Source organism: Coregonus lavaretus (assembly GCF_964263955.1).
Source record: "Coregonus lavaretus genome assembly, chromosome: 8".
NCBI classification, from domain to species: Eukaryota; Metazoa; Chordata; class Actinopteri; order Salmoniformes; family Salmonidae; genus Coregonus; species Coregonus lavaretus.
Window position 1 is genome coordinate 47,682,983 of NC_139995.1, and position 72,089 is coordinate 47,755,071.

Below are 72,089 nucleotides of genomic sequence, written 5' to 3' on the forward strand. Positions count from 1 at the left end.
AGGGTTCCAAAAGTGTTCTTCAGCTGTCCCCTTTTTGGTTCCAGGTAGAACCCTTTTTGGTTCTAGGTAGAACTATTTTTGGTTCCATGTAGAAACCTTTGTATAAAGGGTTCTACCTGGAACCAAAAAGGGTTCTTCAAAGGGTTCTCCTATGGGGACAGCCGAATAACGTTTTTAGGTTCTAGAGAGCCCCTTTTTTTCTGAAAGTGTATTTTAACAAATTACAATACTGTACATGACATGTAGCAAGTATGTATTCATATACTTGTGGGATTCACTTAAACTAATTTTTTGTTATACACAACAAGGCTCAGCTAGATCAGTGTTCAACGATTCTTACCATCCTTAGCTGTGAAGAGAGATGGATGGATGAAGGATCTCATGTTCTCCTTCTCTCCGCTGGCTCCGTTGTTTCTCTGGTCTGAGGCCTGGCCAGGAATTGTATAACCTGAGAGACAAGCACAGTTGTCCAACTCACACGATAATCACATACAGCATGCAAATAAAGTAGGTAAGTACTGCATTGGGATTGTTCTAAGGGCTTTCAAATACAACCCTGCTTTGCCACTGACACACTAAAAGACAAAAGTGGTCAGCTCAAGTTTGAGTCCAGGCCTTGTGGATGTGTTGTGTTTCTATGTCCTCTTACCTGAGCTGGAGGCCATGGCTATCTTCCTGGGAGAGACTACTCTGGATCCGTCTGAGCTGGACCCGTTGTCCTCCCCCTCTGAGAACTGATCTGCACACACACAAACATACAGGAACCCCTCTTGGAGGAAGGTACAGTGCCTTCGGAAAGTATTCAGACCCGTTGACTTTTTCCACATATTGTTACGTTACCGTTTTATTCTATAGTGGATTAAATAAATACAAATTCTCAGCAATCTAAACACAATACCCCATAATGACGAAGTGAAAACATGTTTTTAGACAATTTTGCAAATTTATTAAAAATCAAAAACAGAAATACCTTATTTACATAAGTATTCAGACCCTTTGCCATGAGACTCGAAATTGAGCTCAGGTGCATCCTGTTTCCATTGATCATCCTTTCTACAACTTGATTGGAGTCTACCTGTGGTAAATTCAATTGATTGGACATGATTTGGAAGGCACACACCTCTCTATATAAGGTACCACTGTTGACAGCGCATGTCAGAGCAAAAACCAAGCCATGTGGTCGAAGGAATTGTCCATAGAGCTCCGAGACAGGAATGTGTCGAGGCACAGATCTGGGGAAGTGTAGCAACATTTTTTGGGCAGCATTGAAGATCCCCAAGAACACAGTGGCCTCCATCACTCTTAAATGGAAGAAGTTTGGAACCACCAAGACTCTTCCTAGAGCTGACCACCCGGCCCAACTGAGCAATCGGGGGAGAAGGGCCTTGGTCAGGGAGGTGACCAAGAACCTGATGGTCACTTTGACAGAGCTCTAGTGTTCCTCTGTGGAGATGGGAGAACCTTCCAGAAGGACAACCATCTCTGCAGCACTCCACCAATCAAGCTTTTATGGTACAGTGGCCAGATGGAAGCAATTCCTCAGTAAAAGGCACATGACAGCTCGTTTGGAGTTTGCCAAAAGGCACCTAAAGACTCTCAGACCATGAGAAACAAGATTCTCTGGTCTGATGAAACCAAGATTGAACTTTTTGGCCCGAATGCCAAGTGTCACGTCTGGAGGAAACCTGGCACCATCCCTACGGTGAAGCATGGTGGTGGCAGCACCATGCTGTGGGGAGGTTTTTCAGCGGCAGGGACTGGGAGACTAGTCAGGATCGAGGCAAAGATGAATGGCACAAAGTACAGAGAGATCCTTGATGAAAACCTGCTCCAGAGCGCTCAGGACCTCAGACTGGGGCAAAGTTTCACCTTCCAACAGGACAAAGACCCTAAGCACACAGCCAAGACAACACAGGAGGGGCTTCGGGACAAGTTTCTGAATGTCCTTGAGTGGCCCAGCCAGAGCCTGGACTTGAATCAAATCGAACATCTCTGGAGAGACTTGAAAATAGCTGTGCAGCAATGTTCCCCATCCAACCTGACAGAGTTTGAGAGGATCTGCAGAGAAGAATGGGAGAAACTCCCCAAATATAGGTGTGCCAAGCTTGTAGCGTCATACCCAAGAAGACTCAATGCTGTAATGCTGCCAAAGGTGCTTCAACAAGGTACTGAGTAAAGGGTCTGAATACTTATATAAATGTCATATTTCCGTTTTTAATTTTTAATAAATTAGTAAAAATTTATAAAAACCTGTTTTTGCTTTGTCATTATGGGGTATTGTGTGTAGATTGATGAGGGGGGGGGGGGGGGGGAGTGAAGGGGTCTGAATACTTTGTATTTCCAAACAATATCAATATCCTTTTTTCTTCCTTTAAAATGTTAGACTAGTGCTTAAATACCTTGAAGTTCTGCTCTATTGTGTCTCCATTGTGGGTATCTTTGCACTGGGTATCTTTGCACGGGGTATCTTTGGACTGGGTGTGTTTTCGCTGGGAATTTTTGAGCTGGGCATCTTTCCACTTTCCAGCTCCTTCCTGCCCTACAGACTATTTGCTCCTCAATTTTTATATTGCTTTTTGTTGTTGTTTATATTATCTTTCTTTCTACATTATTTGGTCTTCCTTTTTAGTCGTGTAAAGTGTTGTGACCTTTATAAATTGCACTTTAAATAAACTTGACTTGTCAGTAACTACACTACACAGGAATGAAAGTGTTGGTAAAGACATAAGAACAATCTATTTCTTACCATGTTCTTCCTCATCTTCATCATCTGATGGGTTGATGACCCCATGGATCTGGGGATTGGCTGGGCTGGGGATGGGGGTGGAGACAAGAGGGCTAGGATCCTCATGAGGCTCCTCCTCTTCTTTCAGGGCCAACCCTGAGTGACAAAAACTACTGATAAACTCTGGTTCTGATAAAAGTTCATAAATCAGCCCAAATATGTTATTTATCTCAATCCTGAATGTGTATCTGCTGGTATATCTGCTGATACATGTTGTGTTTAATCGCCATGTGATGCTGAGGAAATGAAGATCAGTAAGTTAACAGTGGCTTGGTCAGAATCTGTCTCTTCAGAGTGACTGCTCACTTTTGTTGGACGGCACGTATAGGCCATTTATGATGCGTGGTTTCTCATGGTGGAAGGCACAGTGAGGCTTCTGGCAGCCAGCAGGCTGGTTCTCAAAGTAACAAGCGATCTTCTTCCTGTTTTTCTACAAGAGGTGAAAGGTAGGAGTGGACAGGTCAGAACAAGTAGCAACACTGTGAAAGCTCACTTTGCTTTCTATGATAAAGACTCAAAATCCAGGCTTGAAATCTGAGAATTTGGATGGATGACAAAACAGCCCAAAATGTCACTCCCAAAAGATCCAGAGGCAGGAATACAGCCCCTGACCCAGGTTTTAAGACAGGGGCTTTCTCTACCCCTCTATAATATATAACGCACAGCCTCAAGTAGGCAAAGCTTTAAGGGGATATTCTTGAAATACTTATTTGTTTGGGATTACTAAGGCAATGATGAATACTGAAGGAAATAATGAGAGAGAGAGATCCTTACCTTGATCAGCACGTGGCGGAACTTGCAGACCTGTCGGAAGCATCTGTTCTCCTGCCACAGGCAGCAGACAACCTCACAACCGCTGGCGGCTTCACAGTGTCTGAAGGGGCAGCTGTCACCCTGCCCAGGAGATACAGACACAAGTAAGTTAATACAGAGAAAATACAATAGAAAAAAACACTGCCGTGAATACCTGAGCCACTATTTCTTATGGCCCCTACCTTAGCGCAAGTGGCGTTCAAGAAGAAATAGCAGTCATCTCCCTTGTTAGCCATGTTCAGGCTGGTTGATTGGATTCACTTTTGGATGTTCTCTTCAGGGCCAACAGGACACTCTCTGTGCTGGCAGCAGGGAAACAGGAGCCATGGTCGTTTCTCTGGCGTGTGTGGATTTCATTTCTTCACTGTGGTGGCAACAGAACCATTCAGAGTTGAATTCTAAATTCTAAAGGAATTAGAATTCCTTTGTGGTCAACTGTGACATACGTCTGTGACAGTTTTGTGAATATGTAATAATGTGCCTGTATATCTTTTGAGCTTTAAACCTTCCCTGTCCAAGCGAAATGTTAAATTTTCACTGGATCATGACCTCTCTCTCTCTCTCTCTCTCTCTCACTCTCTCTCTCTCCACTCACCTGTTTGAGTTGGCAGATGTTCATACTCTAGAGAGTACTGATAATAACATAACAATAGATAATGAGGAGTCACAGTCATTTGGAAACAGAGCGTCAACACAGTTCATCGACACATTCAGTCAATTAGTCCGACTGCCAATTAGGGACAATTACACACACTGTCCAAAGGACCAGCCATTAGGATTTGCAACCCTCTGTGAAAGCACATTTAAGTGTTCTCATAAAATGTAGTCATTCCATATATTTAATGTATCCTATCACAAGCACACATGATTCAAATAAACAGCAGCTTGCTGACTAGTTACTTAGTTTCAGGTGTTGAAAAACATTAAGAACACCTTCCTAATATTTAGTTGCATCCCCCCCCTTTTGCCGTCAGAACAGCCTCAATTCGTCGGGGCATGGACTCTACAAGGTGTCAAAAGCGTTCAACAGTGTCAAGTTGGCTGGTGGTCCTTTGGGTGGTGGACCATTCTTGATACACATGGGAAACTGTTGAGCGTGAAAAACCCAGCAGCGTTGCAGTTCTTGACAAAAACCGGTGCGCCTGGTACCTACTACCATGCCACGTTCAAAGGCACTTACATATTTTGTCTTGCCCATTCACCCTGGCACCTACTACCATGCCACGTTCAAAGGCACTTACATATTTTGTCTTGCCCATTCACCCTCCGAATGGCACACATCCACAATCCATGTCTCAATTGTCTCAAGACTTTAAAATCCTTCTTTAACCTGTCTCCTCCCCTTCATCTACACTGATTTGAAGATGGATTTAACAAGTGACATCAATAAGGGATCATAGCTTTCACCTGGATTCACCATTGAATATATGGAACGGCTAGTGGGCCCTGAGGACTGGGTTGAGAAAGGCTGGTCATGTGTATAGTGGACTGTATTTAGTGTACTATATTGTGGAGGCCTCAATGTTTGGTTCATGAGAGTGTCATATTGCTTTGACAGAATCTTGACATGCCCCAACTTAATCTGTAGAATGGCTAGGCACACACCTACATGAGGAGAATCACACAGCTCTCACACACACACAGAGAGAGAGAGAGAGAGAGAGAGAGAGAGAGAGAGAGAGAGAGAGAGAGAGAGAGAGAGAGAGAGAGAGAGAGAGAGAGAGAGAGAGAGAGAGAGAGAGAGAGAGAGAGAGAGAGAGAGAGAGAGAGAGAGAGAGAGAGAGAGAGAGAGAGAGAGAGAGAGAGAGAGAGAGAGAGAGAGAGAGAGAGAGAGAGAGAGAGAGAGAGAATGCATGCTAACAAAGCTCACAGAGACAATTACAGAGTGCACAGCCCTTCATGTTGGCTGAGTATCAGCTGTTGATTTTTTCTGTCTGTGTCTCTATCACTCTTTTCCTCCTCACCGCTTCCCTGTTTAGCCCATTTTATTACTTCTCTATTATTTCTCTATTTTCTTTGTCTCTGCATCGTTGGGAAGGGCCCGTAAGTAAGCATTTCACTGTTAGTCTACACCTGCTGTACGAAGCATGTGACGAATAACATTTGATTTGTTTGAACATTTTAGCACGGTATGGCACGCCCCACTTCTGTCTCTTTAGCTCGTTTCATCATAGTCTTCATTTCTTCATTATCCTTACCACTTGTTTGCTTGATGTCATTATCAACATCATTAGCCACATTATCACAATAATGTCATGGTCTATGGATTGTGTGACTACGCCATCAGAGAGGATGAATATAAGTATATACACTGAACAAAAATATGAATGCAACATGTAAAGTGTTTGTCCCGTGTTTCATGAGCTGAAATAAAAGATCCCAGAAATGTTCTATATGCACATAAAAAATGTTGTGCACATTTGTTTTTACATCCCTGTTAGTGAGCATTTCTCCTTTGCCAAGATAATCCATCCACCTGACAGGTGTGGCATATCAAGAAGCTGATTAAACAGCATGATAATTACACAGGTGCACCTCGTGCTGGGGACAATAAAAGGCCACCCTAATATGTGCAGTTTTGTCACACAACACAATGCCACAGATGTCTCAAGTTTTGAGGGAAGGTGTACTTGGCATGCTGACTGTAGGAATGTCCACCAGAGCTGTTGCCAGATAATTCAATGTTCATTTCTCTACCATAAGCCACCTCCAACATCGCCACCTCCAACACGTGGTCTGTGGCCTCACAACCGCAGACCACGTGTAATCCGGCTTCTTCACTTTTGGGATCGTCTGAGACCAGCCATCTGGACAGCTGATGAAACTGTGAGTTTGCACAACCGAAGAATTTCTGCACAAACCTTCAGAAACCGTCTCAGGGAAGCTCATCTGCGTGCTCGTCGTCCTCACCAGGGTCTTAACCTGACTACAGTTCGGCGTCGTAATCAACTTCAGTTGGCAAATGCTCACCTTCAAAGGCCACTGGCACGCTGGAGAAGTGGGCTCTTCACGGATTAATCCTGGTTTCAACTGTACCGGGCAGATGGCAGACAGCGTGTTTGGCGTTGTGTGGGTGAGCGGTTTGCCGATGTGAACGTTGTGAACAGAGTGCCCCATGATGGTGGTGGGGTTATGGTATGGGCAGGCATAAGCTACAGACAACAAACACAATTGCATTTTAGAAATGTCAATTTGAATGCACAGAGATCCTGTGATGAGATCCTGAGGCTCATTGTCGTGCCATTCATCTGCCGCCATCACCTCATGTTTCAGCATGATACTGCACGGCCCCATGACCCAAGGATCTGTACACAATTCCTGGACGCTTAAAATGTCCCAGTTCTTCCATGGCCTGCATACTCACCAGACATGTCACCCATTGAGCATGTTTGGGATGTTCTGGATCGACGTGTACGACAGCGTGTTCCAGTTCCTGCCAATATCCAGCAACTTCGCACAGCCATTGAAGAGGAGTGGGACAACATTCCACCGGCCACAATCAACAGCCTGATCAACTCTATGCTAAGGAGATGTCGCGCTGCATGAGGCAAATGGTGGTCACGCCAGATACTGACTGGTTTTCTGATCCACGCCCCTACATTTTTTAAAGGTATCTGTAACCAACAGATGCATATATGTTTTCCCAGTCATGTGAAATTGACTGATTTCCTTATATGAACTGTAACTCAATAAAATCTTAGAAATTGTTACATGTTGCATTTTTGTTTAGTGTAACAACATATAATAATAAAATGTGTGTGAAAGCACGAGTTAAGTTAAAAAATAAACATTATAAATCAAAGCCAGCTACCATTAATTTCTTTCTTGTCAGCTTCTTGGTCTCTGATTAATTTGGATAATCTTCATCATCACCTTAACTTTTACTGTAAAATACGTAGTACAAGTCAATATTGTTATATATGAAAATGTATAGTGCAAATTGCATCATGTCTAAAGTTAGTCCAGCAAATTGTGCTGTATCAACGCATGGAATTCCAATCTAATTTATAATGCAAACGATCCTAGCATCATCAACGGGAAATTAGTGATGTTATAATGAGGGTGGGGGGCTGACATTGTTAAGCGCTGGGGGGAGCGATTGCGATGATTGTCTTTCTCTCTCTTGTCCCTGGCAGTTTGCCCAACATCTGCACATCTGATATGAGGTGGATGATGGATTATAGTGAGTGCACAGGTAACCATGCACAACTAATGTGTATATAAGCTAATGTGTTAACAGCTGTAGCGGGACTGTGTGTGTGTGCGTGTTTGTGTGTGTGTGTGTTTGTGTGAGCTCAATCATGTTGGAATTGTCACACATTTCAGTCTTGAGTGTTCGGCAGATTCTGACTGAAGTTCTTCTGTGTTAAACTACTACTCTACTGCTGTTTTATATATTTTTTAAGATGTTCAGTGAAAATTGATGCTGAAAATGTGTCAGGGGCTGAAGTTTTGGCATTAAAGGGGCAATCTGCTGTTGCTACATCCCATCTTAGGATTTATAATGATATGAACCCATTGATTGTTGAAGAATATATATTGTAAATGCCTCGTGAGCTTAGTTCAACTGTCATACACCATTAGAATGTTTGTAAACAAAGAAAATGTAAATAAACACCATAGAGTGTCAAAACATGGTTAAAACTATAATTTTGATATCAGGGATGGTCAGTCCTTGCATCCATAACGCTGTCTATGAATTTGAGAGTGGTTACATTTCTTCCGTCCCCTCAGCTGTTTGCCGAAAGAGGGGTGGGGATGGCTTTGTTAATGTTTCAACTGCAGATTGACACTTTTAAGTCTGAGAAAGGAGCACTACATTAATATGAATGTTATCAGTGCAAATCCCACTTATTGCATTGATTCAGTCAGTTAGAGAAGTATTGCCCATCAAAGGCCAAAGGGTATATTAAAATATAAATCCATCCCTTCAGTTACAGCACATCTCACACAAGAAATTAGAATACTTCGACAAATGTCAAAACAGGGTCAACTTTATACTGGAACTTTCCTTGCTCATTCGTAAACACACAACTAACAGGGTAGCATGAAGTTGGAAAAAGTACATGTGAAAAGTACAGTCTTCAAGGCACTCTCCATTTTGAAGTCTGCTTTAAAGTTTTCCGTCTTTCAGCTTGTTTTGGCTCCCATCTCTTGGCATCTCTCCTCACTATTGATATCTTATACACATTGCGCATCACTCTGGTGTACTAGTCTTGCCTGCCTAAATGCTTTTCACTCATTCCCCATTGCCATGGTGATAGACAGCTTACCGTGTGTGTGTGTGTGTGTGTGTGTACATATATATATATATATATATATATATGTATATATATATATATATATATAAATATATATATATATATATATATATATATATATATACAGTGGGGAGAACAAGTATTTGATACACTGCCGATTTTGCAGGTTTTCCTACTTACAAAGCATGTAGAGGTCTGTAATTTTTATCATAGGTACACTTCAACTGTGAGAGATGGAATCTAAAACAAAAATCCAGAAAATCACATTGTATGATTTTTAAGTAATTAATTTGCATTTTATTGCATGACATAAGTATTTGATCACCTACCAACCAGTAAGAATTCCGGCTCTCACAGACCTGTTACTTTTTCTTTATGAAGCCCTCCTGTTCTCCACTCATTACCTGTATTAACTGCACCTGTTTGAACTCGTTACCTGTATAAACAACACCTGTCCACACACTCAATCAAACAGACTCCAACCTCTCCACAATGGCCAAGACCAGAGAGCTGTGTAAGGACATCAGGGATAAAATTGTAGACCTGCACAAGGCTGGGATGGGCTACAGGACAATAGGCAAGCAGCTTGGTGAGAAGTGAAAATAACTGTTGGCGCAATTATTAGAAAATGGAAGAAGATCAAGATGACGGTCAATCACCCTCGGTCTGGGGCTCCATGCAAGATCTCACCCTGGGGCATCAATGATCATGAGGAAGGTGAGGGATCAGCCCAGAACTACACGGCAGGACCTGGTCAATGACCTGAAAAGAGCTGGGACCACAGTCTCAAAGAAAACCATTAGTAACACACAGCGCACGCAAGGTCCCCCTGCTCAAGCCAGCGCATGTCCAGGCCCGTCTGAAGTTTGCCAATGACCATCTGGATGATCCAGAGGAGGAATGGGAGAAGGTCATGTGGTCTGATGAGACAAAAATAGAGCTTTTTGGTCTAAACTCCACTCGCCGTGTTTGGAGGAAGAAGAAGGATGAGTACAACCCCAAGAACACCATCCCAACTGTGAAGCATGGAGGTGGAAACATCATTCTTTGGGGATGCTTTTCTGCAAAGGGGACAGGACGACTGCACCGTATTGAGGGGAGGATGGATGGGGCCATGTATCGCGAGATCTTGGCCAACAACCTCCTTCCCTCAGTAAGAGCATTGAAGATGGGTCGTGGCTGAGTCTTCCAGCATGACAATGACCCGAAACACACAGCCAGGGTAACTAAGGAGTGGCTCCGTAAGAAGCATCTCAAGGTCCTGGAGTGGCCTAGCCAGTCTCCAGACCTGAACCCAATAGAAAATATTTGGAGAGAGCTTAAAGTCCGTATTGCACTGCGACAGCCCCGAAACCTGAAGGATCTGGAGAAGGTCTGTATGGAGGAGTGGGCCAAAATCCCTGCTACAGTGTGTGCAAACCTGGTCAAGACCTACAGGAAATGTATGATCTCTGTAATTGCAAACAAAGGTTTCTGTACCAAATATTAAGTTCTTATTTTCTGATGTATCAAATACTTATGTCATGCAATAAAATGCAAATTAATTGCTTAAAAATCATACAATATGATTTTATGGATTTTTGTTTTGGATTCCGTCTCTCACAGTTGAAGTGTACCTATGATAACAATTACAGACCTCTACATGCTTTGTAAGTAGGAAAACCTGCAAAATCGGCAGTGTATCAAATACTTGTTCTCCCCACTGTATATGTATATATATATAGTGTGGCCAGAAAAGCACCGAGGCTCAGGCCGTTGCAATTTGCAGGGCTGAACATTCCGCCTCAATTTGGCTTCATAATTCCTATTTTAATGTATGCTAATTTGGATATGTGGAGTGGTATTCAATAGTTAACTGAAAAATTCTGAAAGCATGGCGATTGGTCCTGTCACGACTTCCGCGGAGGCTGCCTCCCCTCCTTGTTCGGGCAGGTTTCGGCATTCGGCGTCACTGGCTTACTAGCTACTGCCGATCCATTTATCATCACTCCATTTGTCTTGTCTTCAATCACACACACCTGGTCCTTATTCCCTCATGAGTCATTGTATAAGTGTTCACTCTGCTTCCTTGTCTGTGTGGGTGATTGTTTATTGTGGAGGTTAGTGAAGCTCGGTGGAGCTCGTGAATTTTGTATCGACGGGAGTTTTTCCCGTGTGCCTTGTATTTTCCAGTGTGCCTGTTTTGTGCCCTAGAGTGTGTTTGACGCATTTCTGCGTAAACCTGTATTTTGTGGATTAAAGCCTGTTATTCTGTGATTTACCCTCCTGCGCCTGACTCCTTCAACACCACCTCATCTCAGGTCCCTACTTAAATCTCCTCTTCTATATGCATCTGTATTCACTAGCAGGCACCTCCAGCGGTGACCTCATAAAGCAGGGTTCCCCAACTGGTGGCCTGCGGTTGGTTTTATTTGGCCCCCCATGTTTTCTGAGCAAAATTAATTAATACATGTTTACATTTTTATTGTTGGGCATAAAAGACTGTATAAACACCAGGAAATCAGCTCCAAGTGATGTACATTTGGGGAATCTGTTCTCAAATATTCCCACGCATAATAAAGAGACATATGTGATCGTATACAAATAATAATAATTCATAATAATTGATTGGATTTATATAGCACTTTTCTACCAACTGAGGTACTCAAAGCGCTAGTAGGGGGAAACTCACCTCATCCACCATCAATGAGCTGCACCCATCTCAGTGATGCACGGCGACCTTTTTTGTGCCAGAACTCTCACCACACATTAGCTATCAGGTGGAGAAGTGAGGAGTCATATATGCCAATTAGGAATGAGGGGGATGATTAGGTGGCCATGATGGAATGTGGCCAGGTTGGCAATTTAGCCATGACACTGGGGTGAACACCCTTACTCTTACAATAAGCCCCATGGAATTTTGAATGACCACAGTCAGGACACCCATTGTAACGTCCCATCCGAAAAACGGCACCCTACACAGGACAATGTACCCAAATGTAATCAAGGTTTGAAATGATTATGTTTTAGTCAAATATTATATCTGTTTAGGCTTCTTGTGGTCAATTTGCGGTTTAAAATTATTTGTTTATTATGTTCTGGCCCCCCGACCATCCGCTCAAGAAAAGATTGGCCCGTGGCTGAATCTAGTTGATGATCCCTGTCATAAAGTGAGTCTTTACCTGACAGTCATGTTAGGATATGTCAGTTATCCCGTGAGAGCTTTTGTTCCAAGCTTATGTTCATGTTGCAACAGTATGTATGAGGGAGATTCCGAGATCCTACCTTATGTAAGCCTGTAGTATACCTTTTGTAAGCCTGTAGTATACCATATGTAAGCCTGTAGTATACCTTATGTAAGCCTGTAGTATACCATATGTAAGCCTGTAGTATACCTTATGTAAGCCTGTAGTATACCTTTTGTAAGCCTGTAGTATACCTTATGTAAGCCTGTAGTATACCTTATGTAAGCCTGTAGTATACATTTTGTAAGCCTGTAGTATAGCTTAAGTAAGCCTGTAGTATACCTTAAGTAAGCCTGTAATATACCTTATGTAAGCCTGTAGTATACCTTATGTAAACCTGTAGTATACCTTTTGTAAGCCTGTGGTATACATTTTGTAAGCCTGTAGTATTCATTTTGTAAGCCTGTGGTATACCTAAAGTAAGCCTGTAGTATACCTTATGTAAGCCTGTAGCATACCTTCTGTAAGCCTGTAGCCTACCTTATGTAAGCCTGTAGTATACATTTTGTAAGCCTGTAGTATACCTTATGTAAGCCTGTAGCATACCTTATGTAAGCCTGTAGTATTCATTTTGTAAGCCTGTAGTATTGCTTAAGTAAGCCTGTAGTATACCTTAAGTAAGCCTGTAATATACATTATGTAAGCCTGTAGTATACGTTATGTAAGCCTGTAGTATATCTTTTGTAAGCCTGTGGTATACATTTTGTAAGCCTGTAGTATTCATTTTGTAAGCCTGTAGTATACCTAAAGTAAGCCTGTAGTATACCTTATGTAAGCCTGTAGCATACCTTCTGTAAGCCTGTAGCCTACCTTATGTAAGCATGTAGCATACCTTTTGTAAGCCTGTAGTATACCTTAAGTAAGCTTGTAGTATACCTTATGTAAGCCTGTAGTATACCTTAAGTAAGCCTGTAGTATACCTTAAGTAAGCCTGTAGTATACCTTATGCAAGCCTGTAGTATACCTTAAGTAAGCCTGTAGTATACCTTAAGTAAGCCTGTAGTATACCTTATGTAAGCCTGTAGTATACCTTCTCTAAGCCTGTAGCCTACCTTCTGTAAGCCTGTAGCCTACCTTTTGTAAGCCTGTAGTATACCTTATATAATCCTGTAGTATACCTTATATAAGCCTGTTGTATACCTTAAGTAAGCCTGTAGTATACCTCATGTAAGCCTGTAGTATACCTACATTAAGCCTGTAGTATACCTTATGTAAGCCTGTAGTATACCTAAAGTAAGCCTGTAGTATACCTTATGTAAGCCTGTAGTATACCTTAAGTAAGCCTGTAGTACACCTTTTGTAAGCCGGTAGTATACATTTTGTAAGCCTGTAGTATACCTTATGTAAGCCTGTAGCCTACCTTATGTAAGCCTGTCGTATACATAAAGTAAGCCTGTAGTATACCTTAAATAAGCCTGTAGTATACCTTAAGTAAGCCTGTGGTATACCTTATATAAGCCTGTAGTATACCTTATATAAGCCTGTAGTATACCTTTTGTAAGCCTGTAGTATACCTTATGTAAGCCTGGTGCAAAAAGGACCTGGCACAAAATAAAAACGAAATATTACAACATTATTAAAAGTAGCCTAAGCGAAAAAATATAATTTACCTTAAGTAAGCCTGTAGTACACCTTTTGTAAGCCGGTAGTATACATTTTTTAAGCCTGTAGTATACCTTATGTAAGCCTGTAGCCTACCTTATGTAAGCCTGTAGTATACATAAAGTAAGCCTGTAGTATACCTTAAGTAAGCATGTAGTATACCTTAAGTAAGCCTGTAGTATACCTTATATAAGCCTGTAGTATACATTTTGTAAGCCTGTAGTATACCTTATGTAAGCCCGGTGCAAAAAGGACCTGGCTCAAAATAAAAAAGAAATATTACAACATTATTAAAAGTAGCCTAAGCGAAAAAATATAATTTACCTTAAGTAAGCCTGTAGTACACCTTTTGTAAGCCGGTAGTATACATTTTTTAAGCCTGTAGTATACCTTATGTAAGCCTGTAGCCTACCTTATGTAAGCCTGTAGTATACATAAAGTAAGCCTGTAGTATACCTTCAGTAAGCATGTAGTATACCTTAAGTAAGCCTGTAGTATACCTTATATAAGCCTGTAGTATACATTTTGTAAGCCTGTAGTATACCTTATGTAAGCCCGGTGCAAAAAGGACCTGGCTCAAAATAAAAAAGAAATATTACAACATTATTAAAAGTAGCCTAAGCGAAAAAATATAATTTACCTTAAGTAAGCCTGTAGTCCACCATTTGTAAGCCGATAGTATAAATTTTTAAAGCCTGTAGTATACCTAAAGTAAGCCTGTAGTATACCTTATGTAAGCCTGTAGTATACCTTAAGTAAGCCTGTAGCCTACCTTATGTAAGCCTGTAGTATACCTAAAGTAAGCCTGTAGTATATCTTATGTAAGCCTGTAGTATACCTTTTGTAAGCCTGTAGTATACCATATGTAAGCCTGTTGTATACCTTTTGTAAACCTGTAGTATACCTTATGTAAGCCTGTAGTATACCTTATGTAAGCCTGTAGCCTACCTTATGTAAGCTTGTAGTATACTTTTTGTAAGCCTGTAGTATACCTTAAGTAAGCCTGTTTTATACCTTATGTAAGCCTGTAGTATACCTTAAGTAAGCCTGTAGTATACCTTAAGTAAGCCTGTAGTATACCTTAAGTAAGCCTGTAGCCTACCTTAAGTAAGCCTGTAGCCTACCTTATGTAAGCCTGTAGTATACCTAAAGTAAGCCTGTAGTATACCATATGTAAGCCTGTAGCATACCTTATGTAAGCCTGTAGCCTACCTTATGTAAGCCTGTAGCCTACCTTATGTAAGCCTGTAGCCTACCTTATGTAAGCCTGTAGTATACCTTAAGTAAGCCTGTAGTATACCTTAATTAAGCCTGTAGTATACCTTATGTAAGCCTGTAGTATACCTTAAGTAAGCCTGTAGTATACCTTAATTAAGCCTGTAGTATACCTTATGTAAGCCTGTAGTATACCTTAAGTAAGCCTGTAGTACACCTTTTGTAAGCCGGTAGTATACATTTTGTAAGCCTGTAGTATACCTAAAGTAAGCCTGTAGTATACCTTATGTAAGCCTGTAGTATACATTTTGTAAGCCTGTAGTATACCATATGTAAGCCTGTTGTATACCTTTTGTAAGCCTGTAGTATACCTTATGTAAGCCTGTAGTATACCTTAAGTAAGCCTGTAATATACCTTATGTAAGCCTGTAGTATACCTTATGTAAGCCTGTAGCCTACCTTATGTAAGCCTGTAGTATACATAAAGTAAGCCTGTAGTATACCTTAAGTAAGCATGTAGTATACCTTAAGTAAGCCTGTAGTATACCTTATATAAGCCTGTAGTATACATTTTGTAAGCCTGTATTATACCTTATGTAAGCCCGGTGCAAAAAGGACCTGGCTCAAAATAAAAAAGAAATATTACAACATTATTAAAAGTAGCCTAAGCGAAAAAATATAATTTACCTTAAGTAAGCCTGTAGTCCACCCTTTGTAAGCCGATAGTATACATTTTTAAAGCCTGTAGTATACCTAAAGTAAGCCTGTAGTATACCTTATGTAAGCCTGTAGTATACCTTAAGTAAGCCTGTAGCCTACCTTATGTAAGCCTGTAGTATACCTAAAGTAAGCCTGTAGTATACCTTATGTAAGCCTGTAGTATACCTTTTGTAAGCCTGTAGTATACCATATGTAAGCCTGTTGTATACATTTTGTAAGCCTGTAGTATACCTTATGTAAGCCTGTAGTATACCTTATGTAAGCCTGTAGCCTACCTTATGTAAGCTTGTAGTATACTTTTTGTAAGCCTGTAGTATACCTTAAGTAAGCCTGTTTTATACCTTATGTAAGCCTGTAGTATACCTTAAGTAAGCCTGTAGTATACCTTAAGTAAGCCTGTAGTATACCTTAAGTAAGCCTGTAGCCTACCTTAAGTAAGCCTGTAGCCTACCTTATGTAAGCCTGTAGTATACCTAAAGTAAGCCTGTAGTATACCATATGTAAGCCTGTAGCATACCTTATGTAAGCCTGTAGCCTACCTTATGTAAGCCTGTAGCCTACCTTATGTAAGCCTGTAGTATACCTTAAGTAAGCCTGTAGTATACCTTAATTAAGCCTGTAGTATACCTTATGTAAGCCTGTAGTATACCTTAAGTAAGCCTGTAGTACACCTTTTGTAAGCCGGTAGTATACATTTTGTAAGCCTGTAGTATACCTAAAGTAAGCCTGTAGTATACCTTATGTAAGCCTGTAGTATACCTTTTGTAAGCCTGTAGTATACCATATGTAAGCCTGTTGTATACCTTTTGTAAGCCTGTAGTATACCTTATGTAAGCCTGTAGTATACCTTATGTAAGCCTGTAGCCTACCTTATGTAAGCTTGTAGTATACTTTTTGTAAGCCTGTAGTATACCTTAAGTAAGCCTGTTTTATACCTTATGTAAGCCTGTAGTATACCTTAAGTAAGCCTGTAGTATACCTTAAGTAAGCCTGTAGTATACCTTAAGTAAGCCTGTAGCCTACCTTAAGTAAGCATGTAGCCTACCTTATGTAAGCCTGTAGTATACCTAAAGTAAGCCTGTAGTATACCATATGTAAGCCTGTAGCATACCTTATGTAAGCCTGTAGCCTACCTTATGTAAGCCTGTAGCCTACCTTAAGTAAGCCTGTAGTATACCTTAAGTAAGCCTGTAGTATACCTTATGTAAGCCTGTAGTATACCTTAAGTAAGCCTGTAGTACACCTTTTGTAAGCCGGTAGTATACATTTTGTAAGCCTGTAGTATACCTTATGTAAGCCTGTAGCCTACCTTATGTAAGCCTATAGTATACATAAAGTAAGCCTGTAGTACACATAAAGTAAGCCTGTAGTATACCTTAAGTAAGCCTGTAGTATACCTTATATAAGCCTGTAGTATACCTTTTGTAAGCCTGTAGTATACCTTATGTAAGCCCGGTGCAAAAAGGACCTGGCACAAAATAAAAACGAAATATTACAACATTATTAAAAGTAGCCTAAGCGAAAAAATATAATTTAAGTCATGAATATGAAGAGAAGCTTGTTGAAAATGAAGGTGATAATGTTCAATCAACAAAGCAAACAGGAAAAGAGTAGAGGAGGAAGACAGGGGGGGGGTGTCCACCGGACTTCACCCCTGCGTAGGAGCTCACTCTCAAGCAGAACCGGGGTCGGCCCATAATGTAGGGCATCCCAGGTTGCAAGTCATAATTTCTTGCTGGCCCTTGTGCCCAGCAGAGCACCTTTGTAAAAGGTTGGTTAAATTTAGGCCTATTTTAAATTGATTTGCACTTGTTAACTAGCCTATCGTTAGGCAGTTCAAGGACTACAATTTCCCTCCCGGACCCTCCCAGGCCCGAACACAGTTTGGAGGTCATTGTCGATTTACGTTACTATAATGTAAATCGCCCTTCCAGCCCCCCAAACCTGGTGGCCTCCTCTCCTAGTCTGCCGATTCGTCCTGTAGCTGCCTCCAGCAGCCCCGTCGTCCACGCCGTGTGCCCCCCCCCAAAAAATGTATTGGGGTTGCCTCTCGCGTGTCCGACGTCGGCACGGTTGGCGCCGTTTCTCCTCTCCTGCCTGGGCATTTACTTTTGCCCATGGCCCTCTGCCCGCGAATATGTCCTCCCAAGACCACCATTCTCCCACCTGGGACATCGCCAACTTCTCCTCCTGGGCACGCTGCTTGGTCCTCTGTTGGTGGGATCTTCTGTCACGATCGTCATGAAAAGTGGACCAAGGCGCAGCGTGATATGAGTACATACTTTAATAGGTACTTTTCAAATACAACAAAAACAACAAAACGATACGTGAAGTCCTCGGTCAATAACACAAACCTACACGGAACAAGATCCCACACTAAACTAGTGAAAACAGGCTGCCTAAGTATGGTGCCCAATCAGAGACAACGAGCTACAGCTGCCTCTGATTGGGAACCACCCTGGCCAACATAGATCTAAACGATCTAGAACTAAAACATAGAAAATGTAACAGAAACTCCACACCCTGGCTCAACATTTAAGAGTCCCCCGAGCCAGGGCGTGACAAATACATGCTACATTACAAAATAACACAGAGTAAATGACTATCACCAATACACTAAGATTTAACATGGTTACACGTGTCTTCAGTTCTGAATAATCTCTAAGAGAAAAAACATATGTGTCTGATACACACATGATCTTGGTAGCATGTTCTCAAAGTATGAGCGAATTCACTGCCCTTTTAAAAAAGCAAGCGGGACAGGACCCTCAACCTGAATGAACATTTCTTAGCACTTTGCTAGTTAAAACAAAAGACAGGAACAACCGACTCAGATTCTAATCTAATCAACTCAATTGTAATGTTATGACCAGACAACATGAATGTGCCTGATAACCAGTCAACCCAACATACAATTTCAATCCAGTCACTTTAAAAATACATCAACCAGGAAACATACAATGCAATAAGACATACCAAAATGTGCAGCTCTTTATAAGCTCTTGCAACAAACCAAACAGGACAATTTCATTCACACAGTAACATTAATTTAGTCAATTAAAGTTTTCATCAGTTGTCACACCTCTCCTGGCGTCAGTGACCCCAGGACTTTTGTGGGAACGTTTCTTTCTCGAAATTCACACAAATAAGGTGTGTTTGATCCCTGTGATAGCCCACAGATGCTGCCATCCAAAATCGTGATTGAGTCATCACGCTGTGCTCCAACGCCAGCCAGTCGCTAGTCGTGAGTATCACCTTCTTTCATTCTTTCACTACAATGGTGCATCTAGTGATGACAGTTTTTTAAAAGTATTTTTGTGGTTGTTGAAGAACTACAGTGGGGAAAAAAGTATTTAGTCAGCCACCAATTGTGCAAGTTCTCCCACTTAAAAAGATGAGAGAGGCCTGTAATTTTCATCATAGGTACACGTCAACTATGACAGACAAATTGAGATTTTTTTTTCTCCAGAAAATCACATTGTAGGATTTTTAATGAATTTATTTGCAAATTATGGCGGAAAATAAGTATTTGGTCACCTACAAACAAGCAAGATTTCTGGCTCTCACAGACCTGTAACTTCTTCTTTAAGAGGCTCCTCTGTCCTCCACTCGTTACCTGTATTAATGGCACCTGTTTGAACTTGTTATCAGTATAAAATACACCTGTCCACAACCTCAAACAGTCACACTCCAAACTCCGCTATGGCCAAGACCAAAGAGCTGTCAAAGGACTCCAGAAACAAAATTGTAGACCTGCACCAGGCTGGGAAGACTGAATCTGCAATAGGTAAGCAGCTTGGTTTGAAGAAATCAACTGTGGGAGCAATTATTAGGAAATGGAAGACATACAAGACCACTGATAATCTCCCTCGATCTGGGGCTCCACGCAAGACCTCACCCCGTGAGCAAACGGTGAGCAAAAATCCCAGAACCACACGGGGGGACCTAGTGAATGACCTTCAGAGAGCTGGGACCAAAGTAACAAAGCCTACCATCAGTAACACACTACGCCGCCAGGGACTCAAATCCTGCAGTGCCAGACGTGTCCCCCTGCTTAAGCCAGTACATGTCCAGGCCCGTCTGAAGTTTGCTAGAGTGCATTTGGATGATCCAGAAGAGGAATGGGAGAATGTCATATGGTCAGATGAAACCAAAATAGAACTTTTTGGTAAAAACTCAACTCGTCGTGTTTGGAGGACAAAGAATGCTGAGTTGCATCCAAAGAACACCATACCTACTGTGAAGCATGGGGGTGGAAACATCATGCTTTGGGGCTGTTTTTCTGCAAAGGGTCCAGGATGACTGATCCGTGTAAAGGAAAGAATGAATGGGGCCATGTATCGTGAGATTTTGAGTGAAAACCTCCTTCCATCAGCAAGGGCATTGAAGATGAAACGTGGCTGGGTCTTTCAGCATGACAATGATCCCAAACACACCGCCCGGGCAACGAAGGAGTGGCTTTGTAAGAAGCATTTCAAGGTCCTGGAGTGGCCTAGCCAGTCTCCAGATCTCAACCCCATAGAAAATCTTTGGAGGGAGTTGAAAGTCCGTGTTGCCCAGCGACAGCCCCAAAACATCACTGCTCTAGAGGAGATCTGCATGGAGGAATGGGCCAAAATACCAGCAACAGTGTGTGAAAACCTTGTGAAGACTTACAGAAAACGTTTGACCTGTGTCATTGCCATCAAAGGGTATATAACAAAGTATTGAGAAACTTTTGTTATTGACCAAATACTTATTTTCCACCATAATTTGCAAATAAATTCATTAAAAATCCTACAATGTGATTTTCTGGATTTTTTTTCCTCATTTTGTCTGTCATAGTTGACGTGTACCTATGATGAAAATTACCTCTCTCATCTTTTAAAGTGGGAGAACTTGCACAATTGGTGGCTGACTAAATACTTTTTTCCCCACTGTATGTAGAATAGGTTTTTATGTAGACTTACTGATAGCTAGCCATAGTTGTATCTAATGTATCTAATAAATCAACTCTTTAGGCTAAAGGTACTTTAGGCTAAACGTTTCCTGAAGAAAATATGTTTTGTTTTCTAGCTTGTTTTAAAGTATCAATGGTTTTGAAATACATTATAGTAGTGGTAGTGTCTGCAGTAGTAATGGTGGTGGCTGGTTATAGTTGAAAAAGTAGGTAGATGAAAAGATGAATTGATTGATTGGTTGGTTGATAGCCTGAACATGTGAAAGTTGTTTTGGTGTCTCTAGCTTGAACGGTTCAAGAGTTACAATTATTGTTGGGGGGTATTATATGTAAATGTATGCCCATTTAAGTAGTTATCATTTTTTATGTAGACCAGAGCTAGACCAGAGGTAGTGCAAACCAGAGGTAGCTAGCTATGCCAAGGACCAGAGCTGGACCAGAGCTAGTGCAGACCAAAGCTGTAGTTGTGGTTAGTAGTTGTGGTCAGTAGTTGTGTAGTTGGGTTGCAGGTTCTTCCCTACATTATAGACATGGTCAGTACTTGTGGTCAGTAGTTGTGTGGTTGTGGTCAGTAGTTGTGGTCAGCAGTTGTGTTGTTGTGGTCAGCAGTTGTATGGTTCAGTAGTTTTGTGATCAGTAGTTGTTTGGTTGTAGTCAGTAGTTTTGCTCAGTAGTGGTGGTCAGTAGTTTTGGTCAGTAGTTGTGTGGTTGTGGTCAGTAGTTATGGTCAGTAGTTTTAGTCAGTGGTTTTGGTAAGTAGTTATGTGGTTCAGTAGTTGTGGTTACTAGATGTGTGGAAGGGGTCAGTAGTTGTGGTCAGTAGTTGTGTTCAGTAGTGGTCAATAGTTTTGGTAAATACGTGTGTGGTTCAGTAGTTGTGGTCAGGAGTTGTGTGGTTGTGGTCAGTAGTTGTCTGGTTGTGGTCAGTAGTTGTGGTCCGTAGATGTGGTCAGTAGTAGTCAATAGTTTTGGTAAATATGTGTGTGGTTCAGTAGTTGTGGTCAGGAGTTGTGTGGTTGTGGTCAGTAGTTGTGGTCAGGAGTTTTGGTCAGTAGGTTTGTGGTTGTGGTCAGTAGTTGTGTGGTTGTGGTCATTTGTTGTGTGGCTCAGTATTTGTGTGGTCAGTAGTTGTGTGATTGTGGTCAGTAGTTGTGGTCATTAGCATTGCTTTGCTTTATCTTGGCCAGGTCACAGTTGTAAATGAGAACTTGTTCTCAACTGGCTTACCAGGTGAAATAAAATAAAACGTTGTGGCCAGTAGCTGTGGTCAGTAGTTGTGGTCAGTAGTTGTGTGATTGTGGTCAGTAGTTGTGGTCAGGAGTTATGGTCAGTATTTGTGGTCAGTAATTGTGGTCAAAAACAGCTGTAACATTTTAACAGAATAATATATTTTTATTCCACATTCAGATTTGAAAAGCAGGGAAGTAGACCAAGATGTCATACCTTCTTACTTTTGTCTAAGTTGTTAGAAAAGTGGTCAAAGTAGCTGATTTGTGTCAAAAGTTGCATTGTTGCATTTACAGTGAATGGAAGTTGGAAGTGATGATGTGACAATGGGGAGCTTTAGAATGTTGAGGAAATGCCATGAACGTGGATGGAGGACAAAAAGAAGGACGAAAAAATAAGACCTTAAAAAGTATAAAAAGTACAAAAAGTTTTATGCAAGCACACTGGTCCTTGAATGGCATTTCTAGCTTAAACGATGTAAGAAGAGTAGCGTGCTAAATAATAATAATATAAAGTCAGAAGTATGACGAAGATTTAAAGTTGTGTGTGTGTGCGTGTGTATTTGTGTCTCTTCACAGTCTGCGTTGTGCCATAAGTTGTCGTTTTATCTGTTTTTGAAATCTGATTTTACTGCTTGCTTCAGTTACTTGATGTGGAATAGAGTTCCATGTAGTCATGGCCTTCGGAAAGTATTCAGACCCCTTGACTTTTTCAAAATGTTGTTACGTTACAGCAGTATTCTAAAATTGATTAGATTGTTTTTTTCCGTCATCAATCTACACACAAATACGCCATAATGACAAAGCAAAAACAGGTTTTTATAAATTTTTGCTACATTATCAATTAAAAAAACACTGAAATATTACATTTACATATGTATTCAGACCCTTTACTTAGTACTTTGTTGAAGCACCTTTGGCAGCGATTACAGCATCGATTCTTCTTGGGTATGACAATAAAAGCTTGGCACACCTATATTTGGGGAGTTTCTCCCATTTTCTTTACAGATCCTCTCAAGCTATGTCAGGTTAGATGGGGAGCGTTGCTGCACAGCTATTTTCAGGTGTCTCCAGAGATGTTCGATCGGGTTCAAGTCCAGGCTCTGGCTGGGACACTAAAGGACATTCAGAGACTTGTCCTGAAGCCACTCCTGCATTGTCTTGGCTGTGTGCTTAGGGTCGTTGTCCTGTTGGAAGGTAAACCATCATCACAGTCCCTGCCGCTGAAAAACATCCCCACAGCATGATGCTGCCACCACCATGCTTCACCATAGGGATGGTGCCAGGTTTCCTCCAGATGTGATGCTTGGCATTCAGGCCAAAGAGTTCAATCTTGGTTTCATCAGACCAGAGAATCTTGTTTCTCATGGTCTGAGATTCTTTAGGTGCCTTTTGGCAAACTCCAAGCGGGCTATCATGTGCCTTTTACTAAGGAGTGGCTTCCATATGGCCACTCTACCATAAAGGCCTGATTGGTGGAGTGCTGAAGAGATGGTTGTCCTTCTGGAAGTATCTCCCATTTGCACAGAGGAACTCCAGAGCTCTGTCAAAGTGACCATCAGGTTCTTGGTCACCTCCCTGACCAAGGCCCTCCTCCCCTGATTGCTCAGTTTGGCCGGGCGGCCAGCTCTAGGAAGAGTCTTGGTGGTACCAAACTTTTCCATTTAAGAGTGATGGAGGCCACTATGTTCTTGGTGTGGTGAATGATGGACGGAGTCAGGCGCAGGAGTAAAATAACCGGATGCAGATTTATTCCTTCCAGACATACAATGTGCCTACAACGGCAATCGAAACAGGTACAGGGGAAACAATCCTCCCTGACCAAACACAGTCTCAGAAAATACAATAAATGTAATGACACAGGGGAAAATCAACCCTGGCAAAATAAATGAGAGAGTATCTCAACCGAGCTACTCTCCTCCCACATAGAACAATCACTCACAAAGACAAGGGGGCAGAGGGAACACTTATACACAGACTAATTAGGGGATGAGCACCAGGTGTGTGTGATTGACCAGACAAGACAAGACAAGTGGAGTGATGAGAATGGGAGCGGCAGTAGCTAGTAAGCCGGTGACGACGAACGCCGAAACCTGCCCGAACAAGGAGGGGACGCAGCCTTGGCGGACGTCGTGACAGTACCCCCCCCCCCCCCTCCCCCTTGACGCACGGCTCCAGCAGCGCGCCGACCCAAGCCTAGGGGACAGCCAGGAGGACGCAGAGCAGGGCGTGCCAGATGGCGACGGTGGAAATCCTGCAACAGGGAGGGTAGTAGTGACACTTGGGGACCTTCAATGCTGCAGAAATGTGTTGGTACCATTCCCCAGATCTGTGCCTCAACACAATGCTGTCTCGGAGCTCTATAGGCAATTCAGTCTCGTTATCAAAACTAAGACCGTCACCGAAACAAAGACAGTTCAGCCAAACTATACCAAAACAACAACCTATTTCCAGTGATATCAAGAGGGGCATTTTTCTAGCCAAATTTTTAGTCACCAATGCATCAATAAACAGGCAGGGGAATTAAGAAGTTTGACAAAAAGTGTTCACAATAGTCAGTATTATAGCTAGAAAATATAGCATTGTTATTTTCTAGAAACCTAGCTACAGTCCACTTAGGTAGCTAAGGTTGTGAACTCAGACGGTGGGAGTTAGGTAACATTAGCTAACTCTCCCCAAGAAGTTTCAATCTAGCTAGCTAGCTAATGGAATTTGTATCAACTTGAATTGTTTTCCACTTACATCTAAAGCTGCCTGATACAGCTTGCCAGTTACTAGTAAAGTAGGATGAATAAGTCAGAAGCCAGCTAGCAATGCCAAGTTCATGCCTTTTACCATCAAAAATGCACCTTCCAGCAGATAATTTTTGTTTTATTCAAGGACTTTAGGCCGAGGAGCAATAACTACTTGTTTGTAGAACCGGCGTCTTCACCAGATGTCAACCCGTCAGCATCATGCATACATTTAGAATGGTTTCTTTCATTGATCCCTAATATTCTGAACCTAATCTCTCTATCTATTCTAGTCTGTCAAATTAAAAATTCAAATTAAAAGGTACACCGTATTTAAAGGGATGGCTTTAGATACATTTACTGAAAACCATATTAAATGGCCAGCAAGTGGGAGCATTTTCAGCTGTTGAATGACATTTATTCAGAGCACATGACGTAGCCACGCTTGCATAGCGTGATACATGACTGAATAAGGTAAGTCTGAATACCAACTACTGAGAAGTGCGTAGGAAAGGCGTGTGCAGGAAAGGCTTCAATTCCTAAGTCGGGATCGGGCCCTATATGAATAGGAAAGGTGTGTACAGCAGTAGTTATCTAGGATGAGCCATGACTAGAATACATGTACATATAAAGTGGGTAAAACAGTATGTAAAAATGATTAAAGTGACCAGTGTTCCATTATTAAAGTGACCAGTGTTCCATTATTAAAGCGACCAGTGTTCCATGTATATAAGGCAGCAGCCTCTGAAGTGCAGGGCAGAGTACCGGCTGACAGGGTCTAAGGTTCAGGCCAGGGCAGGGTACCGGGCGGAGGCAGGCTAGTGATTACTGTTTAACGGTCTGATGGCCTGGAGATAGAAGCAGTTTTTCAGTCTCTTGGTCCCAGCTTTGATGCACCTGTACTGTCTCCGCCTTCTAGATGGTAGCGGAGTAAACAGGCCATGGCTTGGGTGAATGAGGTCCTTGATCATCTTCTTGGCCTTCCTGTGACACTGGGTGCTGTAGATGTCCTGGAGGGCAGGCAGTGTGCCCCCGGTTATGCGTTGGGCTGACCGTACCACCCTCTGGACAGCCCTGCAGCTGCGGGCATTGCAGTTGCTGTACCAGGTGGTGATACAGCCTAACCGAATGTGTTCGATTGTGCATCTGTAGAAGTTTGTGAGGGTCTTAGGGGCCAAGCCGAATTGAGGTTGAAAAGGCACTGTTCAACCTCTACACTGTCTGAGAAAGGTATTTTTATTTGCTATGCCCAAGTTTGACCAAAATAATGGAACATATGCTTTTTCTGTGTATATGCATGGCTTGAAATATAATAATAATGTCTAAAGTAACTATAAATATGTTTATTCCAAAGTCTAAGTATCGATGATTAAATACTAATTTCAGATTCGAAAATACTCCATCAACAGGATCTGCATTTCAGGAATCACTCCTGGTGCACTGTTAAATTCTTCATACATTTTTTGAAGAAAACTCTCTGGTTTTGCCATAGCCCTCATTGGCTTTCATCCGATTTAAACGTGAGGTTGTCCAAGGTGTCGAACTTGATACGGACTTGATGACAGTTGCTATCAATTGGAGTCCTGCGATTGGTTGCCCATAATTCTGGGGAGGGGCTTAGCGAAGGGTCATTTGTCAGCCAGAGTTGAACGTTTTGGGTGTTTCAAGACTTCAACAGATGGAGCGACAGTCAAAAGGGAACCACATGGCTTGAACAGAGGGAGGGGTTAATCAATGGGCAGCACAGTTCACTCTCCATTCATGGTGTCTCACCGGCCCTTTGCCTTCCCCACCATCTCACGGCACCTTCTCTGTAGCCATTGACTCTGTGTTTTATGAGATGAAGTTCATTGTTCCCCATGTTCTGATTTGCCATCAATTCACAGACAGGAAACAAATAGGTGTAACCCAGACTTACTCTATACTCATTTAGCTATGCTAAACCAAAAATTAAATAAAACAATTAAAATAAAAAAGAACAATATTTACAAAATGTACAGCTCTCTGCCAAGGCAACCTCATGGTGCCATGGCAACCACAGAACCCATTACATAAACTGAAATTCCAATTCTTCAATTTCTGCCTGCACAGAGTCTCAGTAGGGGAATAGAAGCTAACCATCCGTCACCTGACCTTTAATAACAGTGTTACTTACAGGCCAAAGGACAGGATCACAAGGATGCTGATCACATTTTTCACACATTTACAGTGTTAGATACTTCAGCTAATATATTGTGCAAAAACTCAACACAGTTACATTGTATTCCCTTTATAACCCCCTGTCTCTCATTGGTTATTGTGTGTGATTGTTTTCCGTAAGGTCGGCATTGCTGTTTGTATGCGAGTATTGTTTCCTCCCTGTTAGGAGGTTTTGTTTTGTATGTTCCTTTACTGTGTAGTAAAGTACGTCTGCCAGTAGCTCGGTGTCCTGCGCTTGACTTCGCTCACCGCATACACATCACCTTGACACAAATTAGTAAGATTGTCTCACCCAATGTTCAAGAATGGCCTTTTTCCCTTTATTCAGATTACAACCACTCACTTTCAGTTATTTGAAAAGGAAATAATCTCCCAGATATCACTATTTCTAAAACAAGCCATAGAAAGTTGGTTGCAATTTCAATTTAATCCTCCAGAAACGACAGAACAAATAATGCAACAAACATTGTGGTTAAACTCAAATATACTAATTGACAAAAACCCTTTTTTTTTGACAAAATGTTTAAAAAAGGTATAATCTTTGTAAATGATATCATCGGTAGGACTGGTGGAGTTGTCGCACATGCAGCTAACAAAACAAATGGAAATGTCTGCTCTACCCAAAATTACAACCAAATAATTGCAGCCTTACCGCAAAAATGGAAGAGGAAAGTGGAAGGAGGAGAAAGTAAGGAACTTGTCTTTCGGCCTTGCATTAAAGAACATAATTGTTTAAGGAAAACTGTGATAAATAAAAAAGTATATCAGTTTCATTTAAGGACCAAAGGATTGACAGCCGACCCATATAGATTGCAAAATAGTTGGGAAGAGATTTATGACGTACCGATCCCATGGCATAGTGTTTATGAACTGATACGCAAAACGACACCAGATTCAAAACTTAGAATCTTTCAATTTAAATTATTATATAAAATTCTTGCTACCAATAAAATTGTATTTATATGGGGGATACAATCTTCCCAGCTCTGCAGATTTTGCTGCGAAGAGACAGAATCATTAGATCATTTGTTTTGGTACTGTCCATTTGTAGCTTGTTTTTGGACACAGGTCCAGGAATGGCTAAAGGATTGCAATATTTACCTGGAGCTAACCCTGCAGATAGCACTACTGGGTGATCTGAAAAGTCATAGTCAATCGAACAATAACATAATAATACTATTAGCAAAAATGTTTATTTTCAATTCACAATCTGTAGAAACAATGAGAATAGAAATAATGAAAATGATACAAATATAGTAGGTAAAATTAGACTAATGCCAAAGCACCAGCCTCTAACATATGGACACATTAATACACCATGATTATTGGCTGCTAAATAGCCTAAATGAGCACATGGAACACAGAGATGGCCAATGCAACCTTTGGCCTATTACTTTCATTGTCAACTAAGTAAAAATAGCCTACATAAAGCCAACAAATAAAAACACAGTAGAAAATATACTGATGAAAATTCTGGTCCTTTCAATCACATTCATCTCTCTACTCAGCCTGTCTTTCCCCCTTTCTATCTGTCCTGACTTTATTTATTGCTAGTGAAGTGTGCCTATTCCGGCCCTAAGTTTCCCACGCAAGTGAGCTCGGGACAGACAGCTGTTTTGGTGCAAGGGAAAGAAAGGTATTTTATGAAGTTTCCACTGGATATAGCCTATGGCATCATCAGATGATGATATTTTGCTCTTTCACAATGAGGATGATTATTGAGGGGAGAAATTGTTGGAAAGATTTTTCAAATAGGTCTACTGTGAGGAACTTACTGTGCGAGGTGAAGACAAAAAGACTGAGAAGCTCAGCATATTGGATGGTGGATGTGGTGACTAAGACAATCAGAAATTAAACATCCCTAAATCTGCACTTTCCTAGATTTGCATGCAGCAGCCCAGGTAGGCAACATCTATGCATGCTCAGGAGCGTGCGCTCCCTCAACATTAACAAGGCAGAGTAACCAGACCCATGCTTATTGCTCACATGGAGCACTTCAAACAAAAGACAATGAAAAATGGAAAACTAGTAAATGACGGTTATGAAATAAACCAAAACTTGTTTCTCACAAGTGTAGCAGGTTGTGAACTCTGCAAACAATGTTTCCACTTCGAGAATAAGAACGGTAAATGACTGTAGGCAGTAGCGGTGTGTGGGTAAAATCACTGGGCAAGCCAAGCCAGAAAATAAAGACATATTACAACCTATGTGTTGTGATAATTGCGTTGTTTGCTCTATAACGTGTTAGTTCATATACCTTGCGACCATGATATATAGGCCTAATGCTGAGACAACAGCCTCTTGCGAATTGAAGGAAAATTATGAAACACAGAGAGATGAAAAATACATTATTGTATGCCTGGATTCCCTTGCCAATACACGCCACTGACTGTAGGCCTATATTAGTAGTACAATTTATTAACAGAAATTAATATTGCCTAACCAAAAAACAGAAAACTTGAGCGTGCATAACTATTCACCCCCCTAAAGTCAATACTTTGTAGAGCCACCTTTTGCAGCAATTACAGCTGCAAGTCTCTTGGGGTATGTCTCTAAAAGCTTGGCACATCTAGCCACTGGGATTTTTGCCCATTCTTCAAGGCAAAACTGCTCCAGCTCCTTCAAATTGGATGGGTTCTGCTGGTGTACAACAATCTTTAAGTCATACCATAGATTCTCAATTGGATTGAGGTCTGGGCTTTGATTAGGCCATTCCAAGACATTTAAATGTTTCCCCTTAAACCACTCAAGTGTTGCTTTAGCAGTATGTTTAGGGTCATTGTCCTGCTGGAAGATGAACCTCAGTCCCAGTCTCAAATCTCTGGAAGACTGAAACAGGTTTCCCTCAAGAATTTCCCTGTATTTAGCGCCATCCATCATTCCTTCAATTCTGACCAGTTTCCCAGTCCCTGCCGATGAAATACATCCCCACAGCATGATGCTGCCACCACCATGCTTCACTGTAGGGATGGTGTTCTCGGAGTGATGAGATGTATTGGGTTTGCACCAGACATAGCGTTTTCCTTGATGGCCATAAAGCTCAATTTTAGTCTCATCTGACTAGAGTACCTTCTTCCATATGTTTGGGGAAACTCCCACATGCCTTTTGCTGAACACCAAACGTGTTTGCTTATTTTTTTCTTTAAGCAATGTCTTTTTTCTGGCCACTTTCCGTAAAGCCCAGCTCTGTGGAGTGTACGGCTTAAAGTGGTCCTATGGACAGATACTCCAATCTCCCCTGTGGAGCTTTGCAGCTCCTTCAGGGTTATCTTTGGTCTCTTTGTTGCCTCTCTGATTAATGCCCTCCTTGCCTGGTCTGTGAGCTTTGGTGGGCGGCCCTTTCTTGGCAGGTTTGCTGTGGTGCCATATTCTTTCCATTTAAAAAAAAATGGATTTAATGGTGCTCTGTGGGATGTTCAAAGTTTCAGAAAATTGTTTAAAACCCAACCCTGATCTGTACTTCTCCACAACTTTGTCCCTGACCTGTTTGGAGAGCTCCTTGGTCTTCATTGTGCCACTTGCTTGGTGGTGCCCCTTGCTTAGTGGTGTTGCAGACTCTGGGGCCTTTCAGAACAGGTGTATATATACTGAGATCATGTGACACTTAGATTGCACACAGGTGGACTTTATTTAAGTAATTATTTGACTTCTGAAGGCAATTGGCTGCACCAGGTCTTATTTAGGGGCTTCATAGCAAAGGGGATGAATACATATGCGCGCACCACTTTTCCGTTATTTATTTTTTAGAATTCTTTGAAACAAGTTATTTTTTTCATTTCAATTCACCAATTTGGACTATTTTGTGTATGTCTATTACATGAAATCCAAATAAAAATCCATTTAAATTACAGGTTGTAATGCAACAAAATAGGAAAAATGCCAAGGGGGATGAATACTTTTGCAAGGCACTGTACATGTCAGTACATACACACAACAAGTAGGTCACATAGGGGACAGGCATTGTGCTGTGAGGTGTTGCTTTATTCGTTTTGTTTTAACCAGCTGCTCACTTGCGCTATTTGAGATAGAAGGGAGTTCCATGCACTCATGGCTCTGTATAATACTGTACATTTCCTTGAATTTGATCTGTACCTGGGGACTGTGAAAAGACCACTGGTGGCATGTTTGGTGGGCATGTCTGGTGGGGTAAGTGTGTGTGTGTGTGTGCTGTGTGTAAGTTGACTATTCAAACAATTTGGAATTTGCAACACATTCATATTTCTTATAAATACAAGAAGTGACGCAGTCAGTCTTTCCTGAACTCTTAGCCAAGAGAGACTGGCATGCATAGTATTAATATTAGCCGTCTGATTACATTGAAGAGCAAGACTTGCGGCTCTGTTCTGGGCCAGCTGCAGCTTAACTAAGTCTTTCTTTGCAGCACTTGACCATATGACTGGACTATAATCTAGATAAGATAAAACTAGACCCTGCAGGCCTTGCTTTATGGAGTGTGGTGTCAAAAAAAGCAGAGCATCTCTTTTTACGGACAGACCTCTCCCCATCTTTAGAACCATTGAATCGATATGTTTTGACCATAACAGTTTACAGTCTAAGGTAACACCAAGAAATGTAGTCTCCTCAGCTTGTTCAACAGCCACACCATTCATTACCAGATTCAGCTGAGCTCTAGAACTTAGGGAATGATTTGTACCAAATACAATGCTCTTAGTTTTAGAGATTTTCAGGACCAGTTTATTACTGGCCACCCATTCCAAAACAGACTGCAACTCTTTGTTAAGGGATTCAGTGACTTCATTAGCTGTGGTTGCGGATGAATATATGGTTGAATCATCAGCATACATGGACAGACATGCTGTGTTTAATGTGGCAGGTCATTGGTAAAAATAGAAAAGAGTAGAGGGACTAGAGAGCTGCCCTGCGGTACACCACTTTTTACATGTTTGACATTAGAGACGCTTCCATTAAAGAAAACCACCTGAGTTCTATTAGATTGATAGCTCTGAATTCATGATATGGCAGAGGTTGAAAAGCTGTAACACATACGTTTTCTCAACAACAGGTTATGGTCAATAATATCAAAGGCTGCACTGAAATCTACAGTGAGGGGGGAAAAGTATTTGATCCCCTGCTGATTTTGTACGTTTGCCCACTGACAAAGACATGATCAGTCTATAATTTTAATGGTAGGTTTATTTGAACAGTGAGAAAAATCCAGAAAAACGCATGTCATAAATGTTATAAATTGATTTGCATTTTAATGAGGGAAATAAGTATTTGACCCCCTCTGCAAAACATGACTTAGTACTTGGTGGCAAAACCCTTGTTGGCAATCACAGAGGTCAGATGTTTCTTGTAGTTGGCCACCAGGTTTGCACACATCTCAGGAGGGATTTGTTCCACTCCTCTTTGCAGATCTTTCCAAGTCATTAAGGTTTCGAGGCTGACGTTTGGCAACTCGAACCTTCAGCTCCCTCCACAGATTTTCTATGGGATTAAGGTCTGGAGACTGGCTAGGCCACTCCAGGACCTTAATGTGCTTCGTCTTGAGCCACTCCTTTGTTGCCTTGGCCATGTGTTTTGGGACATTGTCATGCTGGAATACCCATCCACGACCCATTTTCAATGCCCTGGCTGAGGGAAGGAGGTTCTCACCAAAGATTTGATGGTACATGGCCCCATCCATCGTCCCTTTGATGCGGTGAAGTTGTCCTGTCCCCTTAGCAGAAAAACACCCCCAAAGCATAATGTTTCCACCTCCATGTTTGACGGTGGAGATGGTGTTCTTAGGCATAGGCAGCATTCCTCCTCCTCCAAACACAGCGAGTGTCACGCCCTGGCTCTGGGACTCTGTTATGTTGAGCCAGGGTGTGTTGTTTCTATGTGTTTTGTGTTCTAGGTTGATTATCTAGCTCATGTGTTTCTGTGTTGGCCGGGGTGGTTCTCAATCAGAGGCAACGAGTATCAGCTGTTGCTTGTTGTCTCTGATTGGGAACCATACTTAGGGAGCCTGTTTTCCACAGTGTTTTGTGGGATCTTGTTCCGTGTTGGTTTTGTATTGTAACCAAGGACTTCACGTTAAAAATAAATAAAATAAGTATGTTCACTCATCACGCTGCACATTGGTCCACTGTGTTCGACGATCGTGACAGCGAGTTAAGTCGATGCCAAAGTGCTCGATTTTGGTCTCATCTGACCACAGCACTTTCACCCAGTTCTCCTCTGAATCATTCAGATGTTCATTGGCAAACTTCAGACGGCCCTGTATATGTGCTTTCTTGAGCAGGGGGACTTTGCGGGCGCTGCAGGATTTCAGTCCTTCACTGCGTAGTGTGTTACCAATTGTTTTCTTGGTGACTATGGTCCCAGCTGCCTTGAGATCATTAACAAGATCCTACCGTGTAGTTCTGGGCTGATTCCTCACCGTTCTCATGATCATTGCAACTCCACGAGGTGAGATCTTGCATGGAGCCCCAGGCCGAGGGAGATTGACAGTTATTTTGTGTTTCTTCCATTTGCGAATAATCACACCAACTGTTGTCACCTTCTCACCAAGCTGCTTGGCGATGGTCTTGTAGCACATTCCAGCCTTGTGTAGGTCTACAATCTTGTCCCTGACATCCTTGGAGAGCTCTTTGGTCTTGGCCATGGTGGAGAGTTTGGAATCTGATTGATTGATTGCTTCTGTGGACAGGTGTCTTTTATACAGATAACAAGCTGAGATTAGGAGCACTCCCTTTAAGAGTCCTCTGTAGCTCAGCTGGTAGAGCACGGCGCTTGTAACACCAAGGTAGTGGGTTCGATCCCCGGGACCACCCATACACAAAAATGTATGCACGCATGACTCTAAGTCGCTTTGGTTAAAAGCGTCTGCTAAATGGCTTATTATTATTAAGAGTGTGCTCCTAATCTCAGCTTGTTACCTGTATAAAAGACACATGGGAGCCAGAAATCTTTCTGATTGAGAGGGGGTCTAATACTTATTTCCCTCAATAAAATGCAAATCAATTTATAACATTTTTGACATGCGTTTTTTCTGGATTTTGTTGTTGTTATTCTGTCTCTCACTGTTCAAATAAACATACCATTAAAACTATAGACTGATCATTTCTTTGTCTGTGGACAAACGTACAAAATAAGCAGGGGATCAAATACTTTTTTCCCTCACTGTAACAGTACATCTGCCACACACTTTCTTATTATCAACTTATTTCAACCAATCATCAGTCATTTGTGTCAGTATAGTACATATTGAGTGCCCTTCTCTATAAGCATGCTGAAAGTCTGTTGTTAATTTATTTACAGAGAAAAAGCATTGTATTTGGTCAAACACCATTTTCTTCCAACAGTTTGCTAAGAACTGGCAGGAAGCTGATAGGTCCACTGTTAGAACCAGTAAAGGCCGCTTTACCACTTGGGTAGTGGAATGACTTTGGCTTCCCTCCAGGCCTGAGGACAAATTGGCTACAGAGTCAGCTACCATCCTCAGTAACTTTCCATCTGTTGTCAATGCCAGGAGGTTTGTCATTATTGATCGATAACAATATATTTTCCACCTCTCCCACACTAACTTTACAAAATTCAATGCTTTTCTTTCATTATATATATATTTTTTATGCATGAGTACGATGGCTCACTGTTCTTTGTTGGCATTTCCTACCTAAGTTTGCCCACTTTGCCAATGAAGTAATCATTAAAATAATTTGCAACATCAAATGGTTTTGTGAAGAATAAGCCATCTGATTCGATGAAAGATGGAGTTGAATTCGTCTTTCTGCCCATAATTTCATTTAAAGTACTCCAAGGTATTTTTTCCATCATTCTTTATATGGTGGTCCTCTGTAGCTCAATTGGTAGAGCATGGTGCTTGTAACGCCAGGGTAGTGGGTTCGATCCCCGGGACCACCCATATGTAAAAATGTATGCACACATGACTGTAAGTCGCTTTGGATAAAAGCGTCTGCTAAATGGCATATTATATGATATATTATTATTATATATCATTGACCTTGGCTTCATAATACAGTTTCTTCTTCTTTTTGTTGAGTTTAGTCACATCATTTCTCAATTTGCAGTAAGTCAGCCAGTCAGATGTGCAGCCATACTTATTAGCCACTCCTTTTGCCCCATCTCTTTCAACCATACAGTTTTTAAATTCCTCATCAATCGATGGAGCCTTAACAGTTCTAACAGTCAGTTTCTTAACAGGTGCATGTTTATCAATAATTGGAAGAAGCAATTTTATACATTCATTAACATTAACATTTTAGTCATTTAGCAGACGCTCTTATCCAGAGCGTCATACAGTTAGTGAGTGCATACATTTTTCATACTGGCCCCCCGTGGGAATTGAACCCACAATCCTGGCATTGCAAGCGCCATGCTCTACCAACTGTGCTACAGGAGTGCAGCATCTGGATACTCCTTATTAATCACATCGGACCAACGAATACGTTTAACATCATCCACATAAGAGTCACAGCAAAATATTTTGTATGATCTCTTCTAGATTATTTTAGGCCCAGCTTTTGGAATTTTGCCATTCCTGGATATAGCCACTGTGATCACTGCATCCAATGGGTACGGACACAGCTTTAGAACAAAGTTCTACAGTATTTGTAAAAATGTGACAAATACATGTGGATGATCGTGTTACTGTAGTGCTTGTAAACACCCTGGTAAATTGAGTAATAACCTGAACCAGATTACAGACACTGGTTACAGTGAGAAGCTTCCTCTTGAGTGGACAGCTTGATAAAAACCAATCAATATTCAGGTCCCCAAGAAAGTAGACCTCTCTGTTTACATCACATACACTATCAAGCATTTCATACATATTATTTAGATACTGCCTGTTAGCACTTGGTAGCCTATAGCAACACCCGAAAAGAAAAGGATTTAGATGTGCCAGGTGAACCTGCAACCACAACACTTTAATTACACTTGACATAATATCTTCTCTAAGCATTATAGGGATATGGCTCTGAATATATACAGCAACCCACCCCCCTCCCCCTATTTATTTTTAAGGCTACATATATTAATATGGTCTATTTTCAGCCATTTCCTGGGTAGCTTATCAGAGATAGACATAATATGGAAAAGAGCAAACAAAGCAAGATAAATAAATATACATTCAGCAGTCCATTAATCAGTTGGTGAGTGTAAGTGTGTGTGTTTGTGCTGCGGGGTTGAAGCTACGAACACATAGGCTTGGCTTTCTCCTCCTTTCCAGGCTTTTGGGAGGAAGGGTGGACAATGAGTCTGTCATAGCGGATGTAAGCAATGGCCCAATGCGCTCTGGCAGCTTTCATGGCTGGGATAAGTTCTTTCCTCTTCTGGCGCACAGCTTCAGGATAGTCCTTGTTGAGGAAGATGTATGTTCCTCTCAAGTTCTTGGCTCTTTGCAGAACAGCTACCTTGTCCTTGAACCTCAGGAACTTGACCACTATCGGCCTGGGCCTGTCACCTGGTCCGGTGGTGGGTTTTCCAGTCCTGTGGGCGCGCTCCACCTCAATCTTCAGTTTCTCTGAGATCATTTCCCTCACTTTGTCATCAGACTCAGTCCAGGTCTCAGGTGGAGATTCTGCAATTCCGTCCAGAACCATGTTGTTCCGCCTTGATTGTCCCTCGAGATAATCAGATTTCTCCGTCAATGTTATCATGGAATCACATACAGAACTGATGTCCTCTCTCAGTGACTTACAGATTGCTGTCATCTTTTTGTTCTCCTGTTTAAACTCATCGAGCTGACCTTGGGAGAACAGCAAACTGTTCTTCAGGTCCTGGACCTCTCTGGTCAGGTCGTCATTATTTTATTAGTTGACTCACCAGTATTTGGACACAACACTTGAAGCAATTTTCTTGTTGTTGTAACTGCGTGTATAACTATTTTTGTTTGTTTAAAATATCCTTCACCTGTGATAGAGAGACACCCCTGTCCTCAACGGTACTCCCGCAGCTTTGGTCTTTCTCATGGTAGCAACTTAGGTTATGCAACGTAGTCATCACAGTTCCAGACAGGGCAGGTCGAAGGGAAGATCGGAAATAACAACAACAAACAGCAGGGATCTAGACAGCCACAAGCCCGGGACAATCCGTGGTCACATCCACAATGGCTGCTCCTCCTTGGTCAGCAGGATCACTGGACAGATAGTAGCGGTCCCAGCAACTGATGCCAACCGCTTCACAGGATCCAAAATCAAAATGTAGCTAGCTAGCAACAAACATTTTTCATTTGACTTTCACAACTATAAAAAAGAAACTAACTTTCCAAAACAACAAACCAAGCTCTCCCTCATTTTGCATTCAACAGGAAGTAACAATTCACATGAAGTGAAACAATGCTGAGTGGATTCTGGAGAGCTGACCGCATGCATTCTGGAGAGAGACGCGCCTACAGGCTATCTCCGCCACACACCAATCCCCTTCTTCTTCTCTCAACATTTTAAATTATACTCAAGACACATTATCTTCACACATATTTTAGATGCTTTTCACTGACAGCCGCAACTGAATAATCAGCTAGGCATTTTGCCACGCACGCTGCGTATGAAAGACTTCCTCATATGCCATTTATTGGTTTTCATAGCAACTTTCTTTTGTTGTACAGAAGCCAAATGCACAATCCAAGTCGTATTAGCAACCCATCCTAGCTGTTGCATCTTTAGATTCACCCTCTTTCTAAGTTTCTAACAGAGATTTTCATCTCTGTCATATAGCCTACCGCTTGCATCAGGTGCACTGTATATAATGTTGCATTTTGGCAAATGTTTGAAAATTACGTTTTATTGGCTGCTTCATTACAGGAGTATGTTTTGTTAAGATGAATTACCATAATCTAAAAGTGATTTCTGTCATTCTGAGCACCCCTGGGTCGGCGCTCTAATGGGTTATACACCCAATGCATATGGGTCCGGTAGATTTCTCAAATGGCTTGTCACGTTCGCCGACAGATGAAGCGGACCAAGGCGCAGCGTGATAAGCGTACATTCTTTATTGCGTACACACAACACGAACCAAAACAATAAACAAACGATACGTGAAGTCCTAGGTTACACAACAAACCTTTCGGAACAAGATCCCACAAAGACTAGTGCAAAACAGGCTGCCTAAGTATGGTCCCCAATCAGAGACAACGAGCTACAGCTGCCTCTGATTGGGAACCACCCTGGCCAACATAGATCTAAACGATCTAGAACAAAACATAGAAAACTATAACATAGAAAATCCACACCCTGGCTCAACATTTAATAGTCCCCAGAGCCAGGGCGTGACAGTACCCCCCCCCCCCCCCCCCAAAGGCGCGGACTGTGACCGCGCCACACAAACACAAGAGGGTAGGGGCCGGGTGGGCATTCCGCCTCGGAGGCGGATCCGGCTCTGGGCGTGACCACCACTCTCTCTCCACCCCCCCGTTGCACCCCTGATCTGGTCTGGCCCCGCTGGCCGGAGCTGGACTGGACACCGGTGGAGCGGATTGCTCTGGCTCCGGAGTGGATCCGCTGACTGGAGTTGGACCTGACCCCGGTGGAGCGGATTGCTCTGGCTCCGGAGTGGAGCAGCTGACCGGTGCCGGACCAGGCACCGGTGGAACAGGCACGGGCCGTGCCGGACTGGACACACGCACCACTGGCTTGGTGCGGGGAGCAGGAACAGGCCGGACCGGGCTGACGACGCGCACCACTGCCTTGGTGCGGGGAGCAGGAACGGGCCGGACTGGGCTGACGACGCGCACCACTGGCTTGGTGCGGGGAGCAGGAACGGGCCGGACCGGGCTGACGACACGCACCACTGGCTTGGTGCGGGGAGCAGGAACGGGCCGGACCGGGCTGACGACGCGCACCACTGGCTTGGTGCGGAGAGCAGGAACAGGCCGGACCGGGCTGACGACGCGCACCACTGGCTTGGTGCGGGGAGCAGGAACGGGCCGGACCGGGCTGACGACACGCACCACTGGCTTAGTGCGGGGAGCAGGAACGGGCCGGACCGGGCTGACGACGCGCACCACTGGCTTGGTGCGGGGAGCAGGAACAGGCCGGACCGGGCTGGCGACGCGCACCACTGGCTTGGTGCGAGGGACAGGAACAGGCCGGACCGGGCTGGCGACGCGCACCACTGACCTGGTGCGAGGGACAGGAACAGGCCGGATCGGGCTGGCGACGCGCACCACTTCCTTGGTGCGAGGGACAGGAACAGGCCGGACCGGGCTGGCGACGTGCACCACAGGCTTAGTGGGGGAGCAGGAACGGGCCGGACCGTACTGGGAACACACACCACTGGCCTTGTGCGGGAATCAGGAACGGGCCGGACCGGACTGGGTTTCCTTCTAAACCTCCGCTCCATCTGCTGCCTAACCAGTTCCTCTCGCCGTGCCTCTACACTCTCCCTCTCCCTCATGACCAATAGCCCCCGTAACCTGGTGGCCTCCTCTCCTAGTCCGCAGATTCGCCCTGTAGCTGCCTCCTGCTGCCCCGTCATCCACGCCGTGTGCCCCCCCAAAACATTTTCTTGGGGTTGCCTCTCGCGTGTCCGTCGTCGGCGCGGTTGGCGCCGTTTCTCCTCTCCTGCCTGGGCATTTACCTTTGCCCATGGCCCTCTGCCCACCTGCGACATCGCCATCTTCTCCTCCTGGGCACGCTGCTTGGTCCTCTTATGGTGGGATCTTCTGTCACGATCGCCGACAGATGAAGCGGACCAAGGCGCAGCGTGATAAGCGTACATACTTTATTGCGTACACACAACACGAACCAAAACAATAAACAAACGATACGTGAAGTCCTAGGTTACACCACAAACCTTTCGGAACAAGATCCCACAAAGACTAGTGCAAAACAGGCTGCCTAAGTATGGGCCCCAATCAGAGACAACGAGCTACAGCTGCCTCTGATTGGGAACCACCCTGGCCAACATAGATCTAAACGATCTAGAACAAAACATAGAAAACTATCACATAGAAAATCCACACCCTGCCTCAACATTTAATAGTCCCCAGAGCCAGGGCGTGACATGGCTGGTAAATTAAAATCTTCCTGGTCACGTTGTCTGGTGCCACATTTTCCTTAAGGGAAACCCTAGCGCTTACTGTGCTACAGAAACACTGCTAAACAAACAACAGTGCAGGGCATGAGCACTGAATTAAAGGGCAACTACACTTAAAAATCCAATTTTCTTAGATTTTTCTGATGTGGCTTAATCATTGTTGTGAACACAGAACATCCAATGTTGTTGTTTTTCTATTAAAAAGGTGAAAAGACTGGGGGGGAAACAGAAAAAAAATGTGGCTACAAAATAAAAACAGATTTTAAAAGGCCCTACCAATATTTTATGCTGTGCATGACTGCCCTTTCGAGTATGTGTCATCCTGCAGCACAGCATTTTGGGGAAAGTTGAGGTCAGATCCAATAATTAATATGCACCCAAGAGGGAAAGAGGTTGGGCCATTCTCTAAATGTTTTAGAATAATATAATATATACAATTTAGCAGACGCTCTTACATCTGGGGAACATGAATTTGGAGGGCAGTAAAACCCATGTGCATATCATGTTCTCAGATTTCTCGTCGGCATTTAACACAATCAATCAGGTAGCTTAGTGGTTAAGAGCGTTGTGCCAGTAACCGAAAGGTCGCTGGTTCTAATCCCAGAGCCAGCTAGGTGAAAAATCTCTCGATGTGCCCTTGAGCAAGGCACTTAACCCTAATTGCTCCTGTATGTCGCTCTGGATAAGAGCATCTGCTAAGTGACTTAAAATGTAAAATGTCCTCGCAGACAGACTGAGAGGAGACTTCAAATCAAATCAAATCAAATTTTATTGGTCACATGCGCCGAATACAACAGGTGCAGACATTGCAGTGAAATGCTTACTTACAGCCCTTAACCAACAGTGCATTTATTTTAAACAAAAAAAGTAAGAATAAAACAACAACAACAAAAAAGTGTTGAGAAAAAAAGAGCAGAAGTAAAATAAAGTGACAGTAGAGAGGCTATATATACAGTAAAATAAAGTGACAGTAGGGAGGCTATATATACAGGGGGGTACCGTTGCAGAGTCAATGTGCGGGGGCACCGGCTAGTTGAGGTAGTTGAGGTAATATGTACATGTGGGTAGAGTTAAAGTGACTATGCATAAATACTTAACAGAGTAGCAGCAGCGTAAAAAGGATGGGGTGGGGGGGCAGTGCAAATAGTCCGGGTAGCCATGATTAGCTGTTCAGGAGTCTTATGGCTTGGGGGTAGAAGCTGTTGAGAAGTCTTTTGGACCTAGACTTGGCACTCCGGTACCGCTTGCCGTGCGGTAGCAGAGAGAACAGTCTATGACTAGGGTGGCTGGAGTCTTTGACAATTTTGAGGGCCTTCCTCTGACACCGCCTGGTATAGAGGTCCTGGATGGCAGGGAGCTTTGCCCCAGTGATGTACTGGGCCGTACGCACTACCCTCTGTAGTGCCTTGCGGTCAGAGGCCAAGCAGTTGCCATACCAGGCGGTGATGCAACCAGTCAGGATGCTCTCGATGGTGCAGCTGTAGAATTTTTTGAGGATCTGAGGACCCATGCCAAATCTTTTTAGTCTCCTGAGGGGGAATAGGCTTTGTCGTGCCCTCTTCACGACTGTCTTGGTGTGTTTGGACCATGATAGTTCGTTGGTGATGTGGACACCAAGGAACTTGAAGCTCTCAACCTGTTCCACTACAGCCCCGTCGATGAGAATGGGGGCGTGCTCAGTCCTCTTTTTTTTCCTGTAGTCCACAATCATCTCCTTTGTCTTGGTCACGTTGAGGGAGAGGTTGTTGTCCTGGCACCACACGGCCAGATCTCTGACCTCCTCCCTATAGGCTGTCTCATCGTTGTCGGTGATCAGGCCTACCACTGTTGTGTCGTCGGCAAACTTAATGATGGTGTTGGAGTCGTGCCTGGCCATGCAGTCATGGGTGAACAGAGAGTACAGGAGGGGACTGAGCACGCACCCCTGAGGGGCCCCCGTGTTGAGGATCAGTGTGGCAGATGTGTTGTTACCTACCCTTACCACCTGGGGGCGGCCCGTCAGGAAGTCCAGGATCCAGTTGCAGAGGGAGGTGTTTAGTCCCAGGATCCTTAGCTTAGTGATGAGCTTAGAGGGCACTATGGTGTTAAATGCTGAGCTGTAGTCAATGAATAGCATTCTCACGTAGGTGTTCCTCTTGTCCAGGTGGGAAAGGGCAGTGTGGAGTGCGATAGAGATTGCATCATCTGTGGATCTGTTGGGGCGGTATGCAAATTGGAGTGGGTCTAGGGTTTCTGGGATTATGCTGTTGATGTGAGCCATGACCAGTCTTTCAAAGCACTTCATGGCTACAGACGTCAGTGCTACGGGTCGGTAGTCATTTAGGCAGGTTATCTTAGAGTTCTTGGGCACGGGGACTATGGTGGTCTGCTTGAAACATGTTGGTATTACAGACTCAGTCAGGGACATGTTGAAAATGTCAGTGAAGACACTTGCCAGTTGGTCAGCACATGCTCGGAGTACACGTCCTGGTAATACGTCTGGCCCTGCGGCCTTGTGAATGTTGACCTGCTTAAAAGTCTTACTCACATCGGCTATGGAGAGCGTGATCACATAGTCGTCCGGAACAGCTGGTGCTCTCATGCATGCTTCAGTGTTGCTTGCCTCGAAGCGAGCATAGAAGTGGTTTAGCTCGTCTGGTAGGCTTGTGTCACTGGGCAGCTCGCGGCTGTGCTTCCCTTTGTAGTCTGTAATAGTTTTCAAGCCCTGCCACATCCGACGAGCGTCAGAGCCAGTGTAGTATGATTCAATCTTAGACCTGTATTGACTATTTGCCTGTTTGATGGTTCGTCGGAGGTCATAGCGGGATTTCTTATAAGCGTCCGGGTTAGAGTCCCGTTCCTTGAAAGCGGCAGCTCTACCCTTTAGCTCAGTGCGGATGTTTCCTGTAATCCATGGCTTCTGGTTGGGGTATGTACGTACGGTCACTGTGGGGACGACATCATCGATGCACTTATTGATGAAGCCAGTGACTGATGTGGTGTACTCCTCAATGCTGTCTGAAGAATCCCGGAACATGTTCCAGTCTGTGCTAGCAAAACAGTCCTGTAGCTTAGCATCTGCGTCATCTGACCACTTTTTTATTAACCGAATCACTGGTGCTTCCTGCTTCAGTTTTTGCTTATAAGCAGGAATCAGGAGGATAGAGTTATGGTCAGATTTGCCAAATGGAGGGCGAGGGAGAGCTTTGTATGCGTCTCTGTGTGTGGAGTAAAGGTGGTCTAGAGTTTTTTTCCCTCTGGTTGCACATTTAACATGCTGGTAGAAATTAGGTAGAACGGATTTAAGTTTCCCTGCATTAAAGTCCCCGGCTACTAGGAGCGCTGCATCTGGATGAGCGTTTTCCTGTTGATTAATGGCCTTGTACAACTCATTCAGTGCAATCTTAATGCCAGCATTGGTTTGTGGTGGTAAATAGACAGCTATGAAAAATATAGATGAAAACTCTCTTGGTAAATAGTGTGGTCTACAGCTTATCATAAGATACTCTACCTCAGGCGAGCAAAACCTCGAGACTTCCTTGGTATTTGATTTTGTGCACCAGCTGTTGTTTACAAATATACAGAGACCGCCACCCCTTGTCTTACCAGAGTCTGCAGTTCTGTCCTGTCGATGTAGCGTATAGCCTGCTAGCTGAATGTTATCATTGTTGTCGTTCAGCCACGACTTCAGACTTGATGCTATGCTTATCACATGGATCACCAACTTCCTAACTGATAGGTCTCAGCAGGTAAGAGTTGGCAACACACTCTCTGAGGTGCGCATTACTTCAGTTGGAACCCCACAGGCAAGTGTTCTTTCACCAGTACTATACAGACAGCTGCCGGAGCCGGTTCCCAGGGCGCCACATGATCAAATATGCTGACGACACTGCCTTCAGTCTTCTCGAAGGGAATGAGACGGAGCACGGACCGGCTCTGAATGATTTTACTGTCTGATGTGAGTCCTCCCATCTAAAATGAAATGCATCAAAAACAAAGGACATGGTGATTGACTTTGGAAGGAACACGACCATGCACACACCATCACTGATGAAAGGTGAGCCCATTGAAATAGTGGAGGAGTACAAATACCTTGGGCTAGTCATTGACAACAAGCCGTCCTGGGATCAGTGTACTGACACTATTTTTAAGAAAGGCCAACAGAGACTGTATTTCCTACGGAAACTGCACTAACCATCATGGTTCTCTTTTATAAATCATTCATTGAGAGCATTCTGTCCTACTGCTTGACCTGCTGGTTTGAGAATATCAAGGTTGCACAGAAAAATCGGTTGGGCAAGATACATTTACATTTACATTTTCGTCATTTAGCAGACGCTCTTATCCAGAACGACTTACAAATTGGTGCATTCACCTTATGATAGCCAGTGGGACAACCACTTTACAATATATATATATATATATATATATATATATATATATATATATACAGCTGCGGAAAAAATGAAGAGACCACTGCAAAATTATCGGTTTCTCTGGTTTTACTATTTATAGGTATGTGTTTGGGTAAAAATAACATTTTTGTTTTATTCTATAAACTACTGACAACATTCCTCCCAAATTCCAAATAAAAATATTGTCATTTAGAGCATTTATTTGCAGAAAATGACAACTGGTCAAAATAACAAAAAAGATGCAGTGTTGTCAGACCTCGAATAATGAGAAAATAAGTTAATGTTCATTTTTAAACAACACAGTAGTAATGTTTTAACTTGGGAAGAGTTCAGAAATCAATATTTGGTGGAATAACCCTGATTTTCAATCACAGCTTTCATGCGTCTTGGCATGCTCTCCACCAGTCTTTCACCTTGATGTTGGGTGACTTTATGCCACTCCTGGCGCAAAAATTCAAGCAGCTCGGCTTTGTTTGATGGCTTGTGACCATCCATCTTCCTCTTGATCACATTCCAGAAGTTTTCAATGGGGTTCAGGTCTGGAGATTGGGCTGGCCATGACATGGTCTTGATCTGGTGGCCCTCCATCCACACCTTGATTGACCTGGCTGTGTGGCATGGAGCATTGTCCTGCTGGAAAAACCAATCCTCAGAGTTGGGGAACAATGTCAGAGCAAAAGGAAGCAAGTTTTCTTCCAGGACAACCTTGTACGTGGCTTGATTCATGCGTCCTTCACAAAGACAAATCTGCCACATTCCAGCCTTGCTGAAGCACCCCCAGATCATCACCGATCCTCCACCAAATTTCACAGTGGGTGCGAGACACTGTGTCTTGTAGGCCTCTCCAGGTCTCCGTCTAACCATTAGACGACCAGGTTGGGCAAAGCTGAAAATTGGACTCATCAGAGAAGATGACCTTACTCCAGTCCTCTACGGTCCAATCCTTATGGTCTTTTGCAAACCTCAGCCTGGCTCTTCTTTGCTTCTCATTGATGAAGGGCTTTTTTCTAGCTTTGCACGACTTCAGCCCTGCCCCTAGGAGCCTGTTTCGAACCGTCCTCGCCGTGCACTTCACCCCAGCTTCCGTTTGCCATTATTTTTGTAGGCCACTTGATGTCATCCTATGGATGTTGAGTGACATTCAAACGAGTTGGCGGTCATCCGGTCAGTAGAGAGTCGTTTTCGCCCTCTGCCGGTCTGTAGCTGTCACAATAGCTGATGTGGATGCGGTGTAGGAGTCAGGCGCAGGACACAGAGGCTCAGTCAAAACGACTTTACTCAGACTGAATAGAGAACAAAATCAAACGGCCTCGAAAACACAGGAGGCAAAACGATTACGCAACACAGTGCGTAAAATCCTCGTTCCACAATAAGAACATACAGAGACACCAACGGACAGGCGGACAATCACACACAACTGCAATCAAAACTTAAGGAAACTTATAGGTGACGTAATCAATACATAACATGAAACAGGTGCACTAACAAGACAAGACCAAACAAACATTGAGACATCAAGCGGTAGTAGCTAGTACTCCGGGGACGACGAACGCCGAAGCCTGCCCGAACAAGAAGGAGGAGCAGTCTCGGCGGAATTCGTGACAGTAGCTTTGTTGTCTCCAATGTCTGCTGCTTGACCTTGTTCTTATGAACCGCCGTCTTTGAAATTTTAAGGATGGAAGCAACCTGACGCTCACTGTATCCCTCTGCCAGTAAAGCCAGAATTGAACCCTTCTTTTCCTCACTCAAAACTTTCATTTTCAACTCATTTGGCATGGTCAATAGTTATTTTTTTTATTAATATTACTTTTGAAGTCCTATTAGCACTGTTTTTGCCATCCAGCTGGTCCTATTGCAAGAGGATAGTGATGACCACATAAGTGGTTTTTATACTTTTCCTCGTTAAATAAGATTTTGTTCATGTGATCACCTAATCAGTACCTAATTCAGTAGAATGAGGTGTGCCTGTGTTGGAATTCAACAGACACTGGAATGGAATGGCTGTCATACATGCTGATTTATGAAAAATGTGCAGTGGTCTCTTCATTTTTTCCACAGCTGTATACATATATATATATATATATATATATATATATATTTTTTTTTGTGGGGTGGGGTAGGGGGAGGGTAGAATGATTACTTTTATCCTATCCCAGGTATTCCTTAAAGAGGTGCGGTTTCAAGTGTCTCCAGAAGGTGGTGAGTGACTCCGCTGTCTTGGCGTCGTGAGGGAGCTTGTTCCACCATTGGGGTGCCAGAGCAGCGAACAGTTTTGACTGGGCTAAGCGGGAACTGTGCTTCCGCAGAGGTAGGGGGGCCAGCAGGCCAGAGGTGGATGAACGCAATGCCCTTGTTTGGGCGTAGGGACTGATCAGAGCCTGAAGGTATGGAGGTGCCGTTCCCCTCACAGCTCCGTAGGCAAGCACCATGGTCTTGTAGCAGATGCAGGCTTCAACTGGAAGCCAGTGGAGTGTGCGGAGGAGCGGGGTGACGTGAGAGAACTTGGGAAGGTTGAACACCAGACGGGCAGCAGCGTTCTGGATGAGTTGTAGGGGTTTAATGGCACAGGCAGGGAGCCCAGCCAACAGCGAGTTGCAGTAATCCAGACGGGAGATGACAAGTGCCTGGATTAGGACCTGTGCCGCTTCCTGTGTAAGGTAGGGTCATACTCTGCGAATGTTGTAGAGCATGAACATACAGGATCGGGTCACCGCTTTGATGTTAGCGGAGAATGACAGGGTGTTGTCCAGGGTCACGCCAAGGTTCTTTGCACTCTGGGAGGAGGACACAACGGAGTTGTCAACCTTGATGGCGAGATCATGGAGTGGGCAGTCCTTCCCCAGGAGGAAGAGCAGCTCCGTCTTGCCGAGGTTCAGCTTGAGGTGGTGATCCGTCATCCACACTGATATGTCTGCCAGACATGCAGAGATGCGATTCGCCACCTGGTTATCAGAAGGGGTAAAGGAGAAGATTAATTGTGTGTCGTCTGCGTAGCAATGATAGGAGAGACCATGTGAGGATATGACAGAGCCAAGTGACTTGGTGTATAGAGAGAATAGGAGAGGGCCTAGAACTGAGCCCTGGGGGACACCAGTGGTGAGAGCACGTGGTGTGGAGACAGATTCTCGCCACGCCACCAGGTAGGAGCGACCTGTGAGGTAGGACGCAATCCAAGAGTGAGCCGCGCCGGAGATGCCCAACTCGGAGAGGGTGGAGAGGAGGATCTGATGGTTCACAGTATCAAAGGCAGCAGATAGGTCTAGAAGGATGAGAGCAGAGGAGAGAGAGTTAGCTTTAGCAGTGCGGAGAGACTCCGTGACACAGAGAAGAGCAGTCTCAGTTGAATGACCAGTCTTGAAACCTGACTGGTTTGGATCAAGAAGTTCATTCTGAGAGAGATAGCAAGAGAGTTGGCTAAAGACAGCACGCTCAAGAGTTTTGGAGAGAAAAGAAAGAAGGGATACTGGTCTGTAGTTGTTGACATCGGAGGGATCGAGTGTAGGTTTTTTGAGAAGGGGTGCAACTCTCGCTCTCTTGAAGACGGAAGGGACATAGCCAGTGGTCAAGGATGAGTTGAGGAGCGAGGTGAGGTAATGGAGAAGGTCTCCGGAAATGGTCTGGAGAAGAGAGGAGGGGATAGGGTCAAGCGGGCAGGTTGTTGGGCGGCCGGCCGTCACAAGTCGCAAGATTTCATCTGGAGAGAGAGGGGAGAATGAAGTCAAAGCATAGGGTAGGGCAGTGTGAGCAGGACCAGCAGTGTCATTTGACTTAATAAATGAGGATCGGATGTCGTCAACCTTCTTTTCAAAATGGTTAACGATGTCATCCACAGAGAGGGAGGAGGGAGGGGGACGAGGAGGAGGATTCAGCAGGGAGGAGAAGGTGGCAAAGAGCTTCCTAGGGTTAGAGGCAGAGGCTTGAAATTTAGAGAGGTAGAAAGTGGCTTTAGCAGCAGAAACAGAAGAAGAAAATGTAGAGAGGAGGGAGTGAAAAGATGACAGGTCGGCAGGGAGTCTAGTTTTCCTCCATTTCCGCACCGCTGCCAGGAGCCCTGTTCTGTGAGCTCGCAATGAGTCGTCAAGCCACGGAGCAGGAGTTGAGGACCGAGCCGGCCGGTAGGATAGGGGACATAGAGAGTCAAAAGATGCAGAAAGGGAGGAGAGGAGGGTTGAGGAGGCAGAATTAGGAGATTGGAGGGAGAAGGATTGAGCAGAGGGAAGAGATAATAGGGTGGAAGAGGAGAGAGTAGCGGGAGAGAGAGAGCGAAGGTCGCGAAGGCGCATTACCATCTGAGTAGGGGCAGAGTGAGTAGTGTTGGAGGAGAGCAAGACAGAAAAGGATACAAAGTAGTGGTCAGAGACTTGGAGGAGAGTTGCAGTGAGATTAGTAGAAGAACAGCATCTAGTAAAGATGAGGTCAAGCGTATTGCCTGCCTTGTGAGTAGGGGGAGACGGTGAGAGGGTGAGGTCAAAAGAGGAGAGGAGTGGAAAGAAGGAGGCAGAGAGAAATGAGTCAAAGGTAGACGTAGGGATGTTAAAGTCACCCAGAACTGTGAGGGGTGAGCCATCCTCAGGAAAGGAACTTGTCAAGCTCATTGATGAACTCTCCAAGGGAACCTGGAGGGCGATAAATGATAAGGATGTTAAGCTTGAATGGGCTAGTGACTGTGACAGCATGGAATTCAAATGAGGAGATAGACAGATGGGTCAGGGGAGAAAGAGAGAATGTCCACTTGGGAGAGATGAGGATTCCTGTGCCACCGCCCCGCTGACCAGATGCTCTTGGGGTATGCGAGAACACATGGTCAGATGAGGAGAGAGCAGTAGGAGTAGCAGTGTTTTCTGTGGTAATCCATGTTTCCGTCAGCGCCAAGAAGTCGAGGGACTGGAGGGTAGCATAAGCTGAGATGAACTCTGTTGGCCGCAGAACGGCAGTTCCAGAGGCTGCCAGAGACCTGGAACTCCACATGGGTCGTGCGTGCAGGGACCACCAGGTTAGAGAGGCAGCAGCCACGTGGTGTGAGGCGTTTGTATGGCCTATGCGGAGAGGAGAGAACAGGGATAGACAGACACATAGTTGACAGGCTACAGAAAAGGCTACACTAATGCAAAGGAGATCGGAATTAAATTAACTAAACATCTGGGGAAGCGAGGCCTCCCTCACTAACCTTTCACTGAAACACTGAAATACAACTCTTCCAACTTCCACTTTATAAATTATAATTGCTGTAATCTACAGTAGTTCAATGTTTCCAGGAATAGACTAACTTAGTTTATTCAGCTAGCTAACTTAGTCAGGACTTGTGGGAAAATCATGGGGCAGCAACAGCAAGAACTGTAATTTCTCTACCTGGGCAGAGCCCTCCAGAAGGCGAATAAAATAGTGGTTGACTCTTCCCATCCACTCCACTCCGAATTCCATCTCCTTCTCTCTGGCCGCAGGTACAGACTACCTAAGGTTAAAAAAAATAGGGCCAAGTACTCTTTTATTCTGAATGCAATTCTGCACCTTAACAAAATGTTGGACTAATGCACTTAGCGCTTGCACTATGAAACTACACTTACCCTGCCTATTTGCTTGTAAATGTAATTTGCTATTTATTTTTATGTGTTATGTTTTATGACTGCTGCAAAATGAATTGCCTCTCTGAGGACATTAAAGCTTTCTGAATCTGAATCTGAAAAAGCGACTTACAGTCATGCGTGAATAAATATTCACGTATGGGTGGACCCGGGAATCGAACCCACTGTCCTGGCATTGCAATGCTTTACCAAGATGCATGTCAGGGTTATAAATGCTTTGTGATGTCTCAATTTAATAGGATTTATAAAGTCTGTATTAAGCAGTGCTTATGCCACCCTTTATACATTTGGCAAAGCCTCATAAAGATGGCTGAATTCAGATATGACGTCATCGTTTGAGCACTATCCACTGAGTTTTTAAACTACGGCGGACGATATGGTTCAATGTGCCAGGAAATCAGCACGATTTACTTTTTGTTTTTTCACATTTCCGCCATCTTGGAGCTAGAATTGGGATCATGTACACTGAGTATACAAAACATTAAGAACACCTGCTCTTTCCATGACATAGACTGACCAGGTGAATCCAGGTGAAAGCTATGATCCCTTATTGATGTGACTTGTTAAATCCACTTCAATCAGTGTGGATAAATGGGAGGAGACAGGTTAAATAAGGATGAGACAGCCTTGAGACAATTGAGACATGGATTGTGTATGTGTGCCAATCCGAGGGTGAATGGGCAAGACAAAAGATTTAAGTGCCTTTGAGCGGGGTATGGTAGGAGAAACGCTTTCGACACCTTGTAGAGTCCATGCCCCGAAAAATTGAGGCTGTTTTGAGGGCAAAAGGGGGGTTGCAACTCAATGTTAGGAAGCTGTTCCTAATGTTTGGTAATCTGTGCTAATGCTAATACAAAAAAAGAGTAATGGAGAGCAATGTACAATATGACGAACTTAGTAAATGAGGTGTTTGTGGTAAGTGTAAGGGGGCCGCTATCTTTATGCACTTTTCGCCATTAGCAGGAGGGATGGGCACAACTTCTTGTTGTGCAAGGTACTCAAGTTCAGAACAGGCGTCAGTCAAAAAAAGAGCTGTGAAGGGGAGACCCTGAGCTCTGACGTCATGTATAGCATGTTACTGTACAGCCCCTGCATTCCAATTATCAGTGCCCAAATCTGTCGTTTTCAACCCGTATACGTGTACGAGTGTAAAGGGCTGCAATACTTGTCTGAATACTATTTTACAGAGAACCACAATTTCTCTCAATTTCAAGAACATGAGCAAACAAAAACAAAAAATGGCATCATGCTTTGATGTATTAGCTGTGATAAACCTCACTGATAAGTCCTGTGTCATTGGGGTTTAGGGGAGAGTGGGGTAAGTTGAGCTTCTTTTACATTCAGCATCACTCTACATATATTTCAGGATGTTGTATATCCCTGGAAATAATCAGAATTCATTTAAACATTGCAGTTTTGAAAACATAGCTTGTCCAAAAAAAGTGGTCTCTTGGCACAATTTATCCCAGGTATGGGGTAAGTTGAGCCACGGGACAGGGTAAGCTAAGGTGTCAAAACACATTTTGGTACTGAATGAAATATTACCACTAACTTTTTAAAACCATGTCTATCTTTTTTTCCCAAACACAATTCAACAAAATCACAATCACTTTTCTGTCTTTTATTAATTTTAAGCATATTTTAATATAGGCTTGACACCTAACAAACATGTTGTACTTTTTTTTAACACTTTTAACATAGGCCAGGCCCTGTTGTTACCTCATATCCCAATTTTTATTTTATTTTTATTTCACCTTTATTTAACCAGGTAAGCCAATTGAGAACAAGTTCTCATTTACAACTGCGACCTGGCCAAGATAAAGCAAAGCAGTGCGATAAAAACAACAACACAGAGTTACATATGGGGTAAACAAAACATAAAGTCAAAAATACAACAGAAAATATATATACAGTGTATGCGAATGTAGTAAATTATGGAGGTAAGGCAATAAATAGGCTATAGTGCAAAATAGTTACAATTTCGTATTAACACTGGAATGATAGATGTGCAAAAGATGATGTGCAAATAGAGATACTTGGGTGCAAATTAGCAAAATAAATAACAATATGGGGATGAGGTAGTTGGATGGGCTAATTACAGATGGGACTGTGTACAGGTGCAGTGATCTGTCACGGTTTCGGCCGAGGCTGCTCCTCCTCCTTGTTCGGGCAGGTTTCGGCGGTCGTCGTCCCCAGAGTACTAGCTATCACCGTTTGATGTTTTCGATGTCTGTTTGGTTTTGTCTGATTATGTACACCTGTTTCCTGTTTGGTTGATTATGTCTCCTATACGTTTCTCGTTTGGTTAGTCTTGTGTTGTGTGTTATTGTTCGCCTGTCATCAGGTCGGCTCGTTGTTTGTTTGTTGTTTTCCCTGTCGTCGCACTGTACTGTTTTCGTGCGCCTTGGATTACTAGCCGTTTGCGCATTGTCCGCCTCTTGTTTGTTTTGAGGCCAGTGTTTTGTATATTTTTGGTCGTGTTCAGTAAAGTATTGGACTGAGCTTCTGTGTCTGCGTTTGACTCCTTCACCACATCTACATCAGCCGTTGTGACATGATCGGTAAGCTGCTCTGACAACTGACGCCTAAAGTTAGTGAGGGAGATAAGAGTCTCCAGCTTTAATGCTTTGCATTACGCCTGGGAAGAAAACACTTCAATTTGCTCAACTTGCCATTGACTCAACTTACCCCAAGGCAAACATTTTGACTATATTAATGCTTATAGAGAGCACAACTGATGTAAAGAACAATCTTAAAATTATCTACTTTGGTTTGCATACAAGCATCATGAAACCTCTAACACAATAAATTATTTTGATTTGAAAAAACAATTTTTGGTACCTAACTTGCTTTCCACTTTTTCCATGTGGTTTCGTCCTTCACAGACTCCATGAAATGATGACCTCTTCCTAAATATAAAAATTGGTAAAATTATACATTTTGTGTATGGTTTCCTAGTAACAAGGGTGGCTAACACATTTCAGCAAATAAACGCTTGCTTAAAATAAACGCGGGGTCAAAATGAATGGTTTATGAGGTTACCATGAATTACCATGAATTGTTTAAAAGGTTTAACGTTTTACCCTTAGAATTCGACCAATCACCACTAGTGGCGAAAGTAAGAACTGCCAGAAATGCATAGTGAAAGAGGAGAATAATTATTCTGTCAAGGAAACGTTTATTCTTTTTTATATAAAGGCATACTAAGACAAAAGAAACAGGACACATTGTGTAAATGATAAAACATTTGTACAGGAATTGATTAAAATGCTGGAAGTAAATGCTGAAATTAAACAATTAACTATGCAAATGAGCAAAAGCTGTGTGCATTAAGGAAAGAGACGCCTAATACATGCCCGTTGTGTTCAGTGATTTAAGCAAATAAACGCCCAGGCTATTAATTGAAGTTTTACAGTAATATATTATGTATGAAAAATGTATGTTCTCACTAACTGTAAGTCGCTCTGGATAAGAGCGTCTGCTAAATGACTAAAATGTAAATGTGAAGATTTTTGTGATCCCCTGTAGCTCAGTTGGTAGAGCATTGCGCTTGCAACGCCAGGGTTGTGGATTCGTTTCCCACGGGGGGCCAGTATGAAAATGTATGCACTCACTAACTGTAAGTCGCTCTGGATAAGAGCGTCTGCTAAATGACTAAAAATGTAAAATATTCCTTGTTCTAAAACCTGTTTTGTTCATAACAACTTTGAATATTACACAACTACTATTTGTGATGACACACAGTGTGTGACCAAGAGGGTTCAATCCGACCAGTTCTCTATTCTAATAACAGCTCAATCTAATTTTTCACAGACCAAAGAGAGGAGAGACTGATGCAGACAAACAAATGGCCACCAGGAATGTAACCTCAGATTCTGGTAAGCACTTCACCTTTGAGACTATTATTTGACAAACCAAATGTTGTGCATACTGTTGGCTGTGTTCAGAGAAACATCAAGGAAACAACAAAATAGTATTGCATTCACTCTTAAAGGCTTTCTTTAAAACAACACTTTGTCATGTGTTTTCCTACTGTAACATGAGGAACAGCAAAGTGTCTCTGTGTATTTATCTTTAGCCATGGAAGGTGAGTTGAGTTGGTTAAGGTGCATGTGGCGTTACTCAGATTTTGATGAACTGAATGTTGTAAGGACAGCTTTGAACAATTGGAAGTGGATAAAGCACCTCCCGAGTGGTGCAGCGGTCTAAAGCACTGCATCATAGTGCTAGAGGCGTCACTACAGATCTGGGTTCGATCCCGAGCTGTGTCGCGACCGGGAGACCCATGAGGCGGCGCACAATTGGCCCAGTGTCATCCGGGTTAGGGGAAGGTTTAGCCGGCCGGGATTTCCTTGTCCCATCGCGCTCTAGCGACTCCTTGTAGCGGCCGGGCGCATGCACGCTGACTTCGGTCGCCAGTTGTATGGTGTTTCCTCCGACACATTGGTGCGGCTGAATTCCGGGTTAAGCGAGCAGTGTGTCAAGAAGCAGTGTGGCTTGGTGGGGTCGTGTTTCGTAGGATGCATGGCTCTCGACCTTCGCCTCTCCCGAGTCCGTACGGGAGTTGCTGCGATGGGACAAGACTGTAACTACCAATTGGACATCACGAAATTGGGGAGAAAAAGGTGTAAAAAAAAAAGTTAATTAATATCAAAGAAGTGGATAAAGCATCTCCCTTCCTCTCTCTCTCTCAGAGGACTTCCTCCAACCCTCCGAGATGAGGATTGTGCTGCTGGGGTGCAGAGAATCTGGGAAGAGTTCAGTAGGAAACACCCTCCTGGGCAGAGAGGAGTTTGACCTGACAAAAACAGCTCAGTGTGTGAAGAGACAAGGAGAAGTAGCAGGACGTCAGGTCACTGTGGTCGACACTCCAGGATGGTGGAGGAATCACACTGTAGAGGAGACGCCTGAGCTGGTTAAAGATCAAATTGTGAACAGTGTGTACCTCTGTTTTCCTGGACCCCACACTCTCCTAATGGTCATAGCGGTGAGGTTTTCATTCACCGAGAAACACAGAAGATCAGTAGAGGAACACCTGCAGCTTCTCAGTGAGACAGTCTGGAGTCACACCATAGTGCTGTTCACCCATGGGGACTGTCTAGGAGACACAACCATTGAGAGTGACAGGAAGGCCCTCCAGCGGCTTGTTGAGAAATGTGGAAACAGGTATCATGTCTTCAACAACAAGAACAGGGGTGATGGCACTCAGGTAACAGAGCTGCTGAAGAAGATAGAGGATATGGTGGCAGGAAACAGAGGAGGCCATTATGAGATAGATGAAATAGACAACTCCCACCACCAGCAGCCACACCATGTCAACAAGAAGGAGAAGAAAGACAAGGGGAAGAAGCTCACCAAGGCAGTAATAGACACCCCCAGCAACTTCCAGCACATTGCCCATGTGGGCTGGGACCCAAACTCAGGCTTCGATTTGAATAACCTGGACCCAGAGCTGAAGAACCTGTTTGACATGTGTGGAATCTCTGAGGCTCAGCTCAAAGACAAGGAGACATCCAAGGTCATCTACGACTTCATTGAGAGGAAAGGAGGGGTGGAGGCCATCAAGAAGGAGCTCCGTAGGCAAGCCTCCCCACCACCTCTACCCCCCATCAGAGTGGGTTCACTCCAACTCTCCGAGCTGAGGATTGTGCTGCTGGGATACAGAGGAGCTGGGAGGAGTTCAGCAGGAAACACCATCTTGGGCAGAGAAGAGTTTGCGTTAGGGACAACCATTCAGTGTTTGAAGAGACAGGGAGAAGTAGCAGGACGGCAGGTCACTGTGGTCGACACTCCAGGATGGTGGAATAATCACACTGTAGAGGAGACTCCTGAGCTGGTTAAAGATCATATTGTGAACAGTGTGTACCTCTGTTTTCCTGGACCCCACACTCTCCTCCTGGTCATACCGGTGGATGCTTCATTCACTGAGGAAAACAGAATGGCAGTAGAGGAACACCTGGAGCTTCTCAGTGAGACAGTCTGGAGTCACACCATAGTGCTGTTTACCCATGGGGACTGTCTAGGAGACACAACCATTGAGAGTGACAGGAAAGCCCTCCAGCGGCTTGTTGAGAAATGTGGAAACAGGTATCATGTCTTCAACAACAAGAACAGGGGTGATGGCACTCAGGTCACAGAGCTGCTGAAGGAGATAGAGGAAATGGTGGCAGGAAACAGAGGAGGCCATTATGAGATAGATTAAATAGAAAACTCCCACCACCAGCAGCCGCCCCAGCCACACCATGTCAACAAGAAGGAGAAGAAAGACAAGGGGAAGAAGCTCACCAAGGCAGTAATAGACACCCCCAGCAACTTCCAGCACATTGCCCATGTGGGCTGGGACCCAAACTCAGGCTTCGATTTGAATAACCTGGACCCAGAGCTGAAGAACCTGTTTGACATGTGTGGAATCTCTGAGGCTCAGCTCAAAGACAAGGAGACATCCAAGGTCATCTACGACTTCATTGAGAGGAAAGGAGGGGTGGAGGCCATCAAGAAGGAGCTCCGTAGGCAAGCCTCCCCACCACCTCTACCCCCCATCAGAGTGGGTTCACTCCAACTCTCCGAGCTGAGGATTGTGCTGCTGGGATACAGAGGAGCTGGGAGGAGTTCAGCAGGAAACACCATCTTGGGCAGAGAAGAGTTTGCGTTAGGGACAACCATTCAGTGTTTGAAGAGACAGGGAGAAGTAGCAGGACGGCAGGTCACTGTGGTCGACACTCCAGGATGGTGGAATAATCACACTGTAGAGGAGACTCCTGAGCTGGTTAAAGATCATATTGTGAACAGTGTGTACCTCTGTTTTCCTGGACCCCACACTCTCCTCCTGGTCATACCGGTGGATGCTTCATTCACTGAGGAAAACAGAACGGCAGTAGAGGAACACCTGGAGCTTCTCAGTGAGACAGTCTGGAGTCACACCATAGTGCTGTTTACCCATGGGGACTGTCTAGGAGACACAACCATTGAGAGTGACAGGAAAGCCCTCCAGCGGCTTGTTGAGAAATGTGGAAACAGGTATCATGTCTTCAACAACAAGAACAGGGGTGATGGCACTCAGGTCACAGAGCTGCTGGAGAAGATCGAGGATATGGTGGCAGGAAACAGAGGAGGCCATTATGAGATAGATGAAATAGACAACTCCCACCACCAGCAGCCACCCCAGCCACACCATGTCAACAAGAAGGAGAAGAAAGGCAAGGGGAAGAAGCTCACCAAGGCAGTAATAGACACCCCCAGCAACTTCCAGCACATTGCCCATGTGGGCTGGGACCCAAACTCAGGCTTCGATTTGAATAACCTGGACCCAGAGCTGAAGAACCTGTTTGACATGTGTGGAATCTCTGAGGCTCAGCTCAAAGACAAGGAGACATCCAAGGTCATCTACGACTTCATTGAGATGAAAGGAGGGGTGGAGGCCGTCAAGGAGGAGCTCCATAGGCAAGCCCCACCACCTCCTCCACCCCCTCGGGCCCCCACCTTTGCCATGTATATGGTGGCAGGAAACAGAGGAGAAGTGTTTCAAGCTGAAGAGGAAGACCAGAGTTTCCTGAAGGTACTACCAGTGCCAATAAGACGAGCACGCAGCATTGACCTTCCTCCTCCAAGTAGTGAGTATTATAACCATTCATACTGCCTGATTGCCGAGCAGAAACAACATGGAATAATGGCTAGTCCAATTTATATTGTGTAATAACTAACTGATAAGTAAATGCGTCAATGGCTATCGCACTAGTAATTCTGTTTGCTGAATGACAAGGCACTAACTTGTATACAAGTAAGTACTTACTGTCCAATGTTACTTTCCCCTACAGTGAGTGGAGGTTCCATATCTGACAGATCATCACTGGGAAGCTCTCTCTGCAGCTCAATAAGATCTGTGCACAGCTATGACACCACATCCCTCAGCTCTGGCATCAGCTCCATCAGTTCTAGTGAAGGGTCTTCACAAAGTTCCATAGTGAAAGGGTTGAAGTTACCAAAGTTCCTCAGAACCAAAAAGCCCCTGAGTGCTTTGCATGAGTCAGATGTAAATAAATGAGAAAATAGGCACATCCCACAAGTTTGGCTGTTGGACACAATGAACAGAAACATTACTGTAAAGAAATATAGTATGTCCATATCCTTAATTCTGATATTAACTGTTAACCAAACTGTTTATTGAGATAACATAGTCTGTCCACGAGAGATTTGTTTTAACATAAATGGTACCTTATCATCTGTCAACAGACTGTGAGATCCAATGACAAACTTGAAACTTTGTTCCGGCAGATTTGTCATCACTGGTCATTTGGACATATCACGATTTCGCAGATAAGCATCTTTTGAATTTTCGGAAGGGGAGGGGACATTTCCTTGTTCCAGTTCACCACAGTTAATATGTACCGTTTATTGATTCTTTAAATACACATTTTATTTATAGAAATACATACGGTTATGGATACAAATATACAAAGTTAAATGTAGAAAGACAAAATGGTTGAATAGTTTATGATTAGTAAGGGAGTTTTAACCATAACATTAAATACAACATTCATCTCAGGGATATTGTCATCAACGACTGGTGGGCCCTGAGGACTGGGTTTAGAAAGGCTGGTCTACACAGGTGTATAATGAACTGTCCTTAGTGTACTATATTATGGAAGCCTATTCAATGTTTGGGGAGGGGGGGGGGGGGGAGAGAGGGTGTGTCAGGGGCCTAAGATTTTGGCATTAAAGGGGCAATCGGCGGTTGCTTGATCATTTTTTTTTTAACTTATTCCAAAATGCTATGCTGTATATCCGATATAAGACATTTTGGTCAATTTGCTTTTATTGTTTAAATAAATGATGAAAAATATGTTTTTTCACTATCAAATCATGGCATGGGGTTGTTCAATGACAGACATATATTTGTTTAAAAAAAATATAACTTGATGGTTTAATTTCAGAGAGACAAATAATCATGTTTTTTGGTAACATGCTATATACTGAGTGTACAAAACATTATGAACAGCTCTTTCCATGACATAGATTGGCCAGGTTAATCCAGGTGAAAGCTATTATCCCTTATTAATGTCACTTGTTAAATAAACCTCAATCAATGTAGATGAAGGGGAGGAGACAAGATAAAGAAGGATACTTAAGCCTTGAGACTATTGAGACATGGGAATGTGTATACAGTGAGGGAAAAAGTATTTGATCCCCTAATGATTTTGTACGTTTGCCCACTGGCAAAGACATGATCAGTCTATAATTTTAATGGTAGGTTTATTTGAACAGTGAGGGACAGAATAACAACAACAAAATCCAGAAAAACGCATGTCAAAAATGTTATAAATTGATTTGCATTTGAGGGAAAAAAGTATTTGACTCCTCTGCAAAACATGACTTAGTACTTGGTGGCAAAACCCTTGTTTGCAATCACAGAGGTCAGAAGTTTATTGTAGTTGGCCACCAGGTTTGCACACATCTCAGGGGGGATTTTGTTCCACTCCTCTTTGCAGATCTTCTCCAAGTCATTAAGGTTTCGAGGGTGACGTTTGGCAACTCGAACCTTCGGCTCCCTCCACAGATTTTCTATGGGAGTGGCTAGGCCACTCCAGGACCTTAATGTGCTTATTCTTGAGCCATTCTTTGTTGCCTTGGCCGTGTGTTTTGGGTCATTGTCATGCTGGAATACCCATCCAAGACCCATTTTCAATGCCCTGGCTGAGGGAAGGAGGTTCTCACCCAAGATTTGACGGTACATGGCCCCGTCCATCATCCCTTTGATGCGGTGAAGTTGTCCTGTCCCCTTAGCAGAAAAACACCCCGAAAGCATAATGTTTCCACCTCCATGTTTGACAGTGGGGGTGGTGTTCTTGGGGTCATAGGCAGCATTCCTCCTCCTCCAAACACGGCGAGTTGAGTTGATGCCAAAGAGCTCCATTTTGGTCTCATCTGACCACAACACTTTCACCCAGTTCTCCTCTGAATCATTCAGATGTTAATTGGCTAACTTCAGACGGCCCTGTATATGTGCTTTCTTGAGCAGGCGCTGCAGGATTTCAGTCCTTCACGGCGTAGTGTGTTACCAATTGTTTTCTTGGTAACTATGGTCCCAGCTGCCTTGAGATCATTGACAAAATCCTCCCGTGTAGTTCTGGGTTGATTCCTCACCGTTCTCATGATCATTGCAACTCCACGAGGTGAGATCTTGCATGGAGCCCCAGGCCGAGGGAGATTGACAGTTATTTTGTGTTTCTTCCATTTGCGAATAATCGCACCAACTGTTGTCACCTTCTCACCAAGCTGCTTGGCGATGATCTTGTAGCCCATTCCAGCCTTGTGTAGGTCTACAATCTTTTCCCTGACATCCTTGGAGAGCTCTTTGGTCTTGGCCATGGTGGAGCGTTTGGAATCTGATTGATTGATTGCTTCTGTGGACAGATGTCTTTTATACAGGTAACAAGATGAGATTAGGAGCACTCCCTTTAAGAGTGTGCTCCTAATCTCATCTTGTTACCTGTATAAAAGACACCTGGAAGCCAGAAATCTTTCTGATTGAGGGTGTCAAATACTTATTTCCCTCATTAAAATGAAAATCAATTCATAAAATTTTTGACGTGAGTTTTTCTGGATATTTTTGTTGTTATTCTGTTCTCACTGTTCAAATAAACCTACCATTAAAATTATAGACTGATCATTTCTTTGTCAGTGGGCTAACGTACAAAATCAGCTGGGGATCAAATAGTTTTTTCCCTCACTGTATGTGCCATTCAGGGTGAATAGACAAGACACAATATTTAAGTGCCTTTCAAAAGGGTATGGTAGTACGTGCCAGGCTCACCGGTTTGTGTCAAGAACTGCAAAGTTGCTGGGTTTTTCATGCTCAGTGTGTACCTCTGTAGCTCAACTGGTAGAGCATGGCGTTTGTAACGCCAGGGTAGTGGGTTCGATCCCCGGGACCACCCATACGTGAAAATGTATGCACACATGACTGTAAGTGGCTTTGGATAAAAGCGTCTGCGAAATGGCATATTATTATTATTATTATTATTATTATTATTAATAATGGTCCACCACTCAATGGACTGGGGGAAGCATTGGAGTCAACATGGGCCAGCATCCCTGTGGAATGCTTTCGACACCTTGCAGAGTCCATGCCCTGACTAATTGAGGCTGTTCTGAGGGCAAAAGGTGGGGTGCAACTCTATATTAGGAAGGTGTTCTTAATGTTTTTTACACTCAGTGTATATCTGCCTCACTCAGAGAAATAAGTAGTACTGCTAGGTTTTACACAGTCATATGTAGCAAATAACTACAATTATAATAATGAACTGTACAAATTATGAATTTATGACATCAAATATTAAAAACATTTTTCAATACAGTAATATGAGATCAGTATGTAAATCATTTGCATTTTACATTTTAGTCATTTAGCAGATGCTCTTATCCAGAGTGCCTTGCAGTAAGTGCATTCATCTTTAGATAGCTAGGTGAGACAACCACATATCACAGTCTAATATACAGAATACGAACATTCCATTTCAGCTAAACAATGGATATATGTATAGCGTTTTGCAAAAAACACATCGTCATACACATCTAAAATCTGTGAATAAAAAATCTGAGAACAGTAATATTTTACACACATATGAAGGTACACTTAAGCAATCGTTCATGATGAAAAAATACAAATGTGAACATTTGGTGGATATAGCAATTTGGAAATATAAAATGCCTCATGAGCTTAGTTTAACTGTCGTACCCCATCAGTAAGCCTGTTTTGATCCAATGTTTGTAAATGTCAACCAACAATGTATAGCCTCAAAACATGGTTAAAACTATAATGTTGATATCATGTATGGTCAGTCCCTGTATTCATAGCTCTATCTATGAATTTGAGAGAGGTTACATTTCTCCAGTCCCATCTCTCAGATTTTTACTGAAAGAAGGATGGAGTGCAGCTTTGTTATTGTTTAAAATTAAATAAAATGTTATTTGTCATATGCTTCGTTAACAACAGGTGTAGAGTAACAGTGAAATGCTTACTTATGGGCCCTTCCCAACAATGCAGTGAGAAAATAATAACACGATGAGTAATGACAACTTGGCTATGTACACGGGGTGCCTGTACCAAGTCAATGTGCAGAGGTACGTGAGGTAAATATGTCAATACAGTACCAGTCAAAAGTTTGGACAGACCTACTCATTCAAGGGTTTTTCTTTATTTTTTTTACTATTTTCTACATTGTAGAATAATAGTGAAGACATTAAAACTATGAAATAACATATATGGAATCATGTAGTAACCAGAAAAGTGTTAAACAAATCAAAATATATTTTATATTTTAGATTCTTCAAAGTAGCCACCCTTTGCCTTGATGACAGATTTGCACACTCTTGGCATTCTCTCAACCAGTTCCTTGAGGAATGCTTTTCCAACAGTCTTGAAGGAGTTCCCACATATGATGAGCACTTGTTGGCTGCTTTTCCTTCACTCTGCGGTCCAACTCATCCCAAACCATCTCAATTGGGTTGAGGTCGGGTGATTGTGGAGGCCAGGTCATCTGATGCAGCACTCCACCCCTCTCCTTCTTGGTCAAATAACCCTTACACAGCCTGGAGGTTTGTTTTTTGGTCATTGTCCTGTTGAAAAACAAATGATAGACACACTAAGCACAATCCAGATGGGATGCCGTATCACTGCAGAATGCTGTGGTAGACATGCTGGTTAAGTGTGCCTTGAATTCTAAATAAATCACTGACAGTGTCACCAGCAAAGCAGCCCCACAGCATCACTCCTCCTCCATGCTTCACGGTGGGAACCACCCATGCGAAGATCATCCGTTTCACCTACTCTGCGTCTCACAAAGACACAGCGTTTGGAACCAAAAATCTCAGATTTGGACTCATCAGACCAAAGGACATATTTCCACCGGTCTAATGTCCATTGCTCGTCTTTCTTGGCCCAAGTCTCTTCTTATTATTGGTGTCCTTTAGTAGTGATTTATTTGCAGCAACTCGACCATGAAGGCCTGATTCACGCAGTCTCCTCTGAACAGTTGATTTTGAGATGTCTGTTACTTGAACTCTGAAGCATTTATTTGGCTGGAATCTGAGGGGCAGTTAACTCTAATGAACTTATCCTCTGCAGCAGAGGTAACTCTGGGTCGTCCTTTCCTGTGGCGGTCCTCATGAGAGCCAGTTTCATCATAGCACTTGATGCTTTTTGCGACTGCACTTGAAGAAACGTTCCAAGTTCTTGAAATGTTCCGTATTGACTGACCTTCATGCTCGGCCCTTCATTTCATGTAGTGCACGATCAGCTTCTTTGTCTTGCTGACGTTGAGGGAGAGGTTGCTGTCCTGGCACCACACTGCCAGGTCACTGACCTCCTACCTGTAGTCTCATTGTCACCGGTGATCAGGTCTACCACCGTCATGTCGTCAGTGTGTTGTTGCCTACCCTCATCACCTGGGGGGCGGCCCGTCAGGTGGTTCAGGATCCGATTGTAAAGGGAGGTGTTTATTCACAGGGTCCTTAGCTTAGTGATTAGCTTGGAAGGCACTATGGTGTTAAACGCTGAGCTGTAATCAATGAACAGCATTCTCACATAGGTGTTCCTCTTGTCCAGGTGGGACAGGGCAGTATGGAATGCAATAGCGATTGTGTCATCTGTGAATCGATTGGGGCAGTACACAAATTGGAGTGGGTCCAGGGTGTCTGGGATGATGGTGTTGATGTGAGCCATGACCAGCCTTTCAAAGCATTTCATGGCTACAGATGTGAGCGCTATGGGGCAATTGTCATTTAGACAGGTTTCCTTGGTGTTCTTGGGCACAGGGACTATGGTGGTCTGCTTGAAACATGTAGATATTACAGGCTGGGTCAAGGAAAGGTTGAAAATGTCAGTGAAGACACCCACCAGCTGGTCAGCGCATGCTCTGAGTAAGCATCCTGGTAATCCATCTTGCCTCGCGGCCTTCTGAATGTTAACCTGTTTAAAGGTCTTACTCACATCGAATACAGAGAGCGAGATCACACAGTTGACCGGAACAGCTGGTGCTCTCATGCATGGTTCAGTGTTGCTTGCCTCAACGCGAGCATAGAGTCATTAAACACTGGTCACTTTAATAATGTTTACATACTGTTTTACCCACTTAATATGTATATACTGTATTCTAGTCATGGCTCATCCGTGGGTCATCCTATATAACTACTGCTGTACAAACCTTTTCTATTCATATACTGTCCATACTGTCTACACACACCATTATATGATGATATACAGTTGAAGTTGGAAGTTTACATACACTTAGATTGGAGTCATTAAAACTTGTTTTTCAACCACTCCACAAATTTCTTATTAACAAACTATAGTTTTGGTATGTCGGTTAGGACATCTACTTTGTGCATGACAAGTAATTTTTCCAACAATTGTTTACAGACAGATTATTTCACTTTTAATTAATTGTATCATAATTCCAGTGGGTCAGAAGTTTACATACACTAAGTTGACTGTGCATTTAAACAGCATGGAAAATTCCAGAAAATGATGTCATGGCTTTAGAAGCTTCTGATAGGCTAATTGACATCATTTGAGTCAATTGCTTGACATCATGAGAAAATCAAAATAAATCAGCCAAGACCTCAGAAAAAATATTGTAGACCTCCACAAGTCTGGTTCATCCCTGGGAGCAATTTCCAAACGCCTGAAGGTACCACGTTACATTTACATTACATTTTAGTCATTTAGCAGACGCTCTTATCCAGAGCGACTTACAGGAGCAATTAGGGTTAAGTGCCTTGCTCAAGGGCACATTAACGTCATTTAGCAGACGCTCTTAGCCAGAGCGACTCACAAATTGGTGCGTTCACCCTATAGCCAGTGGGATAACCACTTTACAATTGGGGGGGGGGGGGGGGGGGGGGGGTAGAAGGATTCCTTTATCCTATCCCAGGTATTCCTTAAAGAGGTGGGGTTTCAAATGTCTCCGGAAGGTGGTGAGTGACTCCGCTGTCCTGGCGTCGTGAGGGAGCTTGTTCCACCATTGGGGTGCCAGAGCAGCGAACAGTTTTGACTGGGCTGAGCGGGAACTATGCTTCCGCAGAGGAAGGGGAGCCAGCAGGCCAGAGGTGGATGAGCGCAATGCCCTCGTTTGGGTGTAGGGACTGATCAGAGCCTGAAGGTACAGAGGTGCCGTTCCCCTCACTGCTCCATAGGCAAGCACCATGGTCTTGTAGCGGATGCGAGCTTCAACTGGAAGCCAGTGGAGTGTGCGGAGGAGGGGGGTGACGTGAGAGAACTTGGGAAGGTTGAACACCAGACGGGCTGCGGCATTCTGGATGAGTTGTAGGGGTTTAATGGCACAGGCAGGGAGGCCAGCCAACAGCGAGTTGCAGTAGTCCAGACGGGAGATGACAAGTGCCTGGATTAGGACCTGTGCCGCTTCCTGTGTAAGGCAGGGTCGTACTCTCCGAATGTTGTAGAGCATGAACCTGCAGGAGCGGGTCACCGCCTTGATGTTGGCGGAGAACGACAGGGTGTTGTCCAGGGTCACGCCTAGGCTCTTCGCACTCTGGGAGGAGGACACAGCGGAGTTGTCAACCGTGATGGCGAGATCATGGAACGGGCAGTCCTTCCCCGGGAGGAAGAGCAGCTCCGTCTTGCCAGGGTTCAGCTTGAGGTGGTGATCCGTCATCCATACTGATATGTCTGCCAGACATGCAGAGATGCGATTCGCCACCTGGTTATCAGAAGGGGGAAAGGAGAAGATTAGTTGTGTATCGTCAGCGTAGCAATGATAGGAGAGACCATGTGAGGATATGACAGAGCCAAGTGACTTGGTGTACAAACAATATTACGCAAGTATAAACACCATGGGACCACGCAGCTGTCATACCGCTCAGAAAGGAGACGCGTTCTGTTTCCTACAGATGAATGTACTTTAGTGCGAAAAGTGCAAATCAATCCCAGAACAACAGCAAAGTACCTTGTGAAGATGCTGGAGGAAACAGGTACAAATGTATCTATATCCACAGTAAAACAAGTCCTATATTGACATAACCTGAAAGGCCGCTCAGCAAGGAAGAAGCCACTGCTCCAAAACCACCATAAAAAAGCCAGACTACGGTTTGCAACTGCACTTGGAGACAAAGATCGTACTTTTTGGAGAAATGTCCTCTGGTCTGATGAAACAAAAATAGAACTGTTTGGCCATAATGAACATCGTTATGTTTGGAGGAAAAAGGAGAAAGCTTGCAAGCCGAAGAACACCATCCCAACCGTGAAGAACGGGGGTGGCAGCATCATGCTGTGGGGGTGCTTTGCTGCAGGAGGGACTGGTGCACTTCACAAAATAGATGGCATCATGAGGAAGGAAAATTATGTGGATATATTGAAGCAACATCTCAAGACATCAGTCAGGAAGTTAAAGCTTGGTCGCAAATGGTTTTTCCAAATGGACAATGACCCCAAGCATACTTCCAAAGTTGTGGCAAAATGGCTTAAGGACAACAAAGTCAAGGTATTGGAGTGGCCATCACAAAGCCGTGACCTCAATCCTATAGAACATTTGTGGGCAGAACTGAAAAAGCGTGTGCGAGCAAGGAGGCCTACAAACCTGACTCAGTTACACCAGCTCTGTCTGGAGGAATGGGCCAATATTCACCCAACTTATTGTGGGAAGCTTGTGGATGGCTACCCGAAACGTTTGACCCAAGTTAAACAATGTAAAGGCAATGCTACGAAATACTAATTGAGTGTATGTACACTTCTGACCCACTGCGAATGTGATGAAATAAATACAAGCTGAAATAAATCATTCTCTCTACTATTATTCTGACATTTCACATTCTTAAAATAAAGTGGTCATCCTAACTGACCTAAGACAGGGAATTTTTACTAGGATTAAATGTCAGGAATTGTGAAAAACTGAGTTTAAATGTATTTGGCTAAGGTGTATGTAAACTTCCGACTTCAACTGTATTTATATTTCGGTCTCTGACATTGTTCTGATATTTCTTTATTGCTTAATTAAATCTGGATGATGTGTGTATTGGTTTTTTGAAAATATATTTTTATTGCTAGGTATTACTGCACTGTTTGAGCTAGAAAGAGCATTTCACTGCACATGCTGTAACATCTGCAAATCGATTTGCAGATGGGATGACCAGGGATGTTTTATTGATAAGTGTGTGAATTTGAACATTTTCCTGTCCTACGAAGAGTTCAAAATGTACTTTTGGGTGTCAGGGAAAATGTATGGAGTAAAAACTACATAATTTTCAGTTGGTAGAGCATGGCGCTTGCATTGCCAGGGTTGTGGGTTCGTTTCCCACGGAGGGCCAGTATGAAAATGTATGCACTCACTAACTGTAAGTCGCTCTGGATAAGAGCGTCTGCTAAATATTTTTATTTTTTTTAAAGTACAAGTAAAAGAGAGGTTGTGAAAAACATAAATAGTAAAGTACAGATACCACAAAAAACTACTTAAGTAGTACTTTCAAGTATTTTTACTTAAGTACTGTACACCACTGGGACGACTTCCATATTGAGCGTGTCACTGGTACGTCCTGTTTGAGTTTTTGCTTGTAAGCAGGTATCAGGAGGATAGAGTTATGGTCAGATTTGCCAAAGGGAGGGCGGGGGAGAGCCTTGTATGCGTTTCTGTGTGTGGAGTAAAGGTGATTCAACTGCTGATTGCCACTTTCATATTAATATTATCAGTGCATATCCCCCTCATTGCAATGATTCAGTCAGAGAAGTCTTGCCACTCAAAGGCCGAATTTGTATATCAAAATAAAAATCCATCCATTCAGTTATAGCACACTCTCACATTCAACTTTATACTGGAACTTGCTAACAGGGTATCATGAAGTTTGAAAAGTACAGTAAAAATGGTGAAATGTACAGTCTTCACGGCACTCTCCATTTTGAGCACTGCTTTAAAATATACAGGCTTTCAGCTTGTTTTAGCTCCCCTCTCTTGGTTCCCCTGCCTCTTATCTCTCCTCACTATTGATATCGCAGCACTCTGGAGTACCAGCATTGCCTGTCTATGAAGAATTGATCTCTCAGTCCCCATTGCCACGGTGATAGACAACTTAACCTGCAGTTCTGCCCTTTTAAGGATTTGCATGAAGGTTCTCATTGGCGACAGGGTAGAGGTGTGTGTGTGTGTGGGTGTGTGTGTGTGTGTGTGTTTGTGTGTGTATGTGCATGTCCGTGAGTGCGTGCGTGAGCGCGTGCTTGAGTGCGTGCGTGCGTAGCGGGGGCAGAAACGCACAGAGGCTCAGGCCGTTGCAATTTGCAGGGCTGAAGATTTCACCACAGCTTGGGCCTATGAAATGGCTTCATAATTAATTTTTTTCATGGTATGCTGATTTAGGTATATGGAGGGTTGTGCCATGGCTAACTTAAAGCTTGCCGAATTTATGGTACTCAAACCTTCTCTTCTATATGCATCTTTATTTGCTAGCAGGCACCTCCAGCAGTGACCTCATAAACCTATCCTACAGTGGTCAAGCTGAGGACTCATTTCATGACCCATTCAGCAATTTCACACACAACCTTTGCAAACGGGAAATAGCTAGCTCCCAAGGCACTGAGGAGTCAGCATGCTATTACTGTTGCCTTTTGAGTTCTTATTCAACTTCTTATCCCAAGACAGAACTTGGGATACAGTTCGCTCTTTAAGCAGGTTACTACTTCCCGGGTGTCTGACTATAATTACTCAGTAATTACATGTTTAATACATAGTATTGTGCAAATCACATTTGTTGCCTCAGTGCACTTAGCCAATGCATGTGGTATCAGGTCTCCTTCCAGTCTTTATAAAATAAGAACATATATTATATCGGTACGGTTGTTGAGAGAACTTTTCCAGCCTAAGCTAGTACACATGATTTATATAAACTTCAATAATAATATCAATTGTGTACCTTTTTTCCAACTGTCCCACGTTGAGATCTTTCATTTTCAACTATAGTTATTGTTTTGAAGCTCTGGGACATGCTGCTGATGAAAAGGCCAATTGAGAGTATTTTAAGAGAGATTGATATGAAGTTGAAGTTGCCCATACTCACTGATTTAAGATCAGTTCTATGTCTCCAATGTTTATTGAAAACATAAATGAAGTTGCACAATGAGCACTTGCCTCTCAAATACATCGTTACAGTTGTTGGTTAGCTAGCTAGCTAACAAATTTTTGCCATATTAGCATAGACATGACATCAGTCAAAACACCTCAAAACAAGACATGGTATCAAGAACAAGATCAAACGAGCTGAAACGAGCCACTTACGATTTACACCATGGCAGTTTCTTGTAATTGTTGCTAGCTATCTGGCCATCCAGATCATTACCAACACACAGCCTTACGCCCCTTTGAAGCGTGTGCATCATTTTCGTGACGTTGTCAGCTAACCCGTCTATAGGTGAATCCTCCCTGTCTGACAGTCTCCTTCTAGCCGCCAAGTGGCTAACATCAGGGCTAAAACAACATGGTAATCAGATATAGGTATCACCTCTGCTCTTTCACCCCATCTTTCTCTTACCGTCACTCTTTCTTTATTTTTCTACATTTTGCTCTATCCCCCTCTTTCTATTTTTCACCATCCCTTTCCACCCCGATTATTCTCTCTCTTCCCTCTCTCTCTCTCTGTCTTGCATCTGCCTATAGTATTCCCAGGGGCTCCAGGGGGCCAGAAGGGCCCATGAATTAATCATGAACATGGCCCCCCAGACACTGTGATCATCACCAACCTGTTCCAAAACATGTCGCCACGCCACCTATCCCTCCCTTGCAGCTTTCTGCATCTATAAGAAGTGGAAATATAAGTAAATAAATAATTTGGAGCTCCAACAAGCGAACACACACACAAAATACATGAGAGACTGAGATTGATCTTACCTTATAGACAAGAGTGTCCAATAGGACTTCTTATGTATTAAGTATTGTATTATATTTTTATATTGTATTTTGTATTATATTTTCTATGTTGTATTATATTTTCAATGTTTTCAAATTATAATGACAGAGCAATGCTGTTTACAGTTACAGCATATCTCTTCAGTGAGGAAAAGGGAACTGAGTTCTTCTTCTTTGATACCACCTGCCTCAACAATCAACAAAATAATGATTACACTGGGAAACAGAAGGAACACTAACATCTTTCCCACAAATGTATTCCAGTTATCGGTTTTGATTGAATAGGGCTCAGAGTCAATCACACACACTTGGGGGAGACTGATCCGGAATCCATCCTCCTCAGACCTCAAACCTCACCTAGTCTTAATTCTGAACTGAAATCAATGGGTGAGGCCTGAGGAGGAGGAATGACAATGTTCCTAAAATGGATGGGGAGGCTTGTGGTTTTCACCATGTCCTAAGACCCTGACCATCACCACTCAGTCTAATGGCCTGATCAGAGCTGAGTTATTGCCTGCTGTCCATCTCTCTCCCAGCACAATAGAGCCGTAATGAACTGATAACACTGGGGCAAGAGAATCCCATTCCTCTCTAGAGCTGTCTGACTTACTGTTGGGAAGGATTTTAGTAGGGTTGCAAAATTCCGGTAACTTTCCCAAAATTGTCAGGTTTTCCAGAAATTCTGGTTGAAGGAGTCGGAATTTGTTCCCTCTTGATTCTGTGAATCTTCCAACCAGGTTTTCTGGACATCCAGGTCATTTTGGAAAAATTAACAGATTTTTGCAACCCACATTTTTTGTGTAGACCCATAGAGATACTGAGGACATATGCCATAAAGCCTGGTTTAGCATAGGCAAATCCATTGAAGACCCATGCTGTCACAGAAGCGTTCAATGGAAAATATCGTTGTGCCCTCTTTCTATCTCTATGTGTAGACCCGAGCTATTTCTCATCCATTTCAGGTATTTTAAAGACATAAGCATGGACACTAGTGACCACTGCTGGTTGTTAGGGTGAGGTGTGATGGTCCTCTGGTATTTGAGACATTACCAACATTCTTAAGACCTGGTCAGTGTGAAGTTTCTCAGGTAAGCTAAAAACAATCTGTCTGATACGAGAGGCTGTTACGGGGAGAACGGCTCATAATAATGGCCAGAACGTAGCAAATGGAAAGGCATCAAACACCTGGTATCAATGTTTTGGTGTATTTGATACCATTCTACTAATTCCTCACCAGTCATTACCACAAGCCCGTTCTACCCAATTAAAGTGCCACCAACCTCCTGTGCTGGAAACCTGGTAAATGTTTTATTTCTGCTTCTTTCTGTTTCTAATCAAACAGTCTCTCTTTCTCTGTTTCTCTCTCCCAGTCTATGAGTATTTTTCTCCTTGTCCCTGTAAGCCTCAGTCTCGTTCCAACTCCTAGGCAAGCAAGCTGTGTGTATTCTAGAAATACACACATCTGAAATGGCAACAGATGAGGAAGAATTCTTAATACTTCTTCTACCTCTTCCTTCTACAGACCTTCCACCAACGTAAGACATAATGCTTGGTTGATTCACCTTTGCTCGAATCTCATCTCCATATTCTACAACCTCTCTCTCTCTCTCTCTCTCTCTCTCTCTCTCTCTCTCTCTCTCTCTCTCTCTCTCTCTCTCTCTCTCTCTCTCTCTCTCTCTCTCTCTCTCTCTCTCTCTCTCTCTCTCTCTCTCTCTCTCTCTCTCTCTCGCTCTTCATCCTCTGCAATCTCTCTATCATTTCCCTTCTACTCTGTCCTCATACAACCTCTTCATCTGTCTCTTTCATTCAATCTTACTTTATTATTTCTCTATGCACTCACTTGTTCTGTGTAAAAAGTCGGTATATGGCAGTATGATGAAACTGCTGTACGGTGTCCATTTTAGGACACGCTCAGCTTCAAGCTCGACACATCACCCCTCCTTGAGTCAATTGGGTTGACGATTGATTCAAGGAGAGGTGTCCTAAAATTGACACCATACTACTGAATAGCGATTAAGGGACATCCAGAATCTATTTTAGGTAGTAGCCAAAGTTTTGTTAGAGCTGGTCTCTGTCCTCTCTCCTGCAGATGTACTTTGGCAATGTAAAATAATGTTTAGGCTACCATGCCTATAAAGCACATTATTTTGCTCTCTGCATTTAACACTTGCATCACATGCGCGCCAACTGTGTAGTAATAATGCTAACTTGCTGTTTGTTTGTTTACAACACTGTTTGTTTGTTTATGTTTTCAGCAGTGTTGTCATTTGTTTACCTTTAGTCTGTCCAGAGTTTTGTTAAGAAACTGGAGTATGGCTGTCTGCGCCAACAGCTGGTACTAGGAGTTACTGTTAAACAACACACACACACACACATAAAACAACACTTCAATTAGCTACAGGTACAGTGGAAGTGCAGGGATGAGCAACTATGATGGTGGTGGGGGCCACAAAAAATCTGAACTCATCATGAGGGGCTGCAGTGGTTCATGGGT

General features: G+C 43.3%; 1 protein-coding gene and 1 pseudogene across 2 annotated transcripts in view; one reads left to right on the forward strand and one right to left on the reverse strand.

Moving 5' to 3' along the window:
• The window catches only part of LOC311134075, a 7,493-nt pseudogene extending 3,659 nt beyond the window's left edge, over positions 1-3,834 (reverse strand). The window contains exons 1-6 of the transcript in view: positions 3,781-3,834; positions 3,560-3,679; positions 3,092-3,215; positions 2,747-2,881; positions 650-739; positions 341-448 (exon numbers count right to left, since the gene is read on the reverse strand). The product of the transcript in view is annotated as an uncharacterized misc_RNA (transcript). The remainder of the gene's footprint in view (positions 1-340; positions 449-649; positions 740-2,746; positions 2,882-3,091; positions 3,216-3,559; positions 3,680-3,780) is intronic.
• Positions 3,835-18,790: 14,956 nt separating this feature from the next.
• On the forward strand, positions 18,791-58,259 carry LOC311134076 (GTPase IMAP family member 8-like). The gene is made up of 6 exons (XM_084167668.1): positions 18,791-18,864; positions 52,580-52,619; positions 53,508-53,572; positions 54,389-55,890; positions 55,921-57,304; positions 57,509-58,259. The coding sequence occupies exons 3-6, from the start codon at positions 53,542-53,544 to the stop codon at positions 57,733-57,735; spliced, it is 3,144 nt and encodes a 1,047-aa protein (XP_084023794.1). The 5' UTR covers positions 18,791-18,864; positions 52,580-52,619; positions 53,508-53,541; the 3' UTR covers positions 57,736-58,259.
• Positions 58,260-72,089: the final 13,830 nt, after the last annotated feature.

Coding starts and splice junctions, on each gene's coding strand:
- LOC311134076 (XM_084167668.1), top strand. CDS start 53,542: ATGGCCACCAGGAATGTAACCTCAGATTCTG. Junction 55,891..55,920: donor GAGGAGGCCATTATGAGATA/GATTAAATAGAA, acceptor CACCACCAGCAG/CCGCCCCAGCCACACCATGT. Junction 57,305..57,508: donor TGACCTTCCTCCTCCAAGTA/GTGAGTATTATA, acceptor TTTCCCCTACAG/TGAGTGGAGGTTCCATATCT.